Source organism: Capsicum annuum, chromosome 11 (genome assembly GCF_002878395.1).
Source record: "Capsicum annuum cultivar UCD-10X-F1 chromosome 11, UCD10Xv1.1, whole genome shotgun sequence".
NCBI classification, from domain to species: domain Eukaryota; kingdom Viridiplantae; phylum Streptophyta; class Magnoliopsida; order Solanales; family Solanaceae; genus Capsicum; species Capsicum annuum.
The window spans coordinates 71,074,727-71,145,485 of record NC_061121.1 but is presented as its reverse complement, the minus strand read 5'-3'; the positions used below and the strand labels follow the sequence as shown (position 1 = coordinate 71,145,485).

General features: G+C 36.0%; 1 long non-coding RNA gene across 13 annotated transcripts; it reads right to left on the bottom strand.

The window, feature by feature from the left end:
- Positions 1 to 17,755: 17,755 nt before the first annotated feature.
- Positions 17,756 to 62,333, bottom strand: LOC107855670. 13 transcript variants are annotated; one of them, XR_007046671.1, is made up of 7 exons: positions 62,051 to 62,313; positions 61,837 to 61,944; positions 29,939 to 30,014; positions 26,780 to 26,840; positions 26,169 to 26,234; positions 19,103 to 19,161; positions 17,756 to 17,979 (listed from the first exon to the last, which is right to left on the bottom strand). It is a non-coding gene; the product is annotated as an uncharacterized LOC107855670 (long non-coding RNA). The 13 variants fall into 13 exon arrangements; XR_007046679.1 differs by lacking the exon at positions 19,103 to 19,161 and having other exon boundaries at positions 21,525 to 26,234; positions 62,051 to 62,333; XR_007046673.1 differs by lacking the exon at positions 19,103 to 19,161 and having other exon boundaries at positions 29,939 to 30,030; positions 62,051 to 62,312.
- Between the last annotated feature and the right edge of the window lie 8,426 nt (positions 62,334 to 70,759).

The window sequence follows — 70,759 nt, the reverse complement described above, 5'->3', positions numbered from 1 at the left end:
TTGGTTGAGGTTTTGGGTGGTTATACAAACTCCACACTTGTTAGGTGTTCAAAAGAGACAATGAATGAAACCTTAGGGTTTTATTGTAAGATTGACCTCAACGACCTTTGACTTAGCCTATTCATTAATTAACAACTAAATTCCATACTAAACTAACACTATCCCACACATTTCACATCTAAGTATACATGATCCCAAGATTCCTCCAAACCTTGAATTCAAATCAAAGATATCGTTTACTGGTTACTTGCTAAAGGTAGTAGTAAACAAGGTTCCCAAACAAATCCCCCCATTTATTTATACATGTCTTTTTCTTTAGCATTTTGGTTGACCTTATAGTAATTGGAATACCCAAAGGTCTGAAGTCTATAGCATTCACTCCTTGAGATTTGACCCTGATTTAAATTGGGTTACTTGACAACGACCATCTCACCCCTCAATTATGGGAGTGAGTTGAGCATTATCAAAATGGCACCATTGTCGGGGAGTAAAGTTTAGATTTTTCTTGTGTGGTGTTACTCTAACTTTGGAGCATCCGAAGTGTCACACTTTATTTTTCTTGTTGTTTTTGAATCTTTTTAGGTAATTATAGCATAAACAGATCCATGAGTGAAGGCCCTAATCATGTGGAACCATCCGATGATACTTAGGGAGAGAGCAACTTAAATGATAGGGGCCATGTGAGTGAAAACTGTATCCCATGTCATCATGGGGGTGGGACGTTCTATGTGACTAGTACCATGATTCATGTGTTACAAATAAAAGGGCTATACGGAGGTCAAGAACATGAAGACCCATATGTTCACTTAAGGATCATTTTGGAGGTGTGCACACCACTTAACATTCCTTGCACCACTCAAGAGGCCTTTCGACTTCATCTATTCCCATTCTCACTAACGGCTGAAGCATTGTTATGGTTTCGCTCACTCCCTACGAACTCATTCACTTCATAGAGTGAACTCACAAGGATTTTCTTATATCAATACTCCCATCCCTCCAAGGTCTATCAACCAAGGGATAAAATTGTGAATTTTAGACAAAGGAGTGGGGAACCACTTCACTAATTATGGGAGAGATTTCATAGAAAGTTAGCCCAATGTCCAAACCATGAGATATTGGGGAAGACACTTCTTCAAATATTCTATCAGGCACTTGAGTCTTTGAACCAAATGGTGGTAAACAATGCGGCAGAAGGGCCTTTCTTAAACTTGCATTTCAATACAGCTACAAAAATGTTGAGAGAGGTAACTAATCAAAATCAGGAATAACATACCCGATATTACCACATCTCTACTAGCTCTTCACTCAAGCCCATGGTTAGCAAGGAACAATAAAACCGGGGCGATGAGCAAGAGGAAACCTTGGCAAAGATATTGACTCAACTTGAGCTCCTAACTAAGTATGTCATGGGTGCTCCACCAAAATCCCATGGCAAAGATGATGAAGAAATTGGGTATTTAGAAAACCCCTCAGAGGGTTCTCGCCTGACCTACCATAGGTAAGGTGGGAATCAAAGTTGGATAAATTAGGTTGGTAGTCAAGTTTGAAGAGAACAGGAGTATGAAGATTGTTATTTTGCACCTCATCATGATTGGGATTCTAACAAAGAGTCAAGCTCCATTGATGCTAACAGAGGTAGAACGAATAATCTCCTTGCAAAAATTTTGAACAAATTTGAGGGAACGGACAAAATGGTCCTGAATTAAAAAATTTCTTCATTTCACTCTATAGAACGGTGGTCTCCCTTTTGGTCTTTATTAAAGAATTGGAAAATCCAATAGATCTAATCATCGCACGTCTAGATGCTAAAACTAAGTGGGAAATCTACTTTGGCACAATCGCCAACCTCTAAAATAATGATCAAATATTGGCGATGCATGCAGAGGGTAAAAGGATAAAAGAAGAGCACATGACAGAGGACTTGGGTGAAAAATTACCCAATGATCGATCAAAAGAAAGGCTTTCCCAAAGTCTAATTGACAAAGAAAAGAAAGAGGTGAAAAGCATTGTTGGTCTGTTAATTGATGAGGGAGAGTTTGATAAGTGGGGTCCTGTGGACCCTCCTTGACAAATTGATACATGCCAACGTTGTTCCACGATGATAACTAAGGCACTGTGTGGAAGGAAACCCACAAATTCCATGAGCATGACTCATATCCTTTTTATAATATTTTTATGGTTTTGATGGTTAGTTTTCGTATATAAATAACTCATGCATGTGTGACACTATGGAGAGCTTTGCATAAGCTTAGAAAGAAAGAAGTATGTATAGTTTGAGGTGAAAGCCAATGAAAGGAGTAATAAGCTTCAAGTGAGCAGAAACACTGAACAGGGGAAAAGTAGGGGAGCAGACATGCCCTTGTTTATCTCGACTGCGGTCCCCAGGCGCAATCATGGCTATCTGTTTGTCCACGATTGCAGTTAGTCAGCTGTGATCGCGGTAACAGAAGCTAGTTGATTCATCGACTATCTCCCTAATTTCCTCGCACTCTTGCTCAAATTCTTACATGCAAGAATGATATAATCTCAAGATAATTGCTGATGGTGCAAAGTCTGAAAAGAATAGCAACCTTTGATGGAGTTTCAGGGAGCACCCTTATCTCTTTGTTAACTTTGATTATTCATACAGTAGGGACACTGTAACCTTTTTGGTTAGGGTTGTTTCCTTATTAATTTCATTTGGGATTGTATTATTTATATTGCTGCACACTTTTCTATTCTTTTGGATAATTTTTATCGTAATCCTTATTTGGGTTGTAATATTCGGGCACTCTGATGGTGTTCACATTTGCCTAGGTTAACTATTTTCTTCTGAGTTGGATATTTTAGCCTAAATTTCATTAGATGAGCTTTTCCTTCGTGATTGGGTTTCCAACCATAGGTGTAGGGGAAGTCTAAGTACCCGTGGCATCACGGCCTTAAAATGCAAGAGAAGTCTAAATACCTGTAGCATTGCTAATTTGGGGTTGCATTAAGATCCATTGGTGAAGTCGGAGTAACCATATGGTGGTTCCCCCATACTGTAAACTTCAATGTGAGATGATAACTTGGATGGTTTCCATGATTAGAAAATCATATGTGGTGCTGATGCAAAAGCAAACAACCCCCTCCTCTAGAAATTTCAAAATATTCGAAGGCATGGGCGTGAGCAACTTTATGATGAAATTTTTCCCTCTTCCTATGACTTCAAAAGTTGACTTCAGAAAAACAATGAATACTTCGTATTTGTCAAGCGGGTAGAATAATTGAATCCCCTTAATGACATTTACATGCCATGTGTGTGAGGTTAATTGTCTCCATCTCATGTGTACTTGTACTATCTAGAACTTGCCTCCTTAGTCTTTGAAAGCTAATGTTTGCCTGTTCTTGGTTGGTAAAATGATCATAGGCCATCTTATGATTTTGGAAGTTCACTTTATCCTAAAGATCCTACCAATATATAAGAGTTACCCCTAGTTACCCTCTTCAACCCTTTGGACCTTTCTTTGGCAAATACATTACAAGCCGTGACCCGTCTACTCATCCGCTTTTGAACCCTATCCTCTTTGAACCTAAGAATACAAATTGAGGCTAAAAGCCTAAGTTGGGGGTGGTGGAAAGCTAAAGAAGTATAGCTAGGCCATGAAGTCTTAAGAAGGTCCCTACAATCTTGAAAAAGTAAAGCTTTTTGGATTTAAATAAAGAAATGATCCCATAAAAGAAAGGAAGGATTTATCTAAAAATTAAAAAAAAAAAGGGTTGTAGAAGAAGAGAAAAAGAGAAAAATGGGAAAGCCTAGAAAAAGCAAAGGTAGGCAAAGTAGTAAAGTGAAAAGAAGTGTCCAATAAGTGAAGCATGATAAGAGTAAGACATAGAAGTTCAAAGCTTGTGTTCCTAAGTTGATCTCCTACCCTACCCTAAACCTATATTACAAGCTCAACAAGCCCTTTGTGATTCCCAACCAAGTATAGTCATTGTAGTAGTGATTGAGAATAGGGGCAAGCCTATGGCATGGTACTTGTTAACATGGAGAATTTCTTGAGAGAGTAAGTGGTCGTACTTAAAATTCCTTTTTGCATGATAAGTAACTAGGTGTGTGAAATTTTTATTTCTCATAAGGAGGCGTGCGAGCTAGTTGAGGTGGGTGATTTTGTCATCTCCCGCACAATGAGGTAAATAAGGTATAACATGCAAGTCATTTTTAGAGTGTTAGTAGTTGTTACATGGTTGCTCACCAAAGTCTATTGCATCCTTCGCGATTCAACTTTATAATAAGGGGAGTGGTTAGAAACTTATTTTCCCATGTGTGAAATGCTTTTAGTAGTGGTAATCAAGCTTGAGTCTTTATGATCATTGAAGTGATAGTAAAAGGGCGTACATACCAAATTGTCTCATAATAAGTGGTAGCGTTGCTTGAGGAGAAGCAAGGTCTTAAGTTGGGGTGTTGATGTTTGGTGAGTTTACTACTCATTCGCACTTATTTTTTGTGCACATTACCTTGTTTTGAACGAATAAATGAGACAACATCTATGGTTAGATGCATTAATATCCACTCTTTGCAGGCATAAAGTTGAGAAAACCAAAAGATGTGATTGAAGCTGAAAATGATAAAAAGGAAGAAAGAAAGAGTGCAGATAAAGACCTGGATTACATCAGCATTGGTTACCTCAACCGCAATCTCTATCCACAGTCGCGGTCAGTCAAGACGCTCAGAGCAAGGCAATCACAGCACAAAATCACAGTCGCAGGGTTGCGGTCGTGGACAGATGTCCACGATCGCGGTTAAGCATGAACAGGCCTGGGGGCAGATCTGTAAAAGCACTTAGATGCATCTCAAGCCATATTTAAGCAAAAAACCCTTTGTCTTTAGGATAACTTCGCTCATAAGATATCTTGGAATTCAAGAATTGAAACCCTAATTTTGGGCAAGTGTGTAATTAATTTTGGGAGGATCAATTTCCTAGTTTCTTGTTGAAGAATGGATGCTTTGAATGACCCATATGGTATATTTCTCTTTACTTTATTCATGAGCAGCTAAATAATTTGGTCTTGGGATTGTGTTGATTAGTGCGTGATTGTGTGTGGGTATTGATTTGTTTGCATGGATTTTAGTTGTTGAGTATGGGTTTCACCATTTCTTAAGTTTATGAGTTGGGATTTGATGGGTGAAAACTCTAAATTTCCAAATGGGTTTGATGGGTGAAAGCTCCAAGCTCTAGAAACCTTTTGTCATCCTCAAAAGAGGGACTTAGATGAATATCAGGTAACCCATAACATTCTCGAAAGAGGGTTATCGGGGGATAAGGCAATGTGAAAAACTAAGCCTATGGGTTACTATCCTGTGCAATCTTAAAAATAAGTATTTAGGGATGTAATTCATATCAAGAGCATCATCCTAGAAATAGGGATGCTTGGTTGAGGTTTGAGTGGTCATACAAACTCCATACTTGTTAGGTGCTCGAAAAAGCCAATGAGTGAAATCATTGGAGTTTTATTGAAAGATTGACCTCAACAACCTTTGAATTAGCCTATCTATTAATTAACAACTAAATTCCATACTAAACCAACACTATACCACACGCTTCACCTCTAAGGATACATGATCCTAAGATTTCTCCAAACCTTGAATTCAAATCAAAGATATCGTTTACTAATTACTTGCTATAGGTAGTAAGAAAAAAGGTTCCCAAACAAATCCCTCTATTTAATTATACATGTCTTTTTCTTTAGCACTTCGGATGACCTTATAGTAATTGGGATACCCATAGGCCTGAAGTCTATAGAATTCACTCCTCGAGATTCAACCCCAACTTACATTGGGTTACTTGACAACGACCTACTCACCCCTCAATTATGGTAGTGAGTTAAACTTTATCAGCCTCCAACTAATTCCAACTGACTAAACATAAGAAAGAACTGAAGCAACTTAAATAAACAAATCATGTCCTCGATGGATGAGGACTCACCACTACTGCTGCTGAGTAATGCTGAGCTATCTAATAGAGGTCGGGAAACTGTGAGTTTGAACCTATGTTATAAGATAACATAGCGCAAAGAAAATTATGCAGTCAGTACTTTGAATGTACCGGTATATGAGATTAGGACTGGCTGAAATGCATGAGGTAATTGAGCATACATGCATGAACATGAAATCTCTAAGAATACTAGACCAAGCATAATTATGTTTTCGAGATAATCTGCAATTTGAAAGACTAAAAGTTGTATAATTGAATAAGTGAGAATCTGTACACCTGGTCAAGCAAACCTAAACTAAAATACACTGATTACTGTATTGAGACTATGGGAGGTATCATGTAAATGACATGTCCCAATCTGAGCTAATCGGGGTCCAACCTGTAACCCTAGATGGAAGGGTGTTAGTACCGTGCCACGGATACTAACACATGGATGATAATGTGGATCCACTAATCTGATGTCTCGAAGAACTAGGGAGTCAGTCCTAAACTGCCGAATAACCCCTAAGAGAGTGTCAGTCCTAAACTGGTGGATGACATCTCATAATCCTACAATGGCTACATAGTTCTGAAACTTAGGGACTGCTACTAAGGACCCAGTCCTAACAGGCGGGTGAGCCCCCATCCCTAGGTTTGCTCGATGCTAAATCCTATTCCCAACTGAACTGATATTAGTACTGAACTGAACTAAGTTTACAGAACATTATTTCTGATAGTACTCATCATGGTTATATCAACTGAGAAAAATAATAATATACATGGTTTAGCTGAATCATTACTTGAAAATTTGAAATAATGTAAAATGCGTAGTATCAGGTGTTCATAACCCACCAATACTGAATGATTATAAAAATATGTAATCAAACTTGAAATACTATAATATGCAATCATAGCTCAAAGATCCAAAACATGGACATTTCATCAAACATGTAAGAATCGTAAGCTTGAGCATAGGAATGTCTTAAACATGAGAAACAACATGATTACATGGCTAAATTCATAATTTGGGGGATTTATCCTGAAATTAATTGAACATGACATGGGAATCACAATACTTAAAACATGATATGACTCATTCCACTTGAAAAAACTTGTAACCACAACTTGAAATTGAATTAACAGGATATTCATGGATTTATTTTCTCTTAAACATGTATATACTCATAAATTAAATCAAAAGAGGGTTTTTGGGCTCCATGAAGGGATCCATGGATGAACATCCCACATACCTTAGCAACTGAATTCTTAAAGATTTTTTGTATTGGAAGTTTGAACTTTTGATTTCTTAAGGATAAAGCTTGAATTTATTCTTAGGGAAGAAAGATGGTTTTCTTCGGAGCAATTTGAGTGAAAGAGGCAAATAATGCCTTTTTGGAAGCCCCATTTCATGTTATGGATAAAATAAGATGAGGGAAAATGAACCAAATACCCCTTAGCTTAAAGGCCAAGGGCTAGACAAATGGGCATGGGAGTTCCACGGGCTCTAGACGGGTGGGGTAAGCCCTGTGCCATGGGCTCTAATCTAGTAGACTAGACCGGGCCTCATAGGCCCTATACCAGCGGACTAGACCGGGCACCATGGGATCTCTCCCGTGGACTAGATCAGGCGTCGCCAGCCTATCCCAGTGGGTCTACTAGTTTTATTTTCCAAACACACCTATACTCCCGTCCAAAAATTTTGAAACTTCCCTGAGATATATCTTTAACAACCCTGAACATATTTCAACTAAAAAATCAATATTTTAAGGTCGGGAAGACCAAAAAAAATCATCAAAGTTTAGGAGTATTGAAAATGACTATGTCCTTAACACTTAGTGAAAAATTCCAAGACTTGGACCCCTTAAGCAATAACTAAGAGCTGAATCAAGCTTAAGATCTTACGGGGTATTACAATATCTCCCACTTGGGAATATTTGTCCTCGAATAATATTGGTTAGTCAGAGACTACCGAGAAAAATGAGATCATATATTGAACATTCATGACTTGAAACATGATTACATAACTGAGTCTGAAATATGATACATGAACTAAATTGATTTCGTAAATATATGCAATGACATGAGATTGGTTACATAGTTGAAACTGAGAACGAAAAAGATTCAATCTAAGAAAGATCATTACCTTAAGCTGAATTTGGGTTTGCGGAGAAAAGATGAGGGTACTTGGTTCACATATCTACTTTTGTATCCCAAGTATATCCCTCAACAGACTGATTCTGCCAAAGAACCTTAATCATGGGAACCTCTTTATTCCTTAGTTTACGAATCCGACGATCAAGAATTTCAACGGGGACTTCTTTGTAGGAAAAACTATCCTTAACGTCCATATCTTGTAAAGGAACAAGTACAGCTGAATCACCAATACATTTTTTTAACAAGGAAATATATAATACTGGATATACTGACGCCAAATCTGCAGGCAACTCTAGCTCGTAAGCTACTTTCCCAAAATGACTCAAGATTTTATATGGGCCAATATATTAGGGACTGAGTTTCCCCTTCTTGCCAAATATCTCCACTCACTTCATAGGTAAAATCATCAAATAAACCAAAGCGCCAACCTTAAACTTAAGATCTCCTCTCTTCACATCTGCATAAGATTTCGGATGGCTTTGGGCTATCTTCAGCCTCTCGTGAATCAACTAAACTTTCTCCATCGCCTCAAATATTGAATCTGGCCCTATCAATGTAGCCTTACCTAATTTAAACCAACCAATAAGAGATCTACATCTCCTTCTTAGAGATTTTCAAACGAAGCCATCTGAATACTGGAGTGATAACTATTGTTGTAAGCAAACTCAATCAAAGGTAAGTGGTCATCCCAACTACCTTTAAAGTCAATAACACATGCCCTCAATATGTCCTCTAATGTCTAAATGGTCCTCTCTGCCTGACCATCTGCCTGAGGATGAAAAGTTGTACTAAGATAAACTTGGGTACCAAGACCCTTCTAAAAAGCCTTCCAAAAATGAGAGGTAAATTAGGTACCTCTATCTGATATGATGGACAATAGAATCCCGTGCTACTTAACCAGCTCCCTAATATAAAGCCTGGCATAATCTTTTGAGTACGAAGTATGAACTGGCAAAAAATGAGCTGATTTGGTCATAATATCGAAAATGACCTATATCGAATCATGCTGACGATGCATACGAGGCAACCCTATCACAAAATCCATGTTCACCACTTCCCACTTCCAAGTGGGGATTCTAAACTCCTGCAAAGTACCACTAGGTCTTTGGTGCTCAACTTTGACCTGCAGACAATTTGGACACTTAGCCACGAACCCTACAATATCCTTCTTCATACCATTCCACTAATAGATTTTTTGCAAATTACGATACATCTTAGTAGCTCTTGGGTGAATAAAATATCGCGCATTATGCGCTTTCGCTAAAATCCACTGCCTCTAACCATAACACACAAAACACCTAATCTTATGAGTTGATGAACCTCACTGACTAACTTTTTCTTATCTCCCTCAACATGAGCACCACTACCTATAGATAATCTACTAAGGGCATCTGCCACTACATTGGCCTTGTTCGGATGATACAACACACTCATATCAGTCTTTTAACAACTCAAGCCACCTTCTCTGATGAAGGTTTAAATATTTATACGTGAACACGTACAGTAAACTCTTATGATCAATGAACACATCAACATGAACCCTATAAAGATAATGTCTCCAAATTTTCAAGTCAAAAACAACAGTTGCCAACTCAAGATCATGGGTAGGATAATTCTTTTCATGGGGTTTAAGCTGTCTAGAGGAATAGGCTATGACCTTACCTCTCTATATCAAAACATAACCAAGACCAATTCAGGAAGCATCATAGTAAACTACAAATCCATCTGAACCATCTGGAAAGGTCAAAACTGAGGCAAAAGTGAGTCGAGTCTTCAACTCCTAAAAAGTCTTCTCACAAAAATTTGACCACTAAAATTTGACTTTCTTCTAAGTCAATATGGGGGATGCAATAGAAGAAAACCATTCAACAAACCATCTATAATAGCCAGCCAAACCTAAGAAACTTTTGATGTCTGATGGAGAGATGGGTCTAGGTCAGTTTCTCACTGCTTCAGTCTTTTGAGGGTCAACTCTAATTCCATCACTGAAAATAATATGACCAAGAAAAGCTACTAATCTCAGCCAAAATTCACACTTACTAAATTTGGCAAACAATTGATGAGCTCAAAGGGTATGCAACACAGTTCTCAGATGGTTTGTATGATTATTCTCATTATGAGAATAGACAAGGATATCATCAATGAAGACTCTGACGAACATGCCCAAGTACTGTTTGAACACCCTATTTATTAAGTTCATGAAAGTTGCAGGGGCATTCGTTAGTCCAAAAGAAATAACTAGGAATTCGAAGTAACCAGACCTAGTTTTGAAAGTTGTCTTCGGAATGTCAGATTCTCTGACTCTAAGCTAATGATAGCCAGATCCGAGGTCTATCTTAGAGAAATAATTGGCACCTTAAATTTGGTCGAACAAGTCACCAATTTTGCGGAGTGGATACTTATTCTTGATTGTGACTTTGTTAAACTGATGGTAGTCAATGCACATTCTGAGAGAACCATCTTTCTTACACACAACCAAGATTGGAGTATCCCATGGAGAAATACTGGGCCTGATGAAACCTTTATCTTAGAGATTTTTAACTATTCTTTCTACTTCTTAAGCTCGTCTAGATCCATTTGCTAAGGTGGAATAAAGATAGGTTGGGTATCTAGAAGGAGATCTATTTCGAAGTCAATTTCTCTTTCGGGAGGAAATCTGGGAAGATTTTCAGGAAACACATCTGGAAATTCCCTTACTACTGAAACTGACTTGAGAATTGGAGTCGTAGATCTAAAGTCTTTGACTCGAACAAGATGGTAAACACACCCTATAGATATAATTTTTCTTGCTTTAAAATATGAAACAATCTGTCCCCTAAGCACAAAAGCACTAACCCTCCATTCAATGACTGGGTCATTAGGAAATTGAAACTGAAAGACCCTATTTCTACAATCAACTGAAGCATAACATAAGTGGAGCCAATCCCTATCGAGAATGACATCGAAATTGATCATTTCTAACTCCACAAGATCAATTGAGGTGACTTTATGAGACACTGTGACCGGTAATTTTTGTATACCCACCTCGCTATAATAGCTTTACCCGCTGGAGTAGACACTGAGAAAGGCTCTGCTAATATTTTGGGACTAACACCAAAGTTGACGACTATATAAGGAGTTACTAAATAAAATGAAGCTTTGGGATTTAACAATGCATAAACATGAAGATGGAAAACTTGTAACGTACCCGTAACCACATCAGGAGAACTTTCCTAATCATGTTGAGTCTGGAGTGCATACAACCTGTTTTGATGCTACCGACTGGTTGCACTGAAAGTAGCACCCTACTGAGTTGGGCGACCTACTGGAGCTGAAGAATGATGGGACTGACCCTACTAACTAGCCCTCGAGAAATCCCTAACCTTGTGACCTAGCTTGCCACAACGAAAACACACATCACTACCAGCCTTACACTCACCCTGATAATTCTTACCACATTTCCTGTAGAGCGGATTAGTACGACCACTGTGTACACTACTCTAGCTTAGAGCCTGGTACTCTATCCTGACTGTCTTACCTGAACTTAAGCACTGGCGCACTAGCTGAAGATGGAGCTGGGGCTAAAAATTTTTGATGGAATTGAGAATGGTTACCACCTTCTGGCCTTGGCTAAGAAAAGTTAAAACTACCTGTTTTGTCCCTTTTATTCTCTCTTTCTCTCTTTAAGCTTCTTTTTATCGATCTGCTGAGAATGAACCCTAAGTCTAGATAGGTCCATATCCTTAATAAAGATGGCAATTCTACACTCCTTGACCACACTATCAAATACACCAGATACAAACTTACTCATTTTAGACTTATTATCTGCCACCATTGTAGGAGCATACCTCGCCAACTGAGTGAACTTAAGCGAGTACTCCTTTACACTCATACTACCTTGCTTCAAATTGATGAACTCCTACACCTTACCTTCTCTCAACTATAGTGGAAAGAACCTATTTAAGAAAGCCATGGCAAACTCCTCCCACTCAATAGGCCTTGCCTCTATACCTCAGTTCTTCTTTCACCTCTTAAACTAAGTATGAGCTACATCCCGCAACTGATATACAACCAACTCAGCACTCTTACTCTAAGTGAAGCCCATGATATCAGTCACCTTCTATACCATATCCAGAAACTCCTACGGATCCTCCTCAGACTTGGATCTTGAAAACAAAAGGGGATTTATCCAAGTAAAGTCCCGAATCCTAACTACATCTGTATTTGCTAATTGATTGGCTGGGGCAACAGCCTACTTGTTGTTCCAAGAAGCTACTAAATGGGCCAAGGCCATACAGGCGGCCCTGAATTCAGTGTGAGAAATATGCTCATTTAGGGGATCTTCTTGAACAGGCAGTGGTGCAGGCTGATCCCCATATCTTCTTCTGTTATCTCTTTTGGGAGGCATTGTCTGCAAACAAAATAAAGGATGAGTTAGAAAAAGGGTTTAAATAGAGCTCAGGCTCTTTCGCACGAAATGAACACTAAAATAAGGGAAACTTTCCTAAAGATATTTCATAGCCTATTGTCCATTAGTGTGGAACGCTTTACACCTATGCACAAGACTTTACTCAACACGACTTTCAGACTCCTTAGGACACTTTAAATCCTTAGGCTCTGATATCAAGTTTTGTCACAACCCGAGGCTACCCCCTAGTCGTGATAAAGGTGCTTGCGACCATAAGTGACCACAAACTAACCCATGAGCTAGTACCTGCTGTGAGCCCTGAACAAAATAGTAATACAAAACTTATATGGAAGATGAGCTGATAAGATACTGTAAAACTGGATACCAAAATATGTATCAAAACATATCTGAAATATCTGACAGAATACTAAAAATCAATTGTCTATCTAAAAATAATAGACAACACTGAAATAATTGATTGATTGACTATCTAAATAATTATCTGAAAGCCTCTAAACATCATGAGGAATAGATGGGATAGACCTCCAACTAACTCCAATTGACTGAACATAAGAAAGCACTAAAGTAACTTAAATAAACAAATTATGTCCTCAATGGATGAGGACTCACCACTACTGCTACCGAGTATCGTTGAGCTGTCTAAGAGCGGTCAGCAAATTGTGTGCTCGAACCTATGTTATAAGACAACATAGCACAAAGAAAAGTATGTGGTCAGTATGTTGAATGTACTGGTATAAAAGATGAGGACTGACTAAATTCATGAGGTAACTGAGCATAGATGCATGAACATGTAATATCTGAGAATGCAAGACCAAGAATAAATATATTTTTGAGATATATGTAAACTGAAATATTGAAAGATGTATAATTAAATAACTGAGAATTTGTACACTTGGTTAAGAAAACCTGAACTAAAATATACTGATTACTGTACTGAGACTGTGGGAGGTATCGTGTAACCGACATGCCCCAATCTGAGCTAATCACGATTCAACCTATAACCCCAGCTGGAAGGGTTTCAGTACTGTGCCACGGGTACTAACACATGAATGACAATGTTGATCCATTAATCTGATGTCTTGAAGGACTAGGGAGTTAGTCCTAAACTGGTGGATGAACCCTAAAAGTGTGTCAATCCTAAACTAGTAGGTGACATCTCATAATCCTACAATGGCTACGTAGTTCTTGAACTTAAGGACTGCTACTAAGGACCCAATCTTAATAGGTGGGTGAGCCCCCATCCCTAGGTTCGCTCAGTGCTAAATCCTACTCCCAACTAAACTAAACTGTTACTGAACTGAACTAAGGTTAATAGAACATTATTTTTGATAGTACTCATCATGGTTATATCAACTGAGAAAAAACAATAATATACATGGTTTAACTAAATCATTACTTGAAAATTTAAAATCATGTAAAACACATCAGTATCGTGTGTTCATAACCCACCATCACTGAATGATTATAAAAATATGATATCAAACTTGAAATACAGTAGTATGCAATCATGGTTCAAAGATCCAAAACATGGATATTCATTAAACATGTAAGAATCATAAGCGTGAGCATAGGAATGTCTTAAACATGAGGAAACAACATGATTACATGGTTAAATTCATAATTTAGGGATTTATCTTGAAATCAATTGAACATGACATGGGATAGCAATACTTAAAACATGATATGACTCATTCCACTTGAAGACCCTTGTAACCATAACTTGAAATTGAAATAACAGGAGATTCATGGATTTATTTCATCTTGAACATGTATAAACTCATAAATTAAACCAAAAGAGGGTTATGGGCTCCATGGGTGAAAGGGACCCATGGATGAACATCCCATATACCTTAACAACTAAATTCTTAAAGATTTATCAGATTGGAAGCTTGAACTCCTGATTTCTTGAGAATGAAGCTTGAATTTATTCTTGGGAAGAAGGAGGATTTTTTGGGAAGAATTTGAGTGAAAGAGAAAAATAATGCCCTTTTGGAAGCCTCAATTCATGTTATGAGCGAAATAGGATAAGGGAAAATGACCTAAATTCCCCTTAGCTTAAAGGCCAAGGGACTGGATGAACGGGCATAGGCACGCCGCAGACTCCAGACCGACGGGGTAAGCCCTGCGCTTCAGGCTTCAATTCGGTGGACTAGACCGGGTACCGCAGGCTCTATCCCAATGGACTAGACCAGGTATAGCGGACCTATCCCGGTGGGTCTACAGGTTTTATTTTTGCAACACACCCATAAGCTCATCTGAAAATACTGAAACTTCCTCGAGACATACCTTTAACAACCCCAAACATGTTTCAACTCAAAAATAAATGTTTGAAGATTGGGAAGACCAAAATAAAAATCTTCAAAGTTTAGCGGTCTTAAAAATGACTTAAGTCTTTAACACTTGGTGAAAAAAATCCAAGCCTTGGACCCCTTAAGCATACTAATAAAAGCTGAATCAAGCTTACGATCTTACAGGATATTATAAAGGAGAAATCTAATCACATAATAATATAATGGAAGTAAGCTTTTATTTTATATGTTGTGGAGGATTAACCTACCATAGCTGTGATTGGGAGGTATATTGCTCTTTAGGTGAACCTTGTTAGTAAACCCAAGGGTTTTATCATAATGATGGTTATTTATTAGTGAGATTTCTAGCTTGTATACTAACACCCCAAATATTCAAGCCAAGGCTAGAACCATGCTTCAAGTACATAGGATTAAAAATTGAGTGTTAACAGTATGAGAAGGGATTTTTCCTTGTACCATGGACATAAGCACCTCATAGCCCATAACTAAGCCAAAACCTTCCTTACCAATTAATTCCTTGAGAAATGATAAGCTTCAAATGAGCATAAATTTTATATTTTGTAGCATATTTGATCTCTATACCAACCAAATAATAGATATTTGAATTATATTTCCAGCACACCTAGTTTTGACTTAATATGAAATCAGAGTGAAGCATTATGGCCTTTTTAGTAAAGTATTGTCCTACAGTGAGATAACACAAGCCAAACCATGATCGTGGTTATATTGTACAATCGTACAATGGTCTCATCTGATCTACAAAACCTCAACATCTAAAAGTTGAACAAGTATACATTTCAACCACAAGAGGGAACCATAATCCTAGGTACGATCGTGAGTCCCATAGATTCTCGTTATTGAACCTTCAAACCTATGAACCAAGTATGATTGTAGTTAGATCCTACAATCTTACCAAGTTAGATCCTACAATCTTACCAAGGCTTGTATGATTATGTTTTGATAGCTCTCACCCAACTCCCAACCATGAGTACAACCACTGATCATAGGTTTATCCCACAATTATGGTAAGGTCTCATGCATCCCCTCTAGTATTTTCTAGTTATGAATTTTAAAGGGGAATATCGGTATCTTTCCTCTCTTTTAACATCAAAACTGCATCATTTAGATTATCTCAAGGATGATTATGGAGTTTAATATTACCCTAAGCCCTGATTAATTAGAAAAACATTTGACACTTAGTTTCTAACAAGAAAAGGGGCAATTTCTTTCCCCAAGGCAGAGATAGGGTTATTTTTCTTTAAGCTTACAATTTTCAGAGAATTCTTTACGGTTCTTATATCTAAGTATGTGAAATTTCATCAATGGATCCCCTTTCACCCGTTGAGTCCCAAAGTTAACTCAATTCTCCAGTTTAGTTCCCTCATCATAATTTTAGTTTTATGGATGTTGTTAAATTTCTTCATATCTCAAACTTTTGGTGTCATTGAGTTGTGATTCATATTTATCATGAATTTTAGTATTATTACATGACCATAATCACAAAACCTAAATACATTGTGAAATATATAAGTTTGGACTTGAGTTACTAAATTCCTTAATATCACCCAAATTATGAAACTGGCATAATGGTTGCATTCTTCCGAGATGGTGGATTATGAACACCTGATGATCTAGGATTTTAAGAATATACTCTTGAGTACTATATTCCCCATTCTGCATGCTTTTAGTGGTTTCATATAATTTATTTATTTTTAGTTTGTAGATTATTGTTATTAGCACTGAACATTCCTATTATCAGTGTCATTAGTTGGGAGTAGTACTTAGCACCGAATTAATGTACAAATGAAGGCTAACCCGCTAGTTAGACGTGACCTTTAGTAAAAGTCCCTAAGTCCCAGAACTATGATGCCACAATAGGTTCTCAGAGGTCACCCATCAAACTAATCTTGACATGTTAGTCCTTTTTGGACATCCATTTAGAGGATCCACGTCAGTCAGTGTTTGTACCCTTGGCAAGGTACTGAAAATCCTTCCAGGTGAGGTTATAGGTTGGCCTCGGATTATCTCATATTTGGGTATGTTGGTTATTAGTATCTCCTACAATCCACGGTACATAGTTTACAGTATACGATTCAGATTTTGATTCTTGCATGACCTTTTATTCAATTCTTCAATTTATTATGTAGCACATATTCATTACTTGGTCTTGCAGAAGTTTATCTTGTTACATATATCGTGTTCAACTTAAATCAGTTATTTCCTATCTCACATACTTTGTATATTCAAAGTACTAATCGTATAATTTCTTTTAAGCTATATTATCTCATAATAGAGGTTTTGATACTCAACAACTGGATCGTGGATAATATGATCTCCTACAGCATCAATAATAACATTTTGGTGAATCTTCATTATTCGAGGGTTAGTATTAATATTTTATTTTGTCTTTGTTGTACTTCAGTTTTCAGACTATTAAAGTTAGCCAAGGGGCTTGTCCTAGAAACTTATCATAGTAGAGGCTTTCAAACTTACAGTTAGATGTTTAGCTTGTGGTCTTAAACTCAGATAATGTTGTTGATTTTCTTTTGAATATTTATTTCATGATTCAATCCATATTCAGCATAAGTGTGTTTATCAGTTTTTTTCAATATTCTAAGTGTCATGGCCTTGGGTTAGCTTGACGTCACTTGTAACTCTAAGTTCCGTGTTATGATTAGAGGGTATTCTCGTGTCATAACAAACTTGATATTAAGGCATTAGGTTTAAGGTGTCCTAGGGTGTCTGAAAGCCATATTAAATATTGTCTTTTTTTCATGATCCAATTTCACGGTCATGATGATACCTGCTTTATCCCACCAGTAGGTAAGCCATCTAGCCTAAAAAGGCAAGTAATGAAGTAGTTGATGGAAAGTAGCATAAATACTTGAACTATGCAAGTAATCGAATTAAAAGACATAAAACATAAGAATAATAGCACAACTGAAGAGATATAAGGAAAAGAGTAACAATATCCCACGACCTAGTAAGGTTGGTACAAGAGCCTCTAGCAAAAGAATAAGAGTGCTATTAGTGTCAAATATACAATATTATCAATATAGAAAGACCATCCAAAATAGAAGAAGGATAAAAAGTTAGCTTCGGCTTCAAAAGGTCACCATATCTCCAAACTCCGATGGCACTAACACAATATTAACGCAGTAGCTAGTACTCATTTCTGCACCAGAAAAGGGTACAAAGGGTGTAGTATAAGTACCAAATCAACAAGTACTTAGTAGGCATCATTAGCCGATTGAGCTAACTCACAAAATAAGTACAATAAAATACAAAATAATAAGATAAGTCAGGGGAAAAGAAAAAACCTAGAATAATGCTCCAAATACTAAAAGTAAACAACTGAGTAAACATTATAAAAAAGAATGTAACTATCAATAGTATAATTGGGCCCCCATAGGCTCAGGAAATACAAATAAAATAAAATAATCCGACGTGAGCCCCCATAAGCTCAATTTATGCAATAAAGAAAAAGTAATAATAGTAAATATTCCAACCATCCAAATCTCAAAATCATAACCATGGATATTTTATACTGGAAGTACCAAACTCGAACCAATTCCATAACCTTCATAAGAAACCTTTCAGTGCCGAACTGAAATAAAAAATAGCATCTCATAGACTAGACTTGATCCTGAAGTAATGTTGTCATAGTATCAGACTCGAATCAGTCTTAGTATCATAATTTCTCAGACTTGAATCGGTCTTAACATCATAATTTACAAGACTTGAACCATTCTTAATATCTCCCAAGCACATTCCTAGTGAAACTCATAATATATCTAAATCTTTCTCAGTCTCTAAAATGTAAATAGGATGACGTACAAGGCCTACTGTATCTACAAGGAGTTAATAGTAGTCTTGGCCTATTGTGGGCTGGAGGGGTCTACTTCTAACACCGAAGTCCATTCATAGGCAATTTCTACCCCAAGCATTCATAGGCAATTTCTACCCCAAGCTAGACTAAGGTTCCTAATTTGACTACGAGGTGCTACATAAGTCTCATTTATTCCTAAAATAGAAATTCAACCTAAGAAATGAACAGTTAAGTTGAATACACCTAATTATGATTCGCTAATCAGCTAAATAACCTATATTTTCTAAATATATAGTTGCAGAAGGTAAATAAGATAGTAATATCATCCCACTACCTAGTAGTGTCGATACAAGATCCACTAAAAAAGAATATGAGTACTATAATAGTCAAATACACATTAGTCTTGAAATGAAAAGACTAAGCACAAGCAGAAGAGAAGAAAAAGACAACTCCAGCTCCGAGAGCTCACCGTCTCTAAACTCTAGTTAGCATTATCACAGCATCAATGGTAGAAAATAGTACACAGATCTGCACCAAAAAGGTATAGAAGTATAGTATGAGTACCAAAGCCATGGGTACTCAGTAGGCATCATCGGCTGACTAGGCTAAATCATAGTATATCTAAAAGAAGAATGCAACATAAACAAGCTAATTCACGGGGAAAACCTAAATTAGTTCTCCAAATATTGTAACGGAATAAATAATCTAAAATAATAACACAAAAGAACACATAAACTATCATTACAAAAATGGCCCTCCATAAGCTAGTAAATGTAGAAAAGTAAATAACCTAATACTGGCCCTAATAATCCCAGAGGGTGAAATCATAGAAGAGAAGTAACCAAAATTATACTAATAAATTGTGTTTCAAATCCATAACCGTGAATCTATCCATACCATAAACACCGAATCAAATTAGTTCCATAAGTGTCATAAATAACCTCTTACTACTGGACTTGAATGGGAACTCATGTAATCAACTGAGGACCTGAATCAGAACTCATATAATCAACAAACAAACATGAATCAAAACTCATATAATCAACTACTGGACTTAGACCAAAACTTATATAATCATTTGCCGGACTTGAATCAAAACTCAAAATCATAAATTATCGGACCTGAACTGGAACTAGCATCAATTCCAAAGTACCAATCTAGCATAAGTATCATGTATCCACCCTCTTTAAACTCCTAAATATATAGTTTAAAGGGTTATAACAAGCCTATAAAGTCTACAAGAAGCTAATGATAGTCCTAGCCGAAGGTGGGCTGGAGGGGCCTACCTCTAATTCTCGAAATTCATTCTAAGGAAAATTCTACCCCGGACTAGGCTAAGGAATCTAATTTTACTACTAGATATTAAATAAGTCTCATTTTGTCCTAATATAGAAAATCTACCTAAGGCATGAGTATACTAAGTCAATTATGCCTAATTTACGATTTCTTAGTAGGCTAAAAATCCAAATTAAACTAATTATGCCTTCAAGACCGAATTTCCAACCCATATATAGAACATTATCAAAAATATATTAAAAATTAGCCCAATCTATGAGAAAGATAATCCTAGCTACCTAGACGCCAAAGAAAGCTCGCTGAAATCCGCTAAACCATCTATTTTTCTTTCTTAGAAGCTTCTGCACGATATCACGCTATCAAAATAATAATCTACTAATCATTACTAGAACAATGGTACCCATATTGAATTTTTACGCTTCAGGTCCAAAATCACCTTAAAAAATTCCATATGGGTCTACTTGTGAAATCATACCTTCAAAACCGTCAATGCATTCCTCTATGCTCAAGGAAGATTTATCCTCAATAATGGGTAAATTTCGAGCTCAAATGGTGCTAAAATCAACCTACTAATCTAGGGATTTTGGAAATTTAGAGAGAATTTAACCCTGAATTTAGTGGAAACTTACCAAGAATTCGAGAAAAAATGAGAAATCTAAGCTCACAAACACCCTAAAATCACATATTAATGTTTCTCCCAAGTTTCCACACTCTCTTGGCCTTTCACTCTTGAGACTTGTAAGAAATATGGGAGAAAATTAGGCTAATTGGGTATTAATGGCCCCCAGGTGCCGCTTAAGCAGACATGGACAGCTAAAGCAGATTGTACCGCTTAAGCGGTACCCGCTGCCTGCACCCCCTTAGCTTAAGTAGATCATTTTTTGCTTTAGCGACCTTCGGTTAAATGGAAAGGGCTTGATTAAGCGTGCCTTATTTGGTCAAGCATGGTCGCTTAAGTGACCGGCTACCCACTTGAGCGGCCTACGCTTAAGCAACCCAAGTGGCGCTTAAGCATATGCACCAGTAGAGTGGTGCACCAGCTGGGACTTGGAAAATTCCAAGTCTCCACTGACCCCTCGAGATTAATCTGGAATCTCATAAATGTAAACAAACTATGATACTCTATCAAATTTGAAGTTTTGGACTCAATGGCACAGTCCAGATTTCCATTCGATGTTGTTTTGAAAAAAAGCGAGTCCCACACACAAGTGCTATTTTTATCAATTTTTGGCCAATATCACAAATTGAGTCCACAAACCTTGGGACCCAAACCAATGATTACCCTAGCCTAAAATCGATGTTCCAAAGCAATTAGAACTGTCAAAATGGACATATGAGGTCGTTTGACTAAAGTTTTTGCTCAGTGGCCAATTCTTACTAGTGAAGACTTCAAAATAGGAGATTATCTCTAAAAACCAAACGAATTGCCCGGTGTCCGAATTGTCAGCTCCAAAAAGTTATAAATAACTTGGGCCATCTATAGAAAAGCTTTAAATGTAAAAAAAAATGGAAATACAAAAAATGACCAGAAAGGTAATTACAATATCCACTACTAAAAGAACTTTTGTCTGCAAAAGTAAAGGATTAGGATGTACCTAAAGCCTCGTACAGGTAAGGATACTGGGCCCACATCTCACTCTTGGTCTCCCAGGTAGCCTCCACTACTAGGTGGTGTCTCCACTGACCTTAACTAATGGAATCTCTCTAGAGCACAACCGAGTGGCTTCCGTAGTTAATATGAACTCAAGCTTCTTCACAAAGTTCAATCACTCATCCAACTAAATTGAGTCCCATCGAAGCACATAATTCTCATCGGGAATGCACTATCACAACATAAAAACATAGAAACTGGATGAACAACAGCAAAATCTAAGGGTAAGGCTAACTTATATACCACTTCTCTAACTGTGAGAAGGATCTCAAAAGGTAAAATATATATGGGGCTAAGCTTTTCCATCTTCCCAAATCTCATCACACCCTTCATGGGTGATACACGAAGGAATACCTATTCACCAACTCCAAATCTTAAGGAATAAAGTCTACGGTCTGCATAAGTCTTCTACCTACTCTGAGATACCTTCAACCTATCATGAATCACCCTGACTCTATCCAATGACTCCCAAAGAAAGTACCATGGGGTCTAATCTCGGAGGTCTCAAACTATCCAATCGAAGAACGATATGTCCACCATGTAAAGCCTCTAATGGTGTCATCTAAATACTCAAATAGTAGCTATCATTATATGCAAACTCTGCTAATGCTAAATTTTTCTCCCACTTACCTCCAAAATCCATAACACGGGCTTGGAGCATATCCTTAAGAATCTGAATAGTCTACTCTGACTGCCCATTGGTCTGGGGTTGGAAGGTTGTGCTAAGATTTATTTGAGTACCCAACTCCTTTTAAAAAGCATGCCAAAAGCTAGAAGTAATACTGAACCGAATCTGATATGACGGATATAGGCACACCATTCGAATAAAATATTGCATGAATATAGATACGGGCTAACCTCTCGGTGCTAAAGGACATCTGAATAGGAATAAAGTATGCCGACTTGGTCAACCAATCTACAATAACCCAAATACCATCAAAATCATGGAAAGTTTGAGGTGGACCACTAACAAAGTCCATGGTGATCTGCTCCCACTTCAACTCAAGAATAAGCAACATTTGATTCTAGCCACCAAGTCTCTAATGCTTGTCCTTAATATTCTAACAACATAGGCAATGAGCTACAAAGTCTGCCACATCTCTCTTCATGCCACTCCAGCAATAGTGTTACCTAAAATCTTTATACATCTTAGTTGTACCAGGGTGAATACAGTATCTATAGATATAATCCTCACGTAATATTGACTAAATCAAGTCTCCAACCCTCAAAACACAAAGGTGGCGATCATATCTTAGAACACCCTCTGAATTTATGGTATCCCTCTTGGACACACCACTCAACACCTAGTCAATGATGACATAAAGTCTCACATCCTCGAACTGGAGACTTCAAATCTACTCAAATAAAGTACACCTTGCCTCAGTACTAACAAGAACCTCCTGGGGACAAAGATATCAAGTCACACCATCAAGTTGGCTAAGGACTGAATGCTCCACACCAACGGACTCTGAGAAACTGAGATACAATACAAGCTACTCATACTTACTGCCTTTTGGCTCAAGGCATCCCCTACCAGGTTCGCTTTGCCTAGATGATATAGAATAGATTTGTCATAATCCTTAAGCAACTTCATCCATCTATGCTTCTTAGAATTAAGCTCTCTTTGAGTCATAAGGTGTTGAAGACTATGATGATCCGTATAGATCTCACAATGCATACCATTAAGATAATGCCTCTAAATCTAAAGTGTGAAAACTATCGCCGCCAACTCCAAATCATTAATGGGAAGTTGAGCTCGTGAACCTTTATCTGCCTCAACACATAAGTAATAACTTGACCTTGTTGCATCAACACAAAACCTAAACCAACACTGAAAGCATCACAGTGAATCCCTTAAGAGACAATATAGCAGCTAAAGTGACAAATCCCTTGAGCTTTTAAAATCTCAACTCACACTCCTCGAACCACTAGAAAGAAACCTCTATCTGAGTCAATCTGGTCATTGGCGCTGTAACAGTAGCAAAAGCCTCAATGAATCACCTATAGTAACCAACCAAGCCAATGAAACTATGAACCTCAGGCGGATATTTAGGCCTGACCCAATCACGAATAGCCTCAATCTTTGTTGGGTCCACCATAATTCCATCTTAGAAACCACATGTCCTAGGAAAGTCACTGAATCAAGCCAGAACTAATACTTAGATAAGTTGGCAGAAAGTCTATGATCTCTCAAAGTCTGGATCACAATCCTCAAATGTTGCATATGCTTCTCTCTACTCCTCGAATACATAAGGATGCCATCGATGGACACAATCAACTAGGAATCCAAAAAAGGCCTGAACACATAATTCATCAAATCCATGAACATTGTTGGGGCATTGGTCAACCCAAAAGATGTCACTTGGAACTCATAATGGCCATAATGAGTCCTAAAGGCTATCTTTGGGATTTCCTCAGCCCAAATCCTCAACTGATGGTAACTGTACCTCAAGTAAATCTTAGAGAACACTGCCACTCCCTAAAGCTAGTCAAATAGATCATCAATGCAAAGCATAAGATACCTATCCTTCACTGTTACCTTATTAAGTTACATGTAGTCAATACATATATACAAGGAACCATCCTTCTTCTTCATGAACAAAATAGGAGCACCCAAGGCAACATACTCAATCTAATGAAATCCTTATCTAGAAGATACCAAAGCTGAGAATTTAGCTAGGAGACATACAATAAAGTGCCATAAAAATAGGTCGGGTGCCAAGCTCAAGATCACTAATAAACTCAATATCACGCTCAATAGGAAGACCAGGTACTCGTTAGAGAAAACAATAGGAAACTCACGGACTATAGAAAAAGAGTTAATTGAGGGACTCTCCACACTAACATCACAAATATAAGTGAGACAAGACTTACAACCCCTAAAAATAAGTCTCCTAGCCTGAAAATAAGAAATAATCCCAACGGACCCATGGCTAATAGATCTCTGCCACACAACTGGGGTTGCTAGGCATGGCTAAGGTAACAGTTTTGTCAAAATAATTCAAGACCACATAATAGGGGATAACCAATCCATGCCCAGAATCACATCAAAATTCACCATATCTAAGTATCAAACTCTCGATCAGTCACAACACAGGATCTATAAACCTAATCAACTATTAAAGAATCACCCAGAAGAGTAGATACACATAATGGCACAGATTAAGAATCCCAAGATAACTCTAATAATAGGGCATAGTAAGCAGACACATAAGAATAAATGGATCTCAGATCAAATAAATTAAAAGTCAGTTGGTGGCATACTAAAATCATGTATATAATAATAGTATCTGGAGACTCTGTCTTACGTATAGCAAGTATATCATACAACTGACCACGCTCGCCACCTGGCTGGGCTCTTGACCGATCTCTTATCCTACCTCTCTAAGGACCTCCATGTGTACCCTAGGGACTACCCCAACGATCATGCATACCACCTCTAGTTGGGGTCAGTACTGCCCCAATTTGCTGAACACTATAAGTTGCTGGAATAACTGCCCCATAATACGCCCCAAGTGTTGTACTAAAACCAAAAGATCCGGCTGATTCGAAATAACCACCACGGCTAGAATATCTCAAGGATAAACCCCTCAGAGGCTAACCATAAATCTGGCTAGGATGATTAGTATAACCAGACTGGCCTCCATCGACAATCTTAAGTACAACATAAATTGGCCTAGTAGATTGACCCTGATACTGATAAGGCTGATGTAGAGGGTACCTACCCTGGGAACCACTTTCTCTAAACCGTGACCCAGTACGGCTTCTACTAAAACTATCCTAATATAATGGCCTCTTATCGCTATCGCTGCCCCTTTGGTCCTCATAATACATCTCTTCCATAACCTGTGTATATCAAAAACCTCAACAAAAGATATACATGTAGCAACAAAACTTTGTGTATCCATATGAAAAGGAATTCTTAATCCTTGAACAAAACATTGAATCCTCTCATACTCAATTGATAAAATAGAGTTAGCATGCCGATCCAACTCATGAAATCAAGCCTCATACTCCATAATAGTCATTGACCACTACTCCAACCTCGAGAGTTGATCTCAGAGATGATTCTTAATACTGAGAGGCATATACTCCTCCAAATAAAACTTAAAGAACTAAATTCATATCAATGAGGTAGATCCAGTAGGCCTGGAATAAAGATGACATCTCCATCAATGTCGAGTTGACAAATCCAACTAAAAAATAGTGTAATCCATACCACGAGTCTCAACTAGGCCCAAATTATGGAGATTATCCTCACAAGCAACTAAGAACTCATAAGCATCCTTGTCTAGTGCACAAAATACCTAGGTGGAGTCAATCGCAAAAATTTACCCAACAATTTTTACTTCTCAATAGACATAGCAGGCTGGGCAACCTATCGACTGAGCAACTACGCACACATAAGGAACCTCAACTCTGAGAGCCACAACTGCAGGTTGCAACCCTGCCTCAGTACCACTCTGATCCATAAATTAAGCACATCAAATGGTGCACCACCAACTTATCCCAAGAGCTAAACTAATGCATCTTTGAGCAGTGAAGAAGAAATAAACCCTAGTAGATCCTGGACTGATCCTTGGACTACCATTAGCTGGGGTGGTGGAATCTCAGAGTCCTCATCTCGTGTAGTAGTAGCACGCATCCTAGCCATCTGCAAAAGAGTGAACTAACAAAATCTTTAAAAACCAACTCAGACACTTAGCATAATATGATTGAAAAAAGTAAATATCTTCTAAGAATGTCCTGTAGCCTCCTGAAGATAAGAAATGGACGTAATTATTTCGATCTGTGGGATTTTACTAGACACTTGCTCTTATACCAACAATATTAATGAACCTATCACTCAAAGACTAATTTATCACAACCTAATTTATGAGTCATGATGGTACCTATTTTTTCCACCAGTAGGTAAGCCAAATCAAAGCCTAGATCTAGAAACATTAGGCTAATCTGGTGAAAAATGGCATAAATGCCAAAAATTTGCAAATAAAAGACTTACAACCACAAATCATGAAATAATAATGACGAAAGATAAATAAGATAGTAATATCATCCCACAACCTAATAGTGTCGGTACAAGAGCCACTAATAAGAAAATATGAGTACTATAATAGTCAAATATACATTAGTCTCGAAACGAAAAGACTAAGGAAAAGTAGAAGAAGAGAAAATGTCAACTCTGGCTCAAGAGCTCACCCTATCTTCAAACTCTAGTCAACATAATCACAGCATCAACAGCGGCAACTAGTACTTGGATCTGCACTAACAAGGTATAGAAGTTTAGTTTGAGTATCAAAGCCATGAGTACTCAGAAGGCTGTATCGATCAACTGAGCTAAATCATAAAATAAATATAATAAGAATGGTAGATAAATAAGCTAAAACGAGGTAAAAGAGAAAACCTAGAATAATGCTCCAAATACTGTAAATGAATAAATAAATTAAAATAATAACGCAAAAGAACACATAACTATCACTACAAAATTGGACCCCCATAAGCCACTAAATACGAAAAAGTAAATAACCCAACATAGGACCCTATAAGCCTAAAAAGTAGAATCAAAGAGGAGAAATAACTGGAATTATACTAATTACCCGTGTCTCAAAGCCATAACCACAAACCAATTTCATGAAAATCACAAATTACCTCTCAATGCCGAACTTGAATCGAAACTTATGTAATCAACTGTCAGACTTGAACCAAAACTCATATAATCAACTGTTGGACTTGAATTGGAACTCATATAATCAATTGTCGGGCGTGAACTAGAACTCATATTAATTATTTTCCTAACTTAAATTGAAACTCAAAATCATAAATTGCCGGTCTTGAACCGAAGCAAGCATCAATTCCCAAGTACCAATCTATTATAAGTATGTATACAGCCTCTTCAAGATCTTAAATATACATCTAAAGGGGTATAAACATGCATATAAAGTCTACTATGAGCTAATGATAGTCTTGACCTAACGGGGGTCGGATGGACCTACTTTTAATTCCCCTGATCCATTATAAGGAAAATTCAACTCCGAACTAGGCTAACGTATCTAATTTTACTACGAGATATTAAATAGGCCACATTTAGTCCTAAGATAGCAATTCTACATAAAGCATGAGTAACTAAGTCAATTATGCCTAATTTATGGTTCTTTTATAGGCTAAATAATTCAAATTATACTAATTATGACTTCAAGGCCTAATTCTCAACCCATATGTAGCACATTATCATAAATATACTACAAATTAGCACAATCTATGAGAAATGTAAACCTAGCCTACCTAGATGCCGAAGAAAGCTCGGTGAAATCTACTATGAAAATGATAATTTACACATCCATATGGGAATAACGGTGCCAATATTGAATCTTTATACTTCGAGTCCAAAATCACATAAAATATCTCATATGGGCCCGCTTATGGAATCGCACCTTCAAAATTGTCAAACACGTCCTTCTATTCTCAAGGAACATTTACAAGAATGGTAAATTCTGAGCTCAACTAGTGCTAAAATCAACCTACAAATAATCTAGGGATTTTGGAAAATTATAGAGAATCTAACCATGAATTTAATTGAAACTTACCAAGAATTCAGTGAAGAACGAGAAATCCAAGCTCACAAACACCCAAAAATCACCTATTAATGTTTCTCCCAAGTTTCCACACTCCCTAGAATTTTCACTCTTAAGACTTGTGAGAAAAATGGGACAAAATCGGGCTAATTGGGGCATTTAGTGGACCCTTGGTGCCGCTTAAGCAGACACTAGACAGCTTAAGTGGTCACCGCTTAAACTAACAAATAATTCTTAAGTAGTATCCGCTTCCTGCACCCCTTTCGCTTAAGCGGATCATTTGTGGCTTAAGAGGCCTTCACTTAAGCAGTAAGGGCTTTGCTTAAGCAGACCTCAGCTGGTCAAGCCTGGTCGTTTAACCGACCGACTGTATGCCTAAGTGGCCAAGTGAACCAAGTGGTGCCTAAGCAGATGTACCAGCTGGGGACAAAAAAATTCAAAGTCTTCATCGACCTCTCGGGATTCAACCAGAATGCCCTAAATGCAAACGAACTATGCTACTCTATCAAATTCGTTGCTTCAGACTCAATGGCATGGTCTAAAATTTCATTCAAGGTTGTTTCCACAAATAGAAGGTCTCACAACCAAGTGCCATTTTAATCACTTTCCAGCCAATAGCCCGAAATAAGTCTGAAAGCCTTGAGACCCAAATCAAAGGTTCCTCTAGCCTAAAATTGATATTCCAGAGCTGTTAGGACTGTCAAAATGGGCATGTGAGGTCGTTTGACTAAATTTTTTGCCTGATAGCCTATTTTTATGAGTGAAGACTTCAAAATAGGAAATCAACTCTAAAAATCAAATGAACTGCCTGATAACCGAACTATCAGCTCTAGCAAGTTATAAATGACTCAAGAAAGCTATAGGAAAGCTCTAAAAGGCAAAAATGAGCGGAAATACAAAAAATGAGCTGAAGGGTCATTACACCTAATCCCTATCCAGGATTTTCAATAATCATCATCATCAATCTACTTTGTCCAGTACCGGAGAGATACATATATAATAAATGCATGAACTCAAAACATGGTTAAATTATTGTGGTCAATAAATTCATTGTCAGGGATTAATTTCGAGACTAAATCAACATCTTAGAGCAGAAAGAGTTAGAATCTCTTTCGACCAAAGTAAATAGTAGTAGTAAAAAGAGTGAATAAATCACAGACTGAAATCTATCTGGTTCTAATTTCTAAAATATCATCTTTAGTTTTGTAAGCTCATAAATCAGTAAATAATGTGGTATGATCCCCTTTATTAAAGAACTCATTTTACAAGCGAAAAGTGGGAATTAATCCCTTGTTATAAAATAGTAGAGTAATCATGGTTTTGGTTAGAATCGACCACTAAATGAGAATGAATGCACATAATAGTATGCATTCCATCACCTATATCCAAAAAAATACAACAAAAAGCACCTAAACATCAATAGCTAGAACCACACCCTTTTATTAGGGTAGAATACACACCTGGAGTCCAATTGATATCGTAACCATGGATTAGGGCCCAACAATATATAACTAGTATAACAATAATACTATAATTCGGGAAATAAATCTTATACTAAAGGATACTTGGTATAAACTATGGTCGACATTCTTATAATCTAGGATGATAGGCTTCTATCTGTATAACACATATTTCATCTGAAAGGTCGGTTCACCCTTCTATCCCCAAACACCTAAATTAGACTAAGTCACGGTCTCCTACCCATAATTATATCCCATCATCCTTACCTAGCATATAATATGTATACCATACAGTATCTTATAAAAAAGAGTACACCAAAGCCTACCTCGATGCTGAACTGCAAGTCTTGAGTCACCCATAAATAGCTTGTCTTTGCTCCATGATCCCGAAATATCGCCACACTATCAAAATGGTAATCTACACATCATTAGGAGTAAAACAAAACCTATATTGCTATTTAAAAGATTGAGCTAAAATTTGGGTCAAGAAAGGGCTCACGAGGCTCTCAAACGGAATTCAAAATTGAATCCTCCACGAGATCCCTTAAAGTACAAGGAATGTGTGCTCAAAAGTTGATCACAAATGGTGCACAATTTGGGGCTCAAATTGCCCCTAAGTTCTAAGGATTTAAAGACCTAAATTCTAAGAACTTACAATAAAATGTGATGTAAATTAACGAAAAAAATAATGGAAAATGACCAAGGATTGTTAGGCTAATTTACCTTATCTTCAATGGATGATTCCTCACTATTTCCCTCTTTTTAAACTCTCAAGTAGTAGGAAATAGTGGAGAAAATGAATGGGAATTTAGGGTGAAGAAGGGGATTTAACAATCCCCAAGTGTAGCTAAAGCGACCCAATATCTCTTAAGCAGTCAAATAATCGCTTCAGCGATCCACCATAAATATTCAGCCTTCGCTTAAGCAATAGAGTACTGCTTAAGAGACAAGGACATCACTTAAGCGAATGTACAGGGTCCAAGGAAGATCTCCAAAGCAACCCCCTGGTCGCTAAGTGGCCAGTGCTTAAGAGACCAAAGGTCCGCTTAAGCAGTTGCACCAGATGGTGTCATGCACCAAATTTTGCTCTGTCTAAATTGACTCCGACCAGGTGCTCGGGATTCTTTCAAAACCCCGTACGTGCAAATGAACTAGGCTACCTTAACAAATTCTTTATTTCAGACTCAATGGAATGATCAAAACTTTCATCCGACATCATTTTGACTAAATGTGGAGCCCACGCCCATAGTTTTATTTTTATACAATCCAACGAATAGCCCAAAACGAGTCTGGAAGCTCTGGGACCTAAGTCATAGGTCCCCCTAGCCTAAAATCAATGTTTCGGGGTTGATAAAGTTGTCAAAATTTTCATCCGAGGTCATCTACTAGGAGTTTGTATCCGAGATCAATTCCTTAACAGCAAAATCTCTAAAGCTGAGAAATGGGCCTAAAACCCACAAACTATTCTATAATCAAACCAAAAGTTCCAATAAGTCACAGATGAATTATATCCACCATAGAAAGGCTCGTAACATTGTAAATACTTGTACATTCATAAAATGACCTAAAAGGTCATTAAATCCTTAGTTTCTTGTTACTTGTTCACTGCTTTAGAATGGTCAATTAACACTTTCAAAAACACCATTCAACACATAGTGTCTTTATTGGTAATTAAAAGACATAGTAAGTTCATTAAGATCCATGGTTATCAGACTTAACTTCTTCATCCATAAAGCTCCTAAAACCAGGTCATATCTCACAAGAAGAAAGATAATTAAGTCAAAATTATGGAAAGTATCTTGTTTTAACCAATTGAAAGATCTGATTATCAAAGTAGTGCCTTCTGTTGGTGCATTTTATTTTTAAAATAAATTAAAGTTCATGACATTAGTAAACATAAAGTGGAGAAAGTGGTGTCGTTATTCTTGTAACTCACCACATTATCTTTTTGAGTTAGTGGGTACAAATTATGAAAAAGATAACCATTAGTTCTTGTAACTCATATGGCCATTAGTTCTGTAACTCTTATGGCTATTACTTCTTGTAACTTATATGACAATTAGTTGCATGTAACTCTTATAACATTTAACCTATAGATCATTCATGTACCACTTTACTACACCATATTTTTCCTATTCAATACAAGGATGAATACCTCACCTATAAATAGAGGTGGTCTTGCATGTTATTGTATGTATAAGGAAATATGATAAGTGTTAAAGAGATTATAGTTTGTAGTAGTGAAAAAGAGAGTTGAGACAAAGAAAATGTTCTAAGTCTACAACTATATTCACTATACAAAAGAGAGTAATTATATTAGTGAAACAAAGGGTTGAGACGAAGAAAATATTCTAAAGCATTAACAATATTCACTATACAAAGAGAGTAAATATATGTTGAAAGAAGGTGTTCTTATGGTGGAGCTTTGGACTCTTCAACTAATTCAAAGTTGTTTGAATTGTACATCGTTGATGGGCTATTGTATCCTGAAGGGGATAAGTCACGAGATATACTGCTGGATCGGTGTAGATTATGTCACAGTGAGCTTGAATCTCTTTAAAAAAAGCAAGATATCCGCGCCTCAGCCAAGAAGAAGATTATATAACTTTTTTTCATTTTGCTTATTTTATTTCAACTATAACAATTGTTGTAATTTGTGGTTATTACACTAACAATTTTAAGGAGATTCATGTTTTGTTACAGTTTGAAAAATTATGGATATCAAAATGAGAGATCTCAACATCACGTCTCTTCAAGAGATGGAAGAGACGAGATACAAGTAAAGTATTTTTCTACTTGCTCATCAACTCAAGGGGGTGAAAGGTAAGAAACTTTTTATGCTTGTTGCAGAGAAAAGGTAAAAAAGTTACCTAACCTTTTATTTTGAATAAAATGATACTACTCTTCATAAACATAAGTGGCATTTCAAATGCTCAAAATAGTTGGGGCTAATGAAATGAGAAAAAATCACCACAAAATTGTGACATTTGCACTTTTGAGAATGAGTTAAAAAAGGGTTATAAGTGCATAATTATTGTTAGAGTAAATCACATGTCATTATTAATTTGTGTATAACTTGATGTCTTTATATTTGGCTCTAGCATGTTATCAAAGAAAGAATAAAAAATGTCGAGTAGCCATTTGACATTAAATATTTGAGTGAGATAAATTTCATTCTTCGAATGAAAAATATCTAAATTATATGATGAACTTTTCCTTTACATGTCACATTATAGTGAAAAAGAAAAATTGTGAAATACATTTTGTTGATTATATAAGTCATGCAACTTCTTTTGATAAAAATATGTGAAAGTGAAGTGAAAAAAAAAAGTTTACTAGCCTAATAAAATATGAGACATGTAGCTAGTTGCAGTTGGCTAAAATTGTGTAAAAGTACTTAAACAGGTTATTACAAGATAATTGGGTATATTTACTTGAAAAAATTGTGGCTTGATTTATTAAAATAAATCCTATTGTACTTAAAAGTGTTTTTGATGCAAAATGCGTAAAAAAATAACTTGGTGCTATTTACTGAAATAAAGAAATAAATTATGATTCGCTAACTCATTATGGAGGTTGAACTAACTATGTTAGCATCAACTAGTGAAAAGGTGAATTGATCAATAACTTTATGTTGAAAAATTAATTTCTCTAATTTTGAGTTATTATGATAGCACCAAAATTTATTGATAGAGTATAAATTATTATTATAATGGTAAATTCAGACCATAAGGAGAAAAAAACAATACTGTGAGATCATATTGATTAATGATATACCAATATTAGTTGGGTTAACTTTGTGATAATATTGAAGATTCAAAAATAATATTGCAGATTCAAAACTAAGGCCTTAGCAGGAAAATAATCTGAATTACATCGAGGGGGAGGAAGGAAGCCTATAAAAAAATCATAAGTCATATATGAGAAAACCCAACTTGGGTACTAGAGATCCTATAACAAGGTTCAATGGGAAGAACGAATCATATAATGACTTGGTGTGGGAAGCACTACTATTTAATCCTTCCTATGATGTGAGTGCATTTTGTTCCTGTAATGATTTGTGAAGATTGAGTGTAATAACACTTAATAAAATTTTGTATCTCTTATGAGTGGGGTGTCGAAATGTAACGCCCCTAGGTTTTGAAACCCGACACCCCATCATGACTGTCATTCTTAAACCTTCGTACTGGTGTGCTAGCTGAAGATGGAACTGGGGCTGAAAACTTCTGACTAAATCAAGATCGGTTACCACCCTCTGACCTTGGCTGGGCAAAACTAAAGCTACCCATTCTGGCTCTCTTATTTTCTCTCTCCTTCTTCTTAAGTTTCTGTTCCTCAATCTTTTAAGCATGGACCATAAGCCTAGATATGTACATCTCTCTAATCAACATCGCAGTCCTACACTCCTTAACCACTCTACCCAATACCCCAGACACAAACTTGCTCATTCTAGATCTATTGTCTGCTACTACATGGGGAGCATACCTGGCTAACTGAGTAAACTTGAGGGAATACTCTTTCACACTCATACTGCCTTGCCTGAGATTGATGAACTCTAACACCTTGCCTGAGATTGATGAACTCTAACACCTTGGCTTCTTTCGGCTCTAAGGGGAAGAACCTATCTTAGAAGGTCGTAGTAAACTCTTCCCATTCTATGGGCTCTGCATCTGTACCCTTGTCTACCTTCCACTGTTTAAACCATGGATTGTTTCATTATAGATACGGCGCCTTGCATTTCAGCTAATTTATGAGCTCTGGCATTGGCAAGTAAAGTAGCTTCTACAAACCTAACCAACCTATAATTTCTAGATATCGTCTAATATTTATGGACCATAACAATACTTATTAAATCATCTCAACATAATAATGCTCACGAACTCATCCTTTAAACCTCCCAAATCACAAGTGTTAGTTGGTTACAGTGAGACTACATTGAGCAAACAACTTAAAGAAAAACTGAACTCTCTCATTTTGTCTGTTTGTCTAAGTTGTTTTGCAACTTCTTTGAATTATTTCTCAGGATTGAACGTTGGAACTTTAACGAATATTTCAGTTATTTTTTATGGTGGCATTATGATTGGATTCACCAATCTCTGATTCCAAAATGAAGGTATAAAGGACAGAACTTGAGGAAGAAGAAAAAAAAAAAAATGAAGAAAACAGAGAAATGTGGATATAATTCAGAGAAGAAAATCAAAAATTGGGTTCAATATCATGTAAAAAATGTAGTATCACCTACAAAGTGATATGGATACTAAGCTAAGTAAAATGAAAATGAATTATAAAAATTAGAATATACAATTGCAAAATTTCAAATGGTAACTGACTTAACTAACTTTTTTCCCATAGCTAAAAAGGGCTAAATTGTGTGGTCCCTCATGTATACTGCGGGTGTTTTCTCTCTAGACGTGAGAGTCCTTTTCCTCTTTTAGTGGGGGAATACATGAATAAAACTACCAATTATGAAGGAAATTGACCATGATTTATCCACTAAAACACACGTTCTCCTCACCTGTTCTTCCATAAACTAGTTAAAACACCCTTTTAATCTTATGTTACAGCTCTTTGTGTTGTTTTCTCTGTTTTCTTCTACTTTCTCAAACAAAATCCACCTATACTTTCTCGAACAAAATCCAGCCTATAGCAACTAATAGGATAAAATTCAACGTAGATAGTCAAGTCTAATAGCCGACGTATTGCAGATAGACTTCGACAGTTTATCCTAACGGTGGAGGAAAAAGACTATTAAAATCAAAGTTCAAGATACTATGACTAGCATGGAACATTGTGAAGTTAGTCGGGAAGGTGATTGCGGACAAACAAGTTAGTGTGGCTGGGGTGAGGAACACAATGAATCAGGTTTGGGTGGCCCGATTGGATTGGAAGTCTTAATGGTGGGCAAAATCTTGTTTCAATTTGTGTTTCGACACAAAGAAGACATGAAGAAGACATGAAAAAGGTGCTATACAGGATGCCATGGCTTTACAATAAGTATCTGCTCAAAATTCAACAATGGAAACCAGAACTGAATGCTAATTCCCATGTCTTTAACATATGTGAATTATGAATTCACGTTTGGAACATGCCACTACATTGGATATCCTATAAAATAGGTAGTAAAATTGGACATACTTTGGGAGGGACACTGATGTTGCTATTCCAGAATTTGGAAGCCGGGATGGGCGATACATACGTCTGAAGGTTCTAATGAGTATCAACAAACCTTGACCTTATTGAAAATTGATTAAAATGAGATTGAAGGAAAAATGGGTCGAAATTCGATATGAAAATACGCCATATGTCTGTTATATTGTGGGATACTAGGACATACAGAAAGATCCTGCATTCTTCGCGAGGAAGATGTGCGCACAGGTAATATTAAGAAAAAGCAGTTTGGTGCTTGGATGAGGGCAAAAAATCATGGTTGGAATGGCGAAATTTCAAGGCGTTAAGGTAATACAAACATACGACTTCTTGTAGCCGCAAATTGTAAAGGGAAAAAAGTGATGGATCGTGTTGAAGGTACTGGCTCAAATGAATTAACGCATTATGGAGATCGACTGGAAATACAATATTATATTGGGAGTTACAAAAAACCTCCATCTTTTGCACCACATGATTTCTTTAAGAATCAGAAGAATGGGAGCCCTATTGAGGAAGACCATTTCGTTGAGCAGGAGGTAAATAACGCTGGGAAAATATTGCCTTGAAAATATGGTAATGATAAGAAAATTAAGGAGGGAAATACAGAGGCTATGTATCAATGAATATGCAGATGGATGCCTTGGTGTCGGGAAACTCACTGAAGACGACTGTATCAAATAGATCCGACTTTGCAGATAATACAAGAGACAGGGAAGTAAGATAACACTATATTCTATCAAAAATGGGGTTAGGCGATACCTTTGATCAAGATGATATCGATAGATACTACAACATGATGGCGACAAATCTAAAACAAGCAAAAAAATTACAGTCGACCAATGAGAACATTACGGAGTGGAAAACCGTCCAATAAACATTGATATTCCTACACAAATAGGCAGGATCAAGATGTTTATCCAATGAAATCAAAGAACGCAACTGTACAAGGACAGAACTAAAAGCTATCTGAGGTGGAAATTGCGACCAAACAGGTATCTTCTATCCCCAAGAATAGCAGTACAGCAAAATATGATGTAAAAATAGCTAAAGAAATAAGGATTTCCGAAGGTGCTGGACCAGATTTTTCTAAGCAAAATAAATCATATGAAAAGGAAGCAAAGAGTAGGAAAAGCTGGAAAAAGTTAGCTAGACCTAATATGTTAAAAGAAGGTTAAAAAAACATGGCTTTGAATATGTTAGACGATAATTTAGTGGATGTTATAGTTATCGAGTTGTGCATACAAAACCTGGGAGAGATACACAAAGGAGGGAGTAGTCAGATTAATTATAGCGAAGGTAAAAAATAGAAAATCGAGGCAGATCGAGAAGCCAGCCCTAAATGGCTTCCCTCACCTAAATGAAGACATCGGTGTAGAATTGTTGAGGAGTGGGGCGCCTTAACAATTCCCTTTTTGAAGGAAACACCACATTTCCATTCCCCAAGCATAATATCTTAAATAAAACAAAGAATCAAGAAAAGGTGCTAGTACGAGTTCAAAAGCAGCTTACTATGACGAACATCATTACTGTGGATTCGATTGGACTATCTGGAGGTTTGTGCTTACTATGGAACGACGATATTCAGGTACGTCAGTCTCGCTCAACTTCTTTTTATATTGAAACATACATATGTGACTTGGTGGTAGCAAACTATCAATATTGGTATATTTTTGTTTACTTAAGTACTGATAAGATTCTTTATAGAAATCAATTACAAGAACTTGTTTGGAAATCGAGTAATTGGGGTACACGTTGGGTAATTAATGGCAGGAGATTTCAATGATATTATTGACCACTCCGAAATGGTAGAAGGCAGAACTAGAGATGATGCATCTTTTAGAGATTTTAAGAACTTTTTATGGGATATAGGAGCTATAGACTTAGGATTCAAAGGAAAACCTTGGACGTGATGGTGCTTTAGAGAAAATGATAGCGTTATTCGAGAGAGGCTAGACAGAGTTATTAGTTCCTCGGAATAGAGACTAGAATTCAACCTTGCTAATATCTATCACCTAGAAACAGAAGCCTCTGATCATAGTGTTTTACTTCTAAATACAAAGGCCGGGTTTAGGAAAAATAAGAGGTTTTATTTTGATAAACATTGAAGTGAAAAAAAAGAAGTGAAAACACTATTATGTAATCTTGGAATAAACAGGTGGGAAGTAAACAGTTAAAAGTTAGCTTCAAAATAAAAAACAATCGAAAGTCTTTAGTAGCTTGGCTTCAAGGAGGGAATGGAAATTCGAGGAAAAAAATTCAAGGCATTATGGATAGAATCAACGAGCTTAAGAGTAATCCTAGTAATTTTGATCTTAATAAGCTTAAGTTGCTCCGAAAAGAATTATGTCAGGAGTATAAGGATGAAGAAGCCTATTGAAAAAAAAAATCCAAAGCATTATAGTTACAAGAAGGGATTTAAAATACCTCATTCTTTCATATGAAAACTATCCAGAGGCGAAAGTGTAACAATATTAAGGGGCTTTAGTTAGAGAATGGTCATTGGGTTTCTGAGCAGAGTGATATAGTGGATGAAGTGGCTAGATATTATAGAAATTTATTCACTACGTCTACACCTACTAACTTGGATTTCATCCTGAATTTAATCCCTGTGTTATTAGACAATATCATTAATGACATGCTCATTAGAAAGGTCACATATGATGAAATAAAAATTGATATTTTTGATATGTATCCCTTAAAAGCTCCGGGAATAGATGGCATGACCCCTTTTTTGTTTCAAAAATATTGAAAAATTCTGTCTAATGATATATGTGAAGCTGTAACTAGTTTTTTTCGCTTAGGATACTACCTTCTTGGAACCAGACCCTTATAAAGTTGATTCCTAAGGGGAAAAAATCCTAGTAATATTAGCCAGTTCAAACCCATAAGTTTATGTTCTACAGTGTATAAAATTATTGCTAAAATCATAGTCACAAGGCTCAAAACTTATCTGCCCACTATTATATCTCCGAACCAGATAGTTAAAAGGTAGATAATTGACAATGTTGTGCTTGCGCATGAATTCATCCACCTTCTGAAAAATAAAAGATAAGGAAAACTAAAGTATATGGCTCTAAAACTAGACATGGCCAAAGCTTATGTAACGCCCCGAAATCTTATCCCGATACGTCACACGGTGCTTAAGGCTACAAGTAGCCCTAAGCTAACCCTTTGAGCCTGTTACTACTTCTAACACTTGCTTTAGGAAGCCAAACAATGATGCCTTACTGTGTCAACCATAATCCAAAATAACTGAAAATAATGTTTGGATAGCAAAAATACTGAGTCTAGAACACAACTTCAACTGACAATCTAGTCTAACAAAGCCTCTACTACTCAAACTGGAGAGTCATTGGGATAGACCCCCAACTGACTCGCAATGATCTGAAAGTAAAACTCAAAATACTATGAAAGTGGAAAAGCTGCAAATATACGTCCTCGAATCATGAGGACTCACTAAGGACAAGGATATAAATGAGATGCTCGGAGATCACTGTCACTGCTGGAACTGAGCACCTGTACCTACATTATGAGACAATAGCACACAGACTTATATGTGGATCAGCTTTTTGGGAATGTACTAAGTATATGGGGGTGTAGACATTTACAATAAACAATATCAATACTCTTTAATAAAATCATGCAAGCAAATAGAAATGACTCACATGGCTTGAATAAGTCTAAAATATAGAACTCATAAATCATGAATAGTGAAACATGTAACACAAATCTCATGAGTCATTATACTTAACTTTAAAATTATACTCTCCTCTTATTCTCAGTACTTGAAGGCTAAAGGAAGCTTTAAACAATACTTTCAAACTCGAGCTTTTATCTTGTGGAAAGTAAAACTTCTTTACAACTTAGAGCTTATAGAACTTTTAGGAACTTTTAACACTTGGGAACTCTGGAACTCTTTTAGACTTGGGAGTTTCTTCTAACCGACATAAACCATGTGAGCTACATGGAGTCCAACATCTCGCCCACGTTGGGGAGAGCTGTTCTATCCTTAGTGATCACTATCTCAGCCTTGGGCCCATAAATCTCGAACCTACGGTGGCACGTAGTTCTGGGGTATGAGACCTTGGAATCATACCCAACTCGGTGCTAAATACTACTCTCATACAAAGCTCAGAACTCTTTAGGAAATCCACCTCAAAATAACTCAAAGATCTATAATGAAGACCAAAACATATTTCTATTTGCTTTAAATCATACTCAATGTGAATTTCAACTCTATTATGACCAAAAGGCCAAATCTTTCTCAATAATCTCAAAGTACTCAATTTATCGGTGCTTATAGCATAAAAGTTCATAAAATTTCAAATATCAAGCAGGGCTTAAGGACCCATAATTCAATCACAAGTTATGACTCATCAAAATGCATACTAGGTGTCATAAAGATTCATAAATCATATAGAAATCTGAAATTTTCAACATTTTGCCTCAAAAATCTCAATATACTCATGTATTTCAATTTCTAGAACATTGGAACTATTAAAATCTCAAGGAATAACAACATAGGGTATAAACCCATACTTCAATTTCATAAGAAAACATAGAAAATCATATATTCTCGTAATTAGAACAACTTTTGGGCACAGGGACGAAAGAAGTGTCCTTGTTCAAACCCCACATACCTTAGATTATGACTTATAGGTGAACAACTTGCTTGAGACTCTTTTTGGAACTCTTGAGTGAGGGTTCTTGAAGCCTTTGACTTAGGCCTTGATTCTTAACTCAATTCGTTGAAACTATAGTTGAATCTTAAGGTTCTTGGAGAAAGATTTGGATTTGCTCTTAAGGGTTAATCTTGAGAGAAAACCCTAATTTTTGGATGCTATAGAAGAATATAATGTTTATGCCTTGAATCTGATATATTTAGATGTGGAAAGGGTAGAAAAAGATCGAAATGCCCTTTTAAAAATGTCTTAGAATTACTGAACAGGATCTACAACGGTGGGTGCGACAGTCCGTCGGCCCTCTCCGTCGCACCTAGGTGATTTTACTGCTTTCTGTAAAATGGCGATATCTTTCTCTTCCGATGTCGGATTTTGACGAAATGGGTATCGTTGAAAAGATAATTCAATTTTCCACATGATAGTCATTTTTAGGAAAATTTAACAAGGTTTAAGCACTTAATCACTTTGGAAGTCACTCCTTAATCTTTTAGGGCTGGAATTACACTTCACTTAATACGCTCTAAAAGCTCAGACTACAAGGAGACTACAAGGAAACTTTGAGGGGTGTTACAATATCTCCCCCTTGGAAACATTTTTCCTCAAATATCGCTAGTTAGGCTAAGAACACAAGAAAACTGAGTGCACATAGCTGAAGCAATTTGCTAAGCGTGTTCCATATCTTTCTGAACTCTTGAATGCTTCTGAAATTGCAAGAACTCATGTAAGAATAGATAGATAGCTAAACTTTAGATTAGAAGGGTTAATTAAGGAAGAATAATACCTTCGCCTTGATCTGAACTCGTGGAGAAGAGGTGTGGGTACTTGGCTCGCATGTTTGCTTCTGCCTCCCAAGTAGCGCCCTCAACTGACTAGTTCCGCAACAAAACTTTGACCAAGGGAACCTCTTTGTTCCTCAGTCTACGGATCTGGAAATCTAGGATCTCAACGGGAATCTCATCAAATGAAAGACTGTTCTGAATATCAGCACTCTCTGAAGGATCCACTACAACGGAGTCACCAATATGCTTCTTAAGCATGGAGACATGAAAAATAGGATGGATAGCTGACAATTCTGCGGGCAACTCAATCTCATAGGCTACTTTCCCAACACGACTCAAAAACTTTATAAGGGCCAACATAACGGGGACTAAGCTTTCCTTTTCTACTAAACCTCTTCACCCCTTTCATGGGTGAAATCTTCAAGTACACCAAGTCACCTACCTCAAACTCAAGATCCTTTCTCCTCACATTAACGTATGACTTTTGACGACTCTGAACTGTCTTCAACCTTTCTCTAATCAACTTCACCTTCTCCATAACCTTAAATACTGCATCAGGTCAATCAAAGCAGCTTCACCCACTTCAAACCAACCTATGGATGATCTACATCTCCTTCCATACAAAGCCTCAAATGGTGTCATCCTGATGCTAGCATGGTAACTATTGTTATAGGCAAACTCAATCAATGGTAAGTGCTAATCCCAACTACCTTTAAAGTCAAGAGCACATGCTCTCAACATATCCTCCAAAGTCTGGATGGTCCTCTCAGCTTGACCATCTATCTGCGGATGAAAAGCAGAACTCAGGTGAACTTGGGTACCAAGACCCTTCTGAAAAGCTCTCCAAAACTGCAAAGTGAACTAAGTACCCCTATCCGAAATGATAGACAAGTGAACTCCATGCAACCTAACTCCCGGATATACAATCTAGCATAATCCTAAACTGTATAAGATGCATACACTGGCAGAAAATGCGCGGACTTAGTCAACTTGTCTACAACAACCCAAATAGAATCATGACGACGATGCGAAAGAGGTAAACCAGTCACGAAATCCATATTTACCTCTTCCCACTTCCAAGTGGGTATACCAAACTCTTGCATCACACTACCAGGACTTTGGTGCTCTACCTTAACTTATTGGCACGTTGCACACTTCACTACAAACTCAGCTATATCCTTCTTCATACCACTCCACTAATAGAATCTCCCGCAAGTCGCGGTACATCTTGCTAGAACCGGGATGAATGGAACACCGCGCACCATGACCCTCAGCCATAATCCTCTACCTCAGATCATCAACACATGAAACACATAATCTACCCTGCAATCTCTACACGTCAGCTCCCCCTTGGGAGAAAACCTCTACCTTTTGGTCCTTAACTGACTCCTTCAGTCTGACCAAACTAGGATCCCTTGTCTTGCTTCAGTCACGAAATCCATACTTACCTCTTCCTACTTCCAAGTGGGTATACCAAACTCTTGCATCACACTATCAGGACTTTGGTGCTCTACCTTAACTTGTTGGCACGCTACACACTTCACTACAAACTCAGCTATATCCTTCTTCATACTTCACTAATAGATTTCCCGCAAGTCGCGGTACATCTTGGTAGCACCGGGATGAATGGAATACCGCGCACCATGCACCTCAGCCATAATCCTCTACCTCAGATCATCAACACATGGAACACAATCTACCCTGCAATCTCAACACGTCATCTCCCCCTTGGAAGAAAACCTCTACCTTTTGGTCCTTAACTGACTTCTTCAGTCTGACCAAACTAGGATCCCTGTCTTGCTTCTCCTTCAATTACGAAACTAAAGAGGATTCGAAACTACTTTTCACCAAGATACTCCCCTCAGCTGAATCAAGCAACCTAACAGCCAGTTTAGCCAAGCGATGCACATCACGAACTAACTCTTTCTTACCTTCCTCTACACGAGTGACACTACCCATAGACTACCTGCTAAGGGCATCTGCCATTACATTGGCCTTGCCAAGATGATATAGCACACTCATATCATAATCTTTTAGCAACTCTAACCAGCTCCTTTGTCTGAGATTTAACTCTCTCTAAGTAAACACATACTACAGGCTATTATGATCAGTAAACACATCAACATAAACACCATACAATAGTGTCTCCATATTTTCAAAGCAAAGACCACAGCAGTTAATTCAAGATCATGGGTTGGGTAATTCTTTTCATGTGGCTTCAACTGTCTAGAAGCATTGGCTATAAGCTTACCTCTCTGCATCAACACACAACCCAAACCAACTCTAGAGGCATCACAATACACCACAAAACCATCCGTACCACCAGGCAAAGCCAACACAGGGATGAGGTGAGTCGAGTCTTCAACTCCTGAAAACTCTTCTCACAAGAATCTGACCAAAGGAACTTAACTTTCTTTTGGGTCAACAAGGTCATGGGGGACGTAATAGAAGAAAAACCTTCAACAAAACAGCGGTAATAGCCAACTAGACCCAAGAAACTCAGAGATAGATCTAGGCCAATTTCTTACAGCTTTTGTAAGGTCTAGGCCAATTTCTTACAGAATCGTCCTGCAAACTCTTCTAATATGACCCAAAAAGGCTACTGACCTTAGCCAAAATTCACACTTGCTAAATTTGGCGAACAACTAATGATCTCTAAGAGTTTGCAGGATGATTCTAAGATGATCTGCATGGTCATTCTCAGTACAGGAGTACACAAGGATATCATCTATGAACACAATGACAACGGGTTCAGAAGACTGTCTTTGGGATATCACACTCCCTTACTTTAAGTTGATGATAGTTGGATCTAAGATCTATCTTGAAGAAATAACTTGCACCTGGCAACTGATCAAACAGGTCATCAATTCTCGGAAGAGGGTACTTATTCCTAACTGTGACTTTATTAAGCTGACGATAGTCAATGCACATACGCAAAGAACCATCTTTCTTTCGCACGAACAGGACGGGTGCGCCCCAAGGAGAGACACTAGGCCTTATGAAACCTTTATCTAAAAGATCTTTGAGTAGCTCTTTCAGCTCCTTAAGCTCTGCAGGTGCATACGATAAGGAGGAATAGAAATAGGCTGAGTGTCGGGAAGAAGAATCCCGAATTCTATCTCTCTTTCAGGAGGTACCCCTGGGAGATCTTCCGAAAAAACATCAGGAAACTCATTCACAATATTGACTGACTAAATACTTGGAGCCTCGGACTTAGTGTCTTTAACTCTTAACTAGGCGATAAATACAACCTATGGATATAAGCTTTTTGGCTTTGACATAGGAGATAAAATGACTCTTGGGAGATACTGTACTCCCGGACCACTCAAAAACTGGTTCATCAGGAAACTGAAACTTAACCACACGAGTATGACAGTCTATAGATGCATAACTAGAGTGAAGCCAATCCATACCCAAAATAAGGTCAAATCCACCATGTCCAACTCTATCAAATCAGCAAGCATGACTCTATGAAGAACAGTAACAGAACAATTTCTATATACTTGCTTAGCAACAACCGACTCCCCTACTGGAGTAGAAACTAGGAAAGGCTCAAGAATCTTTTCGAGACTTATTTCGAAATTCACAGCTACAAGTCGGGTTCACAGCTACAAGTGGGGTCACATAAGAGAAACTTGACCCAGGGTCCAACAACACATAAACATCAAAGTGGAATACGCAAAGCATACCAGTGACAACATCGAGAGAGTCCTCATGCTTCTGACGGGATGGTAGAGCATAGAATCTGTTTTGGCGCTGATCGCCAGCAGAGCTAGATGAAGCGCCCTGAGCAGGGACAGGACGGGCTACAGAAGCTAGTGCACTAGTAGTCTGTGTTTAAGGTCAAGCATCTCTGTTCCCTTGCATAGCATACGGACACCTCTAAGTCTGTGGCCCAGCTTACCACAACTAAAACAACCCCTCTGGTCTGCTAAGCACTCACCGGGATGGTCCTGACCACACTTGGGACCGGGACATAGAAGACCTGTTCCCTTGCTCTAGCCTGCCTCTAGGTGCGGGAGCACTAGCTGATGAAGGCGCTAGCATAGACAAACGGCTCTGGAACTGTGGGTGATTCCCTCCATGGAACCTAGCCTGACTATACTCATGTTGCTCGGATCTAGCCCTCTTATTACCCCTCACTCTATCTCTTTCCCTTATCTTGTCTGTCTCTATCTGTTGTGCATGTATCATCAATCTGGACAAATCTATATCCCTATTAAGCATAGCAGTCCTACACGTTTTCAGCACTAAACCATTCACACCTATCACGAACTTGGTCATACTAGTTCGGGTGTCAGCCATCAAATCAGGAGCATACTTGGCCAACAGTCATGGAACCTTGTCTCAAGTTCATAAACTCCTCAATCTTCACTTCCCTCATCTCAAGCGGGAAGAACTTGTCCAAAAAATCACCTTGAAACACCTGCCAAGTCATAGGGGCAGCATCCCCACCTCTACCCTTCCTCCACGCTATAACCCAGTCATAAGCAATGTCTTTCAACCTGTAAGATGCCAACTCAACACTTTCTTCCTCAGAAACATGCATCACCTATGTGATCCGCAAGGTATAACTGTGGGTCCTCACCTTCCTTAGACCCATAAAACTCTGGCGAATTCATCCGCATAAAATCACGAATCCTAGCAGCAGCTAAATTACCTCCCTGCTAATTCGAAACTACGGCCTGGTTATTGGCCTGAACATTCGTTGTTGTGCCTGCTTGGGCTAACGCCTGAAAGGCCGACCAAAACTCAGCATAAGACACAGTCTCATTCAAGGGATCAACAGGCGAAGGTTGCTCACTATTGTTTTTGCAGGCGTTCGCTTTTCAGGGAGGCATTTTCTGAAATAAGAGAGCATGGATTATAAGATGAGAGGGACAACTATAGGCACGATAGAAATACTTCTAATGTAAAGATAGATGAGATTATTAGGGAGTTAGGACAACTTCAAAAATGATTTAGGGATATATCTTGGGTTACCTGTAGTAGTTGGAAGATCGAAGAAAAAAATGTTAAGAGTTCATAAAAGATAGGGTGAAGGTGAAAGATAAAAAAGTGGAAAAATAATTTTTTAAGTCCCGCGGAAAAAGAAGTGATGCTTAAATCTACCTTATCTGCTATTCCTTTGTATGTGTTATCCTGTTTTCAATTCCCGGAGACTTTATGTAAGAAAATTATGACTATTTTCTCAAATTTTTGGTGGGGACATGATGATGAGAGGAGAAAATGCACTTTGAGAAATGGGAAAACCTTTGTTTAGCAAAATCCAAAAGGGGAATTGGATTTAGAGAGTTAATCTCTTTTAATCAAGCGTTGTTATCTAAATTAGCTTGAAGGATTTTGACACAAGAAGAGTCTCTTCTAGCTAGAATTCTTAAAAGTAAATATTTTCAACATACATATTTCCTCAAGGCCGCTTGCTCGTCCGCTAGTTCTTGGATATGGAAAAGTATTATATGGGGAAGAAACCTCCTACAAAAAGGGATTAAATAGAGAATACGTTCAGGGGAACATATTAACGTTTGGACGGACCCTTGGATACCAAACTTTAGTGGTTTTAAACCTAGCTTTTATTCAAGTCAGGTGAATATGAATCTGAAATGAAGGATCTTATAGACCAAAATACTCATACTTGGAAAATGCAAGAGCTCCAATTTTTGTTTTGCCCAGCTGATGTACAAGTTATAATCTCTATACCAATCTCTACTACTGGAATAACGGATAGGATCATGTGGTATCATACTAAATCGGATAAGTATTGAGGTAAAATTCGGTTATCATTTAAATCGAGATATGATTAAATGTCAACAAGCTAGTTTGGAAAGACCTCAATCTAGCTATCATTCCTTGATTTTCTATGGTCTAGGAATATTAAAAATAAATATAAACATTTTATTCGAAAATGCATTATAAATATACTTCTGTTAACCATATTGCTTCAAAAGGGTTAAAACATAATTGTGATATCTGTAAAGGATGTGGTTTGGAAAGTGAAACAATTGAGCATATGTTGTTTAGATGTCCTAAAACTCAACTAGTTTGGAAAATGTTCTATAAATTGACTTGACGTAGAAAACACTAAGAATTTTGCTAGCTGGTGGAATGATAATTTTAATAATGCTAATCGATATCTAGATTCTATTGAGCTAAGTTAAGTATCGCTGTTATGTGGCAAATTTGGAAAGCTAGAAATGCCTTAACTTCAATGGAGAAAACTATGAACCTAATGAAATACTAAACAAAGCACTCTTTGACTACCATGAATATGAAGATAACTTGCTTACTAATCATTCTACTCCATGTATAATTGAATGTCTTAATGATAAGAAAATTACTCTTGTACAAGATGGTGTTATTCTATTTGTGGATGCTAGCTTACACAAGGAGAGGAAGATGGCAAGCATTGGAGTGGCAACGATGGATAGCTGCGGTAAATTGCTTCAAGCCTTTAGCGCCCCAATTCAATTTGTTGGGAAGGTCATCACTATTGAAGCGCTAACAATTCGTGAAGCGCTGGGAAAAGCTACGAAAAATGGATGGACGAGAGTGCAAGTATTGTTGAATGCAAAGAACGTGGTGGATATAATACTAAAAAAAAGTGTTGCATCTTGGGAGATAGAAACAATCTGCGAGGATATTTGGAAGTTGATAAATTTCTTTGAAGATGTAGACGTAGTGCATATCCCTAGATCTTGGAACAAAACAACACATAGCTTAGCTAAGTTCTCTACTTCATTATTACAAAACATTGTTTGGTTTTCTAATTTTCCTAGTTGGATTGTAAATGATGTTACAGCATCCTTTAACGCTCTGAAACTTACTATGAAGTATGTTGGTTGTAAAAAAAATAAAAAATTGCGTGAGATCATCCTAGTAACAGTGCCATAATTTCTCCAATGCCTATTGAGACTCATCTTTCTCATCATGTGTATCATCATTCTCCATTAACCATAAATTTCACATAATGAATTATTATATGTATAGCAATATTTAATGTAATATCAATATAAATTAATAATTTAATCAAAAACAAATTATACCATAAGCTATGGATTCTTTTGGGATGAAACTTGAAAAATGATTGTAACTAAATATAGTAGTAAATTAATTTAAATTAATTTCAATGGCAGACGGGTGGACCTATATTATTTTTTGGGGTGCTCCGGCACCCAATAAACTCAACACGGAATAGGTATAATTACGTAGAAAATATCCAAAAAAAATAGGTATAAATAATATAAAAGCACCCATTAATACAAAAAAATTGGCTTGGTGCACTAATATTTAGATTGATCTTAAGGTTCTTCACTAGAAGGGACATCCCAGTTCAAACTTCATTGAGACAATATTTTACTTTTCTTTAGCTTTTTAATTTTTTAAGCACCCACAATTCTTAAATCCTGAATCCGCCACTGATGACAGATTTACTAATTTCAAACTTCATTGAGGCAATATTTTACTTTTTTTTAGCTTTTTAATTTTTTAAGCACCCACAATTTTTAAATCCTGAATCCGCCACTGATGACAGATTTACTAATTGCAATATAACGTAAGTACTATATTAATATTATATCTAACATACATAACAATTTAACCCATAAAATTACACAAGTACAGTAATATGCTAATATTTTTAGAAATATCTTATTCATTTTTCTGTGTGCACTTTGTGTAGATGGAACATCGTGCTTGGACGCATAATAGGAATTATTGTCATGGGGTGAGGGAGAAATTTTTACAAGAAGTTGATGGATCTATTAAGCCTGCAATATCATTTTCTCTATTCCAAATGAAAGGATGATTAAATGTCCACGTGTGAGTTGCAAACATACATAAAAAATATGTTGAGAATCGAAGATGATACTATACTCCCTCCATTTCGAATTAAATGACCCTTTCAATTTTGACACACTCAATAAGAAATTCAATGATTAGAAATATATTTTACCTTTTTACCCTTCTTAACATTGTAAGACCCAATAATTAATTAAGTATGAAAAATTGTAGCATATTCATGCATGGATTGAAAATCTTATAGAAATACTAGTAGTACTCCTTAAAAAGAAGAAAATAAGTCAAGTTTCATAAAGTTTGTATTGAAAATATAAGTGTTATTTTTAAAAATTTTGAAAAGTGTAATTATATTTAATACCTATTAAGGATAGAATGGGAAGAATTTGTGTAAAATAATCTTGATTTGATAAGTTGGACAAGTAAATTGAAACAAATTTTTTAGAAAGAGGATCAACTAATTTGAAACGGAGGACGTAATATTCATCGTTTATCGTAAGGGGTTTGTACATAATTATTGTGTGAACTAATTATAGCTAACAAATTCAGCCTAAACTCAGCAAATCTGTCCATTGGACAGATTTTAATGGGTAAATCTTACGAATAAACCCAAATTTGGGTGTCTTTTAAATTTAGCACTAGCACAAACAAAAAAGCTTCCTTAAAATAACTTTTACCTATTAAGTAATATTTTTTTGAACGAAATTGCCCCTGACTAATAGAGTAATTACATAAATGATCCTCATAATAGATAACAATTTCATATTTATATCTTTCAACTTTTATTTTTTTTTCTTTTTAATTTTTATTTTTCTTCTCTTTTTATTTTTGATTTTTCGCAATCCTTACTTTTTTTTTCTTTTTTCCTCTTAACTTCTTTTTTTTTCTTTTACTTTGATTTTTTATTTTTTCTTTCCTTTTCTTTTTCTTTTTAGTTTTTCTCCATCCTTACTTTTTCTTTCTTTACACCTCTCAACGTCTATTTTTAATAAAAATAACTTTTCCTATTTTTCTTTGATATTTATTTTTCTTTTTAAATATTTCTCAACCTTTATTTTATTAAATCCTTTTTATTTATTTTTATCAACCTTTATTTTTTTTCCATTCTCTCTCAGCTTCTGCATTTTCTTTGATTTTTATTTTTTAAATATTTTTCTTCATTTTCTTCTTTTTCCGCAATTTTTATTATTTTTGTTCTTTCTTAGATTTCTTCAATTCAAGTTACATCTCATGAGCAAGAGTTGACACTATCACATTATAAAGGTAAGATTTGAACAAAAATATTTTTGTTCTTTTAATATTTTTCTTCAATTTCTTCTTTTCTTATGACTTTCAAACAACGAGCTTACGTTTCATGGGCAAGAGTTGACATCACCACATTGTAGAGGCAAGACTTATGACTTTCAAACAACAAGTTATGCTTCATGGGCAAGAATTGACACTAACACATTGTATTTTGATTTATGAAATGTTTTACAACTCTTACCTTAGAAGTAAGACTTAGCTCAGGGACTTTCAAATAATATATTATGCCTCGTGGCAAGAGTTGACTCTACTAAGTTATGTTTTCATTTATGAGATGTTCTACAAGTATTGCCTTAGAGGCAAAACTTAGTTTAAGGACTTTCAAACAACAAATGATGTCCCACGGGCAAGAGTTCTCTACCACATTATGTTTTTTATTTCAGAGATGTTCTACAATTATTGTCTTAGAGGAAAGACTTAGCTCAAGGACTTTCAAAGTATAAATTATGTCTCACGGACAAGAGTTCACTCTTACCACGTTATGTTTTCATTCATGAGATGTTCTACAATAATTACCTTAGAGGCAAGACTTAGCTCAAGGACTTTCAAACTACAATTATGCCCCACGGGTAAGAGTTGACTCTACCACATTATGTTTTATGTATGAGATGTTCTACAACTCTCGCCTTAGAGGTACGACTTATCCCAAGAATTTTCAAACAAATTACATATATTGGGCAAAAGTCAACACTAACACATTGTGTTTTTTACTTATGAAATGCTCTGTAACTCTTGGCTTAGAGGTAAGACTCAGCTTAAGAACCATCAGACAATAAGTTATGCCCTACGAACAAGATTTGACACCACCACATTATGTATTCATTTATGAGATATTTTATAACTCTTCCCTTAGGAACAAGACTTATACCAAGAACTTTCAAATAACAAGTTGTGCCCCAAAGACAAGAGTTGACATTACCGCATTGCCTTGATTTATAGGATGTTCTATAACTTTTGCCTTAGAGGCAAAACTTAACCCAAGGACTTTTAAATAACAAGTTACACTCCATGGATAAGAGTTGACACTATCACATTATGTTTTGATTTATGAGATGTTCTATAACTCTTGCCTTAGAGGTAAGACCTAGCCCAAGGACTTTTAAACAAGAAGTTACGCTCCATGGACAAGATTTGACACTAGCACATTCTGTCTTGATTTACGAGATATTTTATAAATCAAGGACTTTCAAACAAGTTATGCCCCATGGGTAAGAGTTGACATACCCCATTATGTCTTAATTTGTGAAATGTTCTATAACTCTTGCCTTAGAGGCTCGAATTAGTTCAAGGACTTTCAAACAACAAGTTACGTGTCTTGATTTATGAGATGCTATATAACTCTTATATTAGAGACAAGACTTAGCCGACAAGTTACACCTCATGGACAAGAGTTGACACTATCATATTGTGTCATGGTTTATGTGATGCTCTATTAGTCTTGCCTCTAATACAAAACTTCGCCCGAGAACCTCCCAAAAGAACAAATTATGCCCAACGGACAAGTGTTGACAATACCACATTGTTTTTTGATTTATGAGATGTTCTATAACTCTTGTCTTGGATCAAGACTTAACTCAAGGATTTTTCAAACAAGTTATGCTCCACAAAAAAGACTTGACACTACCACATTGTGCCTTAATTTATGAGTTGTTCTATAATTTTTATCTTAGAGACAAAACTTATGCCAAAGAACTTCCTAACAACAATCCATGCCCTTAAATTTTTTTAATGTAAAAAAAAAAAAGATCTCTTTGCGGATTATTCAATTTTTTATTTATTAGCAAAATATAATAAAAGTTGAGAAAAAAGAAAAAGCGATCAAACAAAATAGAGAAATAAAAAAAGAGAGAAAAAAAAAGGAAAGAAAAAATAAAGATTAAGAAAAAAGCGAAGAATTAAAAAAAATTGAGAAAAATAAAAATGAAAAGAAAAAATAAAAATGAAGTTTGACAAAAATAAGGGAAAAAAAAAGAGAAATGATAAAAACCAAAAAGAAAAGAAAAATAAAGGTTGAGACAAATGAATTTTAAAAAAGAAAAAAGAAAAAAGTGAAGAAATAGATAATGTTTGAGAAAAAAAAAAGAGAACAAAAATAAAAGTTGAGACAAATGAATTAAAACATGAAAATAAAATTAAAGAAAAAAATTAAAAATTAAAAATAATAAAAATAAAAATAGAATTTGAGAGACAAATGAGTATGAAAAGTTTAAAAAGATTTCAGGTGTAAAGGGTAAAATTGTACTTATACTATACTAAAAAGGAAAGGAAGGCTAGTCTTTAAAAACTATTAGGACCAAAAATCTAAAGCCACCATTATTGGGATTATAGCATGTAATTTCCTCGATTTTAATAGGTTCGACATAACATAAAATAATGGACGGGTAAATTACAAAACTGATTCTCTTTTTGAGTGACTTTGCTCTTTTATCTTTCATAAGAAAAGTCTTACAAAATTACCTTTTTTAGTGTATAGACAAATACCTTTTTGTCATTTATACTTCAAATATTCCTAAACAACTTTTTATGTTCATTTGTCTCTCAATTTCTATTTTTTTTGCTCTTTTTTATTTTTCTTTGATTTTTATATTTTCTTTTCTTTTTTTATTTTCTTTCTTCTCAATCTATACTTCTTTTTCCTTTTCTCCTCTCAACTTATATTTTCTTTTCTTCTTTTTTTCTTTTTTCCTCAACCTCTATTTCTTATTTTATCATTTTTACTTTTTTTCTCAATCTTATTGTAGTCTTTTATTGTTTTTCCTTTTCTCCTCTAAATTCCTTTATTCCTTCTTTTTTTTAATAAATTTTTTTCTCTTTTTTTCTCAATCTTTATTTGTTGTTTTTATATTTTTCTTCATTTTAACTTTTTTCTCAATTTTATTATTTTCCTTTTTTTTTTCCTATTCTTTTCTTATCTTTGATTCCATCAAAACAATAAGTTACGCCCCATGAGTAAGAGTTGACACGACTACATTGTGTCTTGATTTATGAGATGATCTATAACTCTTGCCTCTTAGCCCAAGGACTTACAAACAAGTTATGCCTCATGGACAAGAGTTGACACTCCACATTATGTCTTGATTTATAAGATATTTTACAACTCTTGTCTTAGAGGCAATACTTAGCCCAAAAGCTTTCAAACAATAAGTTACGCCCATTAGAAAGAGTTATTACTACATTTTGTCCCAATTTATGAGATGTTTTAAAACATTTGCTTTAGAAAGAAGCAAGACTTAGCCCAAACTACCATATTGTATCTTGATTTATGAGATATTCTATAACTCTTTTTTTAGAGGCAAGACATAACCCAAGTACTTTCAAACAACAAATTACACCCTATGGGCAAGAATTGACACTAGCACATTGTGTCTTGATTTATGAGATATTCTATAACACTTGTCTTGGAGGCAAGACTTAGCCCACTAAAGGAACAAGTTATGCCCCGCAAGCAAGAATTGACACTACCACATTGTGTCTTGATTTATGAGATTTTCTATAGCTCTTGCCTTAGAGGCAAAAATTAGCACAAAGACTTTCAAACAACAAGTTACAACACCCTATGGGCAAGAGTTGACACTACCACATTTGTCTTAATTTATGAGATAATCTATAACTTGCCTTAGAGGCGAAACTTAGTCCAAGAGCTTTCAAACAACAAGTTACGCCTCATGGGCAAGAGTTGACACTGTCACATTATCTCTAGATTTAGGAGATGTTAACTTTCCTTAGAGACAAAACTTAACCCAAAAACTTTCAAACAACTCCTCATGTCCCTTAAGTTCACTTCGATGCCAAAGAAAGAAGATTCTCTTCGCGGATTTTCTAAATTTTTGTTCATTAGCAAAAAATAATAGGAGTCAAGAAAATGAAAAAGATAAAAGAAAAACATAAAGATTGAGAAAAAAAAGAAAAAAAGAGAAGAAAAAACTAAATGTTAAGAAAAATAAAAAAGAGAAGAATAAAAAAACAAAAGAAAAAAATATAGGTTGAAAAAAACAAAAATGAGAAGAAAAAACTAAAATAAGATGTAAAAAAATTGAGATCTTTTTTTAAAAAAAGGCTATAGAATAAGAAAAAAATAAAAGAAGAAAAGAAAAATAGAAGTTGAAAGACAAATAAGCATGGAAAGTATAAAAATATTTGAGGTGTAGAGGAGCAAAAAGATAGTTGTTCTATACATAAAAAGGAATGAAGATTAATCTTTAATGACATTTTTTATGGAGGACAAAAAAGACTAACCAACTAGGGGTCATCAAATGTAATTTTCTGATAATGGACTAAGTTTGGATGCAACCCAATTTTAACCCATTTATTCAGCCCAAATGAACTAAATTACTTCAGTCAAAATTGACTCATCCAAGATTCGTATTAGATACTTCACAAAGGTGCAATCTTTTTACTAGGACTAAGTTTTTTTTATTTAATTAAGCAAATAATTAAATCTGAGATATACAAGTTGAATGTGGAATCTGGGTACTTGTAACTGTTTGAAGCATCAAATCGATTAAAATATACAATTGACTTCCTATTGGCTTTAAGAGCTCAAATGCTCATTAGCCAACTAAAGAAATTCTCCTCTCTCATGCAAAACCTAACCACCATCTTTTGATCGAACCATGGCCACTACGACTACTAGTTAGCCTGCGTCGATGGATGGCCAACAAATCTCTCTTTTCAGATTCTCAGTTCCCTGTACTACCAAATTCGATCACTAATCCCATTACCAATCTTGAAACTGATATGGATAATTACCCTAGTTACCGAAGTGCCTAAAAATTTGCCTACTATTGGTGATTCATCTGTTCAAGAAGGAAAATATCTTAATCTTCTAAAACATAATACCATAAATGTTTTCCAAAATTTAAAACCCCCTAATGTTGCTCTGACTCTCATTAAAAAGACTTCGTATAACAATGGTATTCTAAGAATAACATGGACAGAAGAAGAAGTCAAATGAACAAATACTATTAAAAACTTGCAATACGCGGTGATAGGAAAGTTTTCATATAGGTGGCCAGAGTTGGAAGAATTGAGAACTCAAATTTCCAAATAATGCAATATAAAGGATGGATGTAAGATTGGACTATTGAGAAACAAGCACATATTAATAAGGCTCAAATTGTTAGAACATTTCGTGAATATGATGTTGAAAAATCCATATTACGTCATGGATAAAGATGGAGAAGCATATCAAATGCATCCCTCATATATGATGCGAAGTTTAAAGTTAATGAGGAAATGAGACAAGCCATTGGCTGAATTTCTTTCCATGATTTATGTCCAACATTATTTGTGAAAGAGCCCTTATTCTCATTAACCTCTGTAGAGGGAGACCTATTCATTTTTATATGGTGACAGTAAAAGACTCGACTTAATCATGCTAGAGTTAAAGTTCAGGTGGACTTACTTGTTGATTTGACCAAATTCGTAGTGTGGGAGATTGCAGATCCTATTTCTAAGACTTCAAAAGTGGAATGAACTAAAGTTCTATATGAGTTTTACCAAAGTAGTACAAAAAGCTTAAACTGCAAGGGCATTATGAATTGTAGAATTTTACATCCGAAAATGAAGAGGGACAAGAAGAATGAGAACTTAATTAAATTAGATCCAGCAAACGAGAAAGATCTCCACAGGGCTCAACAAAGAACAATCCAGAAATGGAAAACAACTAAAAGAATTATGGGATACTACTAGAGAACCAAAAGAGGATGGTGTAACCATTAAAAATCCTGTTGATGTCTTATCTGTAAATGATGATATGGGGAATGAACTTAGAGGCTATAGGAGAGAAGAAGAAGCATGCCTTATCAGATGCAACTAACAAAGGCATCGGAAACAAGGATGAGCATACCACAAAAGGTTGGGTCAATCCCTCTTTTTACAAGCAAAGACGGCTAAATGATGATGCTAAGAAGGTTAAAAGTGAACAGAAAAGGGCCCTCTTCAGTGGAGATAAAGTTCAACAACATAACATCAAAAGCACTATAGTAACAACAGAAACAACGGAAGGTTCTGATGATAATGGGAAACAATAAGAAAAAATCAGTATGAATACTTAAGTTACAGCAGAAACAACAGAGGAAGTTCACTATTTGGGTGGTAATGGTAAATAAAAAGAAAAATTAGTAAAGATACTAAAGAAGCGACAACAACAATAAAGGTAGTTAACAGTTCTGATAATAATAGTAAGAAATATAAGAATATCAGTAAAAATATATCAGTAGTAGTAAAAAAGGATCAGCAGTGACAAGAAACATGAGCAGCAACAACAGATTCAACAACATAAAGATAATAGTATAGGGAAAGGAAAACATGTGAATGCCAGTAATGTTCATAGTAACCTATAGGACAATCAAAGAACGAAAGATGTTAGGGACTCAAATATGACTCTAGAAGTTAAGCAGGAGTAGCATCCAAAGTTATTACTATGTTCACTCACCTTTACAAATGGTGGAGGAAAATATGGAGATAGAGGGGTTGATTAAACTAACACCTCAGGCAGTTTTAGCTTTAACAGTTGATGCTCTTGTTAAGATCATGCATGACATTGTTTCACACAATATGCATGAGATAAATGACCAACAATAGGCGAAGGTTAGTGATGTGATGGGTGGTAAGGATAATTTTGATGAAGATCTAAACAAACACAATCTCAATCATGCTTTAAAAGTTATAGCTATATCACTAGGTGTTCAGACTTCAGTCAAAAGGGAAAAGGAACAAGAATAATGCTGAAAACAGTAAGCCAACGGGAAATATTCCTAAGAAATTGCAAAATCCACATAAAAATGAATCAAAAAGCACTTTTTGTAATATTAGATCATTAAGAACTGAACATGCTTTCCATAGGGGTCAAATACTTCATACACTTCACAAATTTTTTTCTCATTGCACTAATGGAGTCTTTCTAACATACAAGATACATTTAGACGTATAAAAAGAGATTTGACCATGTGTTATTCTAATTACAATCAAAATGAAAATTTGGGAATTTGTTCGGGAGAATATTTGGGTGGTGATTTTATCAAGCTTTAAACAACAACTTACTATGCAACTTATATTCCAAGATGCTGGTGATTCCATTATCTCCACTATAGTTTATACCAAATGTTTAACACTTGAAAGGCTAAGTATGTGGGATGATATTTACTCATCGAGCCATAATATGAGGCTTCATTGGCTTGTAGGGGTGACTTAAATGTTATTTTAAATGATGAAGAGAAACTTAGGGGTCTTCTTGTTTATACCAAAGAATATGAAGATTTTGCTTTTTGTGTGAACTCTTGTGAGTTATTTGATGTTAATTTTAAAGGGATTCATTTCACATGGTGGAATATGAGAGCTGATTCTGAGTGTATATGAAAGGAACTTGATAAACTGAGGATCAATCAGTTTTTCCTTGGTCTTTTAGGAAAGTTGACTAGATAATCTTGCAAGAACAAGCAGTGGCGGAGCCACAGCCGACGAAGGGTGGTCAGTTAAACACCCTTCGTCGGAAAAATTTTTCGAGTATATAGGTTAAATATAGATATTTATGGTTATATACATGTTGCACATCCTTGACAAGCTAGAGAAGCATAGTCCAGTGGTCAAGAGTGTATATTTCCGCATTAACAACCCGGGTTCGAACCTTGACAGGTGCAGCAGTGCTTTATTTTCTTTTATTTTTAAACAGTTCTTTGCCCAATCACAGATATATTGGACACTTTAAGATTCTTCGCACAGTTGGTGATGTGGCTTATGAGTTGGTTTTAACCTTAGATTTTGCTGTTGTCCATCCAATTTTCCATGTTCCTATGTTGCAGTAGTACATTACTAACTCATCTCATGTGCTTAGATGAGACTCAGTTTAGTTGGATGAGCGTTTGACCTTCGTGGAGAAACCTGTGCTCATCTTGGCTAGTAATGTCAGGCGGTTGCGCACTAGAGGAATTCTAGTAGTTAAGGTCCAGTGGAGGCACCACCCAATAGAGAAGGCTACTTGGGAATCGAGAGCGAGATGCGGACCTAGTATCCTCACTTGTTCGAGGCTTCGAGTACATCCCAATCCGTTACTTTTGCGGATGAAAATTCTTTTAGTAGTAGATATTGTAATGACCCTCTGTATTTCTACTTATTTTTTTTATTTATAGCTTTCCTATAGCTGCCCCAAGTCATTTATGACTTGATGGAACTAACAGTTCGGTTATTGGGCAGTTCGTTTGGTTTTAGGGCCAATTTCCTGTTACGAAGCCCTTGTTGGTTCAAATTGTATACCGGACAAAAACTTCAGCAAAACAAACTCGTATGCCAATTATGACTATTCCAATAGCTCCGAAATGTCAATTTTAGGTTAGGTGGACCCTTGGTTCGGGTCTCGAGGCTTCAGACTTATTTTAAGTTATTGGCGGGAAGTTAAGAAAATAGCAAATGGGTGTAGGACCCATTTTTCATTGAAATAGCCTCAAATGGAAATTTCAACAGTGCCATTGATTCCTAAACGTTGAATTTGATAGCGTAGCATAGTTTGTTTGCGCATATGGGCTTCTGAATGAATCTCGAGAGGTTGTCAGAGACCTTGAATTTCTCTAAGTTTCAGATGGTGCCTGATAGCTGGTGCTACCTCTAAAGCGTCCCTTTGGTCTCTTTAGCAGAGGGAGCTTTAGCAGCCCTTGGGTCTCTTAAAGCGGCCCTGCCCAACCAGTAGATACCGTTTTAGCGGCACCTGGGTGCTTTAGTGGCTAGCACTAAAGCGGCCTAAGGTCCAGTTTAATGGCCTGGTTGTGGGATTAGATACCACTTTAGCGATACCAAGCGCTTTAGCAGTCGGTCAAGTGTCCGCTTTAGTGGCAGCCGCATGCCTAGGAAGGGTATAAATACCCACTTAGCCTAACTTTTCACCATTTTCACCCATTCTCTCGAATCTTAAACCCTAAAAATAATTCTTGGGATAATCAATTGTGGGTGATTCTAGAGCTTTATCATCATTAATTTACTCAATTTCCATCAAATTTGTGGTAATATTTCCAATAATACCAGTTAATTGGATATTTTTATAAGGTCACAGAGAAAATGGGCTTTAACATGTTGGTTGCAGACAAAGTGTAGAGATTGATGGCAAATAATTGGTATTCAGTCCCCATTAATGAGCAAGTTCATGGTTTATTTAATTCTTCTAGAGGGATAAATTAAGGAGATCCTTTCTAGCTACCATTATTCATTTTGGATGTTGGAGTTCTTTATAGAGATTTAAATAGTCTGTTCTATAACCAAGATTTTAGAAAATTTGGAATGCCTAAGTGGAGTAATGACATCAATCATCTTGCATATAAAGATGAAACCATTGTATTTTTTACTACTAAAAAGAAGTTTCTTAATGTGGTTATGGAGATTTTAGGACTATATGAAGATTAATCTGAACATATGGTTAACAAGGAGAAGAGTTCATTCAATGCACATAGTAAACTGTCTAGGTTATTGTCCAAACTGTTGAAGATTGTACTGGTTTCACTAGGGGTAAATTCCCTTGACATAATGTTGGTTTCCCAGTTGGTCATGGAAGAAATAGGAAAATCCATTTTTATGATATTATGAAAAAAGTTCAAAACAAATTACAGGCTTGGAAGGGAAAGCTATCGTCTTTGGTTGGTAAGTCTGTTTTGATCAAAAATGTGTTGCAAAGTATTCCCATATACCTCTTATCTACAATAACACCCCCTAAATGTGTCATTCATGGTTTGAATGGATTATTTGTTAAATTCTTTTGGAACATTAAAGAAGAAGGGAAAAGCAAATATTGACTATTATGGTCTGAGATTTGTAGGCCTAAGGAGAAAGGTGGGTTAGGCTTCATATCATTGTTTGTTTTATCTAAGGTTATGTTTGCTAAGCTTTTTTTGGTGGACTTTTAGAACTAAAAAGTCATTGTGGACAACTTACATATGGAACAAATACTATAAGAGGCATAGACCTCAATTGGTTGAATGGAATGCGGGTTCTCAGACTTGGATGTTTATGTTAGAAGTTAGGGACTGTATTGATCAACATATACAGTTGATACGAAAGTGTGGTCATCCAAGTGTATGGTTTGACAATTGAACATAATTGCGTGATCTTTATTATTATTTACCTATTTCTCACCCTAATAACTTTGATTTTGATAAAGTAAAACAACTAATACCTGGACAATGGCATGAAGAACTCATGCTTTAATTACTACCTGAAGAGGTTTGAACATCTGTTCCAAATGTAATTAGAGTAGTAGAAGCTACTGATGAATCAGACAGACCAAGATGGATGTTGACCAGCTTGGGAAAGTTACTGTGAGTAGTGTTTGGGATGTGTTAAGTGTGATGATAAGAAAGAGATAACTAAGAAGATTTGGGTTAAAGGAGTTACTTTCAAATTTTCTTTCTTTCTTTGGAGATTGTGAAAAAAAAGAATCCTTATTGGGGAAATTCTTGTCAAGATTAAAGTGGTGGATGAAGTGAAGTGTTGTTGCTGTAATAATTCAGAAGATAAGACTTTTGAACATCTTTTTGTTACTTGTGTTATGGCTAACAAATTGTGGAATACCTTTACTATTGTTGGTGAGGTGCAGAAACCTTTTTTACAACTTAATAATACAATCCATAAATGATGGAATAATAATTGTTCATCAAAGCTTAGACCTCTTCACAAGCTTGTCCCATTATTTATCACTCGGTCGACATGGAAGATGAGAGAGATAATTTCTCATGAAGGAAAGATGTCATTTCATGGTATGGTTATGGAGGTAAACAAGAATTTATGCCATCTAGCTACTTTTAGCTATCCTTGGTTGCAAAACGTTCCTAATACTTGGCATATATTGATTCGGTATTTTACTGAACACACCTCTCTTATAGATTGTAAGGTAGTGTACCATAGATTGCCAATATTAAGGTCTTATAAGTGTAATTCAGATGGAGTAGTAAAGGGTATTAATATCCCTAATGTCAAGCCATTTGTATTAGAACTGAGGAAGGAAGTTTGATACATGTTGAATCCTTTAGATTAGGACAAGTATCAGTCATAATGTCAGAAGTTGTGGCCTTGAGAAGGGGACTGGAGGGTTGAACACAACAACATTTTTTCCTAGTAATTTTGGAGACTGATTCATTAATGCTTTAAAAGGTTTTAAATAGAATATGGGAGGTTCCTTAGAGCATTCTGGTGGAGTCAAAAGGATTAATGGGTTGAAAAATAATGTGGATGCAAGAGTGGAGCACATCCTAAGGGAAGGCAACAATCTTGTAGATTTTTGGTCTAATCAATTTTTTACAAGCACAAAAGATATCATTTGCACGAATTCAAATGATTTACCAACTAGAGGAAAAGCTATATTACAGTTAGATAAAACACAAATACCTAATCACATAACCAGAAATCATCAACATTGGGGTTTTATTATTCAGGGTAAATATACATACAAGACCAACATCATACACCAGACATGGATTACATTAACGAATTCAAAATCAAGGCAAGATTAATAAGAAAAACAAACAAATATTGTCATACCTGCCGATTTGAGTCAAGTTTTTGTAAAAGTACTGTAGGTTGTTGTGTAGAGATGGAACTCGTTAATGGTAGTCTTATGCAGTGGTATCCATCTCAAAGAGGCTCAATCTGAAAGAAGGTCATGAATGAGTAAAGTCAATGCATAGTAGAGCCCATAATTGAAGAAGTAGAAATGTTTTTTAACTTAACGTCGTATTTGCGGGGTAGATCTTACCAAACCCGAGTTGAAGAAGTCTTCAAACGATCTGCTCTTATAGCACTTGTGAGATCTTTTTAGTGTCTTTAGTGAAATCTGTTCAAGCTCAGATGTAATTGATCTAGCTCTGCCTTTTTGAAGTGATTGAGCTAACTAATCTCCTCATCTCACCGTCTCCTTCAGTTGAGAGGTCGATTTCTTCAACCATGGAGATGTTTCTGGAAGAAGAAGGATTGACTTTGAGGAACTCTGGTCAGGACAATTCTGGACCATTCCATATGTTAAATACTAGAGCACGGTAAGGTAAATTGATATTAGTTTGAATTATGAATTATAAAATATGAATAAACAAAATATATTAGCTGTTTGGTAATATTTTTCAAGAAGTCAAGTTTTATAAGATAATTATATATAATTTACTTATATAAATAACAAAATTTGATGCATATAGAAGTCTATTTATTTAATCATATGATTAAGATTTGCTACATTAAGTAGAAAATATGATATTAAAATTAATACATAAACACTTGTATAAAATACAGAATAATTGTTGAAAAAGATAAAGTATTATCTGGTCATTGCATATTACATTACATGTGGGTTGCAGTTAATAACCTGCATTGTATTCCCTTACTAAGCCGCCATAAATATCATTTGCTTTTATTTTCTCCTTCTCTTTTATTTGTCAACTTGTTACTTGAAGTTAAACTAAATTAATATTTTAAATTCAACATTATAATTAATATAATTCATTTGCTATGTCTCGTAGTATGCCTGCTAGATAATATATTTCTCCTATTGAACCACCTGTTTATAGCCCAGCTAGAAATCGTGTTGCTTCCTTGCATACTTTAAACTCTGCAGAATTGCATAATTCTTTTAGAAATGTTGAAAAGGTTAAAATCAATCCTAAAACTCATATAGTTCAAGATAATGATAATATTTATGATAAAGAAAATCCACCTCTTTCGGAGATAGAATTTGATGTCAACAGTATTTAAAATACTTATATTGATTTATGAAAATGGTTTAAATGATTCCACATCAGATAGATTTTAGTCTTGGCTCACAGGCAAGAAATTATGTTAAAAAAGAATTCTTTGGTGAAAACTGAAAAAGCTTTAGAACATAGCTTTTCGAAACTTATAGTCCTGACAATCTGAAAAATATTTCAGAAGAATTTTATGAAATGTGTGCATTGCATAATTAGATTATTTGTTTTGCACCATGGTTTATATCTGCATATTTGCCTAAATATATTAATGTGATAGAAAGATCTTACCAAGATACCAGTGGCAATATTATTGAATATGTTTATCCCCCAGTCACCTTTTATACTTCCTAATAATACAGATATTACTTATTCTGCATTCTAAAAATTCATTGATAATGATGTTGATCAAATCACTATTGCAGAAATTAATAAGTTAATTGCTCAAAATAATTATTTAAGTCTTTATGTGAAAGTTCTTGGGAAACACATTTCCTCGCATGGCAAAAAGCTTGATGAATTGATTAAAATAGTGAAAACTCTTAATGATGGTCCAAAAACTTCTAATGACTATTAAACCTTGTGTTCAACGACCCCCTGATATTGAAGGTTTTGCAAAATTCTCTCATATGGAAAAACTAGAAAAATTGCTTGACGAAAAGTTTTCAAAATTAAACATCAATCCTATAGATTTTTTTAACAAATTTTCTGATCTACAGCAAATTAAAAATACTTTTCAAAGTGACTCTTCTCCTATTATAGATACCAATTGCTTAGAGCTTAACAAGCTCAGAGGCATAATTAAAAGACAACCCAAACGATATGCTGATCTTCCCCGTATGTCTGCTACATATTATCCACGTCCTACTCCTCCAGATGTTTTAATAGAAGAAAGAGAATGGAATATGACGAATATGTCATATTGTGGAGAATCAATTTAAGAATGGAATATTGATGGATTAAGTGAGAAACAAATCTCGATCCAAGTTCATCGTATGCTTATGTATTATACTATAGCAAAAGCCACAGGATCTGCTGAAAATAAAGACAAACGTACTAATTCTGAAGTTTGTAAGATGATTGTTGCTGGTTTTACTGATCAACTTCGAGGCTGGTAGGACAATTATTTAAAGGAAGAAGATAGATTAAAAATCGTTAACTCCAAAGCTGCCACTGCTGGAAAAGACAATCTAGGAAGAGATCTACCAACAGGAAGAGAAGATGTTATATATACTCTTATATTAACCATCGTGGAATATTTTGGAGGAAGGTTTACCAACCAGTATAAAAATACTCGTACTCTTCTTAATGGTCTTAGATGTAGACAATTAGGAGAATTTAGGTAGTATGAAGATACCTTTCTAAGTCGAGTTATGGACCTACCTGAAAATAACCTTCAATACTAGAAGGCCAAATTCATAGATGAACTCCCTCCTTTGTTTGGTGAAAAGGTTAGCAAAAAACTTAGGGAATCATCTATTGATATACCCTGTAAAGATTATACTTATGGTCAGCTTATAGCAATTACCACTGATAAGGGTTTAACTTTATGTAATGAATTGAAATTGAATAGACAAATTAAGATGGATAAGTTTAGAGAAAAGTCTCAATTAGGAGACTTCTGTGATCAGTTTGGTATGAACCAACAGGCTTCTACCTCTCAACAAAAAACTCATAGGCATTCTAAGTCTTATAGAAAAAAGAATTACCGACGAAGGTCTAAAGAAGAAAAAGAGACTCGAAAAGCCTATCGTAAGTTTACAAGATTTACCAAAAATAGGTCTAAGAGAGACTTAGCAAAAATCAAGTGTTACAACTGTAAACAGTATGGGCATATAGCTCCAAATTGTAAGCTTCAAAAAATCAAGTCTCTAGGTCTTACTGATGAACTCCATGATCAAATTGATGGCTTGTTATATACTTCTGGTTCTGAGTCTGATTACAACTATGAATCTGAATTAGAAAATGAGATTGAATTGCCTGAATCTTCAGATAGTAATCATGAAAATGAAAAAGCTTTCCCTGATTGTCCCAATAATACTTGTGCTTGTGATGACATGTTTTATAAATTGCAATCTCAGTTTGAAGATTTAGATTTAAATATGCAAATTTTAACTGCTGAAAATGTCCTTGAATTATTAAAAGAAATTTTTGATGAAAAACTGTGGGAAAAAATTATTAATCTTGCTACAAAAAAATCTGCTAATAGCATTCCTATTAATTCTAAAACAGTTACTAAAACTCATGACTATGATATGCCTTATTCTTTGGTCGAGGTTAATCGGTGCCTCGCTTTAAGCAAAACCCTTGGTAGAGATACTTCTTTTGATGATTTAAAAATCGAGGTTGAAAACCCGAGAAAAGAAATTATTTCTTTAAAACGAAATCAAATGATTTGTGATCAAAGGATTTCAAAAATTGAAGAAAATACATCTCATCATGTTTCTTCTTATGATGTGCCTTCTACGTCCAAAGGTCCATAAATTCTGCGTTTAGACTTATCTTATGAATATTGACTTAAGCCTTAGTCGAAATATCGAACCAAAAGTACCAATCAAAATATAAGGGAATGTCAAATAACTTAGTAACTGTATGGTAATTTTTTACCCAAACAAAGGGCCTGTCAGAGACTTAATATGCTTAGGTCGAACCCAGGTGTCTAGCAGTTCTAATTGTGCAAAAAGTCGCCCCTTTTCTTTATCAAATTTATGGGCTAAGGCACAACTTACTAGACTGAGTCACTAAGACAAGGCTAGCCTAAGGCATATTAAACTTGACTGTACCACCATTTTGGAACTAAGTTAGAAGCTATAGAAATATTTTCTCATATTTAGATAAAGTCTGGATTCTTCATAATTATCTAATAATAGGAGATAGATTTTTAACATAGACATGAGAATTTTCTTAGCCGGACATGGTCACGGCTGATAGGAAGAATGAGTATAAAAAGTAATTCAAAAGAGGAAGAACTATATACCTTAAAGTTAGCCGAATGAAAAGCCTGAACAGTATTTAACGGTGGCTATCTGCGCTTTATTTGTCTTCACAATATATCACAAGATAGAGATGAGAGAGAGATCTAAGCTTAGAGAAAAAAGGGAAAAGAAAAACTTCTGCCTCTTTATACAGAATGAGGCATCTTTTATAGAAAAAAAGAATCTGCGCATAGTACTATGGGTCCTACAGTGGGTCCCTGCGTATAGTATTTTCACTGTTACAAATAGGCCCTATAGTAAAACATAGTAATTAGTTGTTGGGGCCTACTTGTCCTATTTTTTCTTTTCCCTTTTTCTTCAGTTGATAAAGAAATGCTTTGGTTTTTTCGATCTCTTCATTTGTAAGGATATGTTCTAGAGGTAGTGACTGTGAATCGTAAATATCTTCAGTGTTTTCTGCTTCTTCACTGGTAATGCTTTTCATAGAAGTATCTGAACTTTGTTCTATCGTTTTTAGTAGTTTATTTTGAACTTATTCTAAGTATTTTTCAATTATTTCCAGTTTATCTCCTTCTTGTACGGAGTTTCTTCTAGAAATATAGTTTAGGCCTTTGTCGTCGAGATGTCATGATCGCCGAGATGCGAGCTGCTATCGCGATGCCGCAATTATCGTGGCCTTTTCACGATCATTGTGCTGCGATATTCATCCTTGTTTTCGTGACCATCGTCGCACTAAAACAAGCAAACTTGGAAATTTTCCAAGTTTCCAATGATGCCTCGGGATTCATTCGGAATCTAATTTTTGCAAAGGAACTGTGTAACCATACTAAATTCGACGCTCCAGACGCATTGACGAAGTTGGATTTTCAATCTGAGGTCATTTTGACCAAATGTGAGTCCCACACCTAAACTTTCAAATTTTCAACTTTTCAATTGATAGATCAAACTAAGTTCGGGTGCATCGGGATCCAAACCAAAGGTCTACCTAATCTAAAATTGATATTATGGTGCTACTTGCATAGTCGGAATTTGTATCCAAGATCGTTTCATTGAAGTTTTTGCCTGATGGCCATTTGGAACCAGCAAAGACTTTTAAATAGAGAATTTGTTCTAAAAACTAAATGATCTTCCCAATAATAGAACTGTCAGTCCTAGCAAGTCCTAAATGACTTGGGATAGCTATGGAGAACCTCAAAGAGCGAAAATAAGCAAAAATATGGAAAATGACCGAAAGGGTCATTATAATATCCACTACTGAAAGGACTTTCTCCTCGAAAGTCAACGGATAGAAGAAATCTTAAAAGATCGAAGGGATTAAGTCTTGGGACCACATACTACAAACATGACTTTCCCAGATAACCTCAGCGAAGAGAAAATGCTTCTAAGGGATTTTGCCACAGGTATCTATTTTTCGACCAGCACCCTTACTTTACATCCAACAGCCAAAACTCAACTTCAACCACTAACTGGCCTCCAACTGAACCAAAAAGGCTAATGCACACAAACTGAACCGCAACACACTAATATAATCTCAATACAAATGTAAATTAACACAAGGCTTATCCAAGACAAAAGCAAAGAAATACATAAGTTATGCCACCGACTCCATCCCCTCCAAACCAGGAGGAAAAATCACCTGAGTCTCATCCACACAGTCTCATCATAGAGAACTCAAAGAACTGAAACTGATCCACTGAAAGACCATAAGAAAAACATGAGAATAAGCTTATAAAGTGCTATCTGGGCACACAACTAGAGATAATCAGGGAAGGCAATACATGCCAATGCTACAATTGGTACAAATAAAAATCATACTGAAATCCCGAAGTTCAAAGGTATAACTACTCATCGCTTAATAATCCACTCAAGGATGTCCCATCAACCAAGAATGAAACCTTAACAACTTAAGTATATCATAAAAAAACTGGGGACTCAAGGTCAACGTAAAAAAATTAATACCGGGTCCGTGGGCCATCATCTGAACACTTATCAACTATAATCCATCCGAAATTGAGAAGACCTGATAGACGACCACGGAGTAAGCTCAACCAGCCTATAAATAAAATCCATACGAAGTCAAATCTAGAACGAAAGATGCACACAAGCTCTACAATACCAAGCTGGAATCTCAACACCAAGGTTGAATCGATCGATCTCAACTACCCAAACCAAAACTAAAAATGGGTAGTCATTAATACCCTAAATTCATCGCATTTCCAAATCGCTATTCCAAGGAATCAAATCAGAATTGAGCCAGTAGGGCTATATCAATGTCATTTACCTCAAATTGATCCTGGTATCCAAATCTGGCATACCTGAGATAAATCATACCAAGGCACAGTCGAGACATATTTGAGGAACAAGAACCACCACAGAGATAACCATCGACTGAAATGCCAGCATCCAATACTATATTAGCTAGAGGGTATGAAATATAGCCACAAAACAAAAATCATACCCAAGGATAAATCACCGATTGTAAAATGCAATTAACCCACTCCATATCCACTTGAGGGCATGAATTATCAAACATATTCAAGGACTTCCCAAGGTTACAAACCGCACTAGTGAAGGTAAAACCTCTAGTAACTCAGAGAAATGCAACTGAAATAAAAAACTAATTAATCCAACACTCTATCTAGGCAAAAATAGCCACAAATATATATCATCGAGGGGAATCACTCCACCAAGCCTCGTTAGGCCGAACAAACTCAGAAATATGGATTTCCTGAATCCCGTTAAGAATCACATCATTGAAGAAGAAATACAAATCTCAAAACCAAGGTCAAAGTCAAGACAGCCACCATAAAATTCGGTTACTCAGGAAGCAGTCACAGGAAAGGCCACATGTCTCTAACTTTCCAACTCCACTAGACAAAACCATATCAAATCAAGAAAGGAGCATCCTCTATTCACACAATAACAAGGGAAATCCATCATAAGGGAACAAACCCAACAAATCTGAGAGATAAATCCACAATATCACAATCTCAAAATAACTATCGGGCAATAAAATAGCCACAATCGAAGAATGAACCTCAAATTGGTCAATCTCATACACAAGCTATATAGAAAGAGATAGCCAAAGCAAAAACCTTTGCAACACAGGAAGCAAGTTTAAAAGTCTCAAACTTAAGAATGGGCGATACAACTAAATAGCCAACCTTAGAATCATATCGGCACCACAGAAGGTCAACTTTTCTGTAATATCATAATACATCTCAAAATTAATCTAATGCAGCTAACCAAGAGGGAGCACAATCAACCTCATCACGCTAGGAGAAAGAAATCACCAAATCGGGCTATATCTACTTAAGCCACAGAATAATATCATAAGAAAATGAAAGTCTAACTAGATAACACTAGTCTATACAACTACCCGACGAGGGTCAATTCATCAAGTAATAACATCAAGTAATATCAATAACCTCAAGCTGTGGTAGCAATAGCCATAACAATATCAATATCAATATAATGAATAGACGGTATAAAAATAAACATCAATATCATGTACCGCTTAAGAGCCACAACAAGGACAATGTGCGAAGGTAAATGAGACTCAAACCCAAAAGCTACACCTATAGGGGGAATATCAATACATGTCTATTCCATCCACAACTAAAAGAAATAAACCATGGAGTAGTAACATAATCATAAATTTAATAATAAGGCACACAATAACTGAAGTCAATTCATTAAGTTATATAATCATCAATGGGTATGAAAACCTCAATACATATAATAAGAGATAAGTGCAGGAAATAAAAGCACACCCATAATGGTGACATCTGCAATCACATGCTTGACGAGCATAGGGAAAATAAATCTAAATGGGTCCAACTCGAATTGATAAAGTGAATCATAAACTAAGGCGCTATGTGCACTATCTCTAACTGAATATGCAAAAACATCACGGGCTAATCTGAATAAGCAGAATGATTAGAAATCCCTTGCTAGGGACACTCTCTAGACTAGTATTCGATCTCTCTACAGCTGTAGCAACTCCTGAAGCATCAATATAGAGATAACACAAACTGAGCCCAAATGGTTAGCCAACTAACGCTGAGAGAAATTTGTAAAATTATATCCATACATCCAAAATCATAGGTAGTCTTAGGAACTCTAGGATAGCAAGGAATATGTTCTAACTCTAGATGATTATCTATCTCATACTTAGGGCATTCTTTGAACCAGTATCTCATCACAACACAACCAAACTAAGGTCCTATAATACTTTATGATACTGTCCCTTATAATCCAGAACGTTCGCCATAGCCCGAAGAACCATGCTACACTCTGCAAGTCTGATAGGAACTCTAGCCACTATGATCATCACAACTACTTTAAGAACTACTCATAGTATGAAATACTATCTGCGTAGAGCTGATGGGCTATAGGTGAACCTGAACTCTACCGAAAGGACCCTCATTCCTGAATGAAATGCCAATAATACTAAACTGATGGCATACCTCTTGTCGCTATTTCCATAAGTCTCCACACATACTCTCTATGATCTTCTTATAATTAACAACTTGAGAGGAAGGAAGACTCAACTGCTATCATATGCTCTGACGCCAAGTGGAGTGACAATACTAGTCCTCTAACACCTCCATACACCAATGTCCGGCTCAAAAGGATATAACTTATGAATAAGTTTGGACCACATGAGAAATCTAATCTCATACTCAAAATTGGTAAAGAACCCTGATAAACACCAATAGACCTAATTCTGATCTAAGAACTGATCGATGAATTGAATATCATACATGGCTAGGAGGAATTTGCAACATGAATCAA